Source organism: Salvia splendens, chromosome 1, assembly GCF_004379255.2.
Source record: "Salvia splendens isolate huo1 chromosome 1, SspV2, whole genome shotgun sequence".
In the NCBI taxonomy this organism is placed as follows: Eukaryota; Viridiplantae; Streptophyta; class Magnoliopsida; order Lamiales; family Lamiaceae; genus Salvia; species Salvia splendens.
The window spans coordinates 25,241,178-25,313,266 of record NC_056032.1 but is presented as its reverse complement, the minus strand read 5'-3'; the positions used below and the strand labels follow the sequence as shown (position 1 = coordinate 25,313,266).

Here is a 72,089-nt window from a genome sequence, read left to right as displayed (position 1 = left end):
CTTCATCTTCGTCTTCCTCCAGTCTCTCCTTTGTTAGTGTCGAAGGCTCCTTCTGGGCAGTAGGCTTGGTCACCACACAGATAATGGTGTTGTCATCTACTGGCTCTTCATGACCTACTGACTTCGATGCGAGGTCCAGACCCTCAGCCATCTCGTTAGTTTCTTCTTTCCGGTCACTCGGTATGGGTGAGACCATCTCTGTTACTGTTGAGGTGTCTTCCAGGTTGGTAGCTGACAAGGATTCCTCCTAAGGTTTTGTAGGAGTAGTCCTTTCTTCTTCACTAGAGATCTCCACTGCCTCTGCTGTCGTGTTTGCTCCTGCCTTACTGGATGTCCATCTCTCCAAGCACCTTCGCGACACTCTCTTTGGCTTCGGCCTTTCTGCCTTAGGATCATTCTTCATCACCAATCTCCATTTTACTGCCTTTGGTTTCGACACTGGTGGCACCACTGGCTCTAGTTCCTTGGGTTGTACTTCGGTCTCCTTCTCTTCGATGTGTTTATCACCCTCCCCTGCTTCTGACTAGGGGTCACTGACTTCGGCCTTTCTTCTTCGGTCTGCTTCTCCTCCACATTGGCTACTGGTTGGTGGACTAGGCAGTCGACTCGTTTACTATGCCAGATTCTTCACCTCCTCCTACTGCCTTCGATTCGAGGTCCAGACCCTCAGCCACCTCGGTAGTGTCTACTTCAATCCTGTTTACCCCGTTTAAATGTGACTGGAATTCGTCATCAGTCATAAGGCCTTGCTTCCTGGCCGTCTCGTTCAGATCTATCTCCTCTCTTTCCTTCTCTTGGGAAACGGGCTCCGCGACCGGTGTGTTCTCTGATTTATCCCCTCCCCCCTCACTCTTCTTTTCTTCGCTTTCTTTCCCCTCGGTTTCCCATAGTTCAGGGTCATGGTAGGCGGAAAGGGGGCTGACATCCAGTGGTTCGATTTGTTGGTGAATCGGGGAAGGTTTTGAGGATACCGATGGTGCGGTTATCGAGGGAGACTGCTTTTCTGGTGGGGGTGTTGAGGAAGTCAGGACAGAGGTTGGTGGGTTCACCCTAGCCAGAACATCTGTTTCTGGGCTTGGTATCATCGGTGTTCCTCCGGCCATGCTTGATCCGCCTCCGGTTCGGCTAAAATCCGCCAATGCAGCCGCCCAATCTTTATTCGGATCCTGCTTCCTGAGAAACTCCGCCAGTTCGTTTAAGGGAACCATCGCCGGAGCCTGAGGTATTGGCGTTTGCGGTTGTGGTTGTGGGCCTGGCGGCCGCTCTTCACTTGGAGATTTGAAGGGGGTCTCACCGAGGCTTGTTTGTTGGCCGCTTTCTTCTTCACCCTGGTTTGAGTCGGTGGTGGTTTTTGGTGGTGGTGTGGGTGTTGGTTTCACGAATAATGGGTGGTTACTTTAGGTGAGAGAATGCAGGTAAGGCTTTGTGAGGTGAAGGGGAATAGGCGGTTGGGCTTTTAGAGTGGAATTGGGCAGTTGAGGGTTTTAACCGGCAGTAGGCGGTTTCCAGGTTGCGATGCTTCGGGTGGAAGACGGTTGAGAGAACTCGCTTCTGATTGGACGTCGCCCGTCATGTCTCTGCACCACGAGCCCTCCTAGTCGCTGTCCTCTCCTGCAAAGCTACACCCAACGCCAAATTCAAATTTCACTCTATCTTTTTCAAATCTCTCCCTTAACATTTTCCCCCTATATTTTCTAAGTATGGAAATAAAGTGAAAGGACACTTAAATACAATTAGGAGTTTCACCAAATTAGTATTCTTGTGGTCAGTACGTACTCCAAATTAATATTTAAGGCCCGAAAATATTTTTTGGATTTTAATTTTTAATTGCATGCAGAAATTTAACTATTAACTACCAAATATTTACAATATTTAAATTTTACTTTAAGGTAATTTGAAATTCTACTTGGCCAGCATATGCAAACTTTGCCAAAAAGAAAACTAGCCCAGTGGAACTCCAAATTCCCATCCTACTGGTCATTACGCGACCTTAGTATGTGATTGTAGTGGAATCTCTTCCACTACACACATATCAGTATTATCCCTAACACCTTCAGCCTATGTCCATTTACGATAAGAGGTTCAGAGTTAGGAGTACTCCCTGAAATCTCCACCGCTCCATTAGAACGGAGTGCGGTTATGACATATGGTCCTGTCCACTTCGACTTGAGCTTCCCAGGAATTAGCTTAATCTTGTCTGGAAGAGTAGTACTTTCTGGCCAACATGGAGGTCTTTGGTCCTTAGATTTCTGTCGTGCCACAATTTAGTTCTCTCTTTATACCACAAGGCAGAATCGAACGACTCCAATCTAAGTTCATCTAACTCCTGTAGCTACAGCTTCCTTTCCCCACTGGTAAATGGCACATCTTCCCAAAAACGATTCGGTATGGGGACATTCCTATGGGCGTTTTGTAGGCTGTCCGGTACGCCCACAGAGAATCTTGTAACCTCACACTCCAGTCCATCCTGGAAGGGTTGACAGTTTTTTCCAGAATGTTCTTTATATCTCGGTTAGAGATCTCCAATTGACCATTCGCTGGTGGGTGGTAGGGGCTAGATAATCTTTGGTGAACATCGTACTTCTTCATCAAGGCTTCGATAGTGTTGTTACAGAAGTGGGTTCCCTGATCGGATATGATGGCCTTTGGTACTCCGAACTGGCTGAAAATATTACTCTTTAGGAACTTGGCCACATCTTTCACCTCACACGTGCTTGTGGCCTTGGCTTCTACCCACTTAGAGACATAGTCAACTGCGACTAAAATATACAGGTTTCTATAGGATGAGGGAAAAAGACCCATAAAGTCCATCCCCCATATGTCGAACAGCTCACAAACAATAACCGGTACTAGTGGCATTTCATCTCGTGCTGAGATCCCACAGGTCAGTTGCCAACGTTCACAGCTTCTACAAAATTTATAAGCATATTTGTTGAGAGTTGCCCAATAGAATCCGCTGTCCAGAATCTTTCTTGCCGATTTCTTGGGACCGAAGTGTCCTCCACATACCAAGGAGTGGCAATGTGTCATACGTCCCTCTGTTCCCAGTTAGGACCACATCTTCTTATCACTTAATCTGCTCCTACTTTCCACAGGTATGGGTCGTCCCAAAAGTAGTATTTCGCCTCACTTCTGATCTTCATTCTTTGAGCCTTGGTGACATTTGGCATTTCTGGAAGTTCTCCTGTCGCTAGGTAGTTGGCTAGGTCCGCAAACCATGGCTCATGCCCTACTTTTTCTTCCCCTTTTGATGTTATATCCTGGCCAGTGAGCTTCATTACCTCTTGCCAATCAATTTTTTTGATGGCTAAAATCACTTCACACAAGTGATCCTCCGGGAACCAGTCGTGCACCTCCTCGATGCTCCCATCTTGCACTATTCTGCTCAAATGAACCGCTACCTTATTGTCGACTCCTTTTTTATCTTCCACCTCCCAATCGAATTCTTGTAGCAGGAGTACCCATCGGATCAGTCGGGGCTTTGATTCATTCTTGGCAATAAGGTACTTAATGGCCACATGGCCAATATAGACGATGACCTTGGATCCTAACAAGTACTGCCAGAACTTCTCTAATGAATACACCACGGCCAACATCTCCTTCTCAGAGGTGTCATAATTCCGTTGAGCCTGATTCAAGGTCTTGGATGCATAGAAAATCACGTACCTTTTTCCTTTGATTTTCTAACCGAGAACAGCTCCCATTGCATAGTCGCTGGCATCACACATTACCTCGAAAGTATGATCCCAGTCAGGAGCCCGGATGATTGGTGCGGATATCAGCTTTTCTTTGAGAAGGTTGAAAGTGGCTTTGCACTGTTCATCAAAGACGAACTCCACCTCGTTTTGAAGGATTCTGGTAAGGGGTTGGGCAATTTTGGCGAAGTCCTTAATAAATCGTCGATAAAACCATGCATGCCCCAGAAAGCCCCTTATTTCCTTCTGGTCAGTAGGGAATGGCAGCTTGGATATGACGTCCACTTTGGCTTGATCCACCTGGATACCTCCTCCGACACCACGTGTCCTAGGACGATCCCTTCTGTGACCATAAAATGGCACTTTTTGAAATTCAAGACTAGGCTCTTTGCTTGACACTTCTCCAGGACTACGTTCAAGTGATGAAGGCATGAGTCGAAACAGTCTCCATAGACCGTAAAGTCATCTATGAATATCTCTATACAATCCTCGATCAGATCGGAAAAAATGCTCATCATAGATCGTTGAAATGTACTCGGGGCGTTGCACAGACCGAATGGCGTGCGTCTATACGCGTAGGTTCCAAATGGGAAGATGAAGGTGGTTTTGTCCTGGTCTTCAGGGTCCACGTAGATTTGGAAATATCAGTTGTACCCATCTAAAAAACAGAAGTACTTCTTCCCAGCCAGTCGCTCCAACATCTGATCGATGAACGGCAGTGGGAAGTGCTCCTTCCTGGTTGTGGCATTCAGTTTGCGGTAGTCTATGCACATCCGCCAACCAGTGACTAACCTTGTTGGTATCAGCTCATTCCTCTCATTTTGAACCACTTGGATCCCTGACTTCTTGGGGACCATGTGAATGGGACAGACTCACTTGCTGTCGGGCACCGAATAGATAATTCTCAATGACAACAATTTCAAAATTTCCTTCAATATCTCATCCCGCATGTTAGGGTTCACCTTCCTTTGCGAGTCTCAATGTGCTTTTGCTCCTTCTTCTAGCCTGAGGAGGTGCATACAGACATCGGGACTTATTCCCATCAAATCTGCAAGGCTCCATCCAATTGCTCTTTTGTTCTTGCTCAGCACAGTCAGTAATTTCGCCTCTTGCTCTTTCGTAAGGCTGCTGCTGATAATCACCGTGTATGAGTCTTCCTCCCTGAGGAAGGCATACTTCAGGTTTGCTGGCAGTTTCTTTAAATCAACTTGTGGGGGAAGTGTGTCTGCGGGTAGAAGGTTTTTTGCAGCATCCCTATCTTTTTGCAGAATCGATAGGCTTCTTCATGGCCTCATTGTTATCAAAATTGAATTTCTCTCCATGAAAATCAATGCAAATTGTCCCCTCAGCCATGTCCACGATTGTCTTAGTTGTTCTAAAAAATGGTTTCCCTAACAATATACCGCTAGACTCCCTAGCTTCAAACTCACTCATCTTGATCACATAAAAGTCAGCAGGGTAAGTAAAATCATGCACTCTCACCAATACATTTTCCAACACGCCCTCAGGATTTATGCATGACCTATCAGCCAGTTGGATTATCACCCTAATGTTTGACACCTTTACTCCCTTCGACCGATTATAGATTGATAATGGCATAACATTTATAGATGCTCCCATATCACACATCGCATGGTCGATTTTTACATCTCCGATAGTTAAAGGTAAAGTGAACATACCTGGGTCGACTCTTTTGGGCGGTAGCTTCTCCTGCACAATTGCTGACGCTATCCCTTCCACCATGATTTTTCCATCTTCCTGGGCCTTCCCTGCTATGAACTCCTTGATGAATTTCCTAAGAGGGGGTAGTTTTACGGCTTGGAGGAATGGTATGGTGACATCCAGCTTCCCAAAAATGGACATGTAGTCCACTAGGTTCTCCTTCTTCCTCCTTGTCACGAAACGGTAAGGAAATGGTTTTTTCCCTTTCGTCTCTTCTACCGGTTCTTCGACAGCCTTCCTGGAGTCTTTCTTGGGCACATTCTGGGCTAGAGTCTCTGTCGTGGGTTCTGTTTCTTTAGGAGGGTCTTCCTTGGGCCGTACGCCTTTGGTTTCATATTTTTCCAATGGTGCTTCATCCAAAAAAAATGGATCCTGCATTTGAGGCAGAGGTCTGTTGAGCTCTCCCACCGAGACGATGTTGCTCAGTACCTTCGTTTCACTGGGCTCTCCACTGGGTTTCTTCGGTTGGGGTCCATTATAGGCAGTTCCGGACCGCAGTGTGACCTTACTCACGTTTGCCTTTTCAGGTACATGGACTGTAGACGGGAGTTTCCCTTAATTCCCCTTCAATTCACCCATCGAATTCGCCAGCTGGGCTAATTGCATATTCGTCATATCCATGTTCGCCTTATGCTCCTTCTTGGCATTCTGCATCCCATGCACTACTTCATTATTGGACTGCAATTCACCCTTGATACTCTGCTGCGAAGCGAGCATTTCTCCCATCATGTCCTCTATAGATCTCCTTGACCTGTTAGGATATTGGAACTGATTTGGTCTTTGGTGCTGGTTATACTGGGGGTTTTGGTTGTGCTGGTAATTCTGGAAGTTTTGCTAGTTCTAGTTAGGTGGGTATTGGTTATACTGGGCAGGAGGGTTGTATTGGTCTTGGTGATATTGATTCTGGTTCTGGTTCTGGTTCTAGTACTGGTTCTGGTTCTGTTGGTGTTGGGGACCTTGATTATGCTAATTCTGGTAATTTTGGTAGTTCCTCTGGTGTGGTGGCACATAAACTGGGTTTGAGTTTTGGTTCTGTGGGTTTTGGTTGTGGGGTTGTTGGTTCCTCCCTGACCAGTTGAATTGGTGGTCGTGGTTTGCTGGGCTACGGTTGGGATTTTGGTTCGGGTGGGGGTTGTATTGGTTCTGACCTTGACCTTGGTTTTGATTTTGGTTCCCTTCTCCCCATCGAAAATTTAGATGGTCCCTCCATGGTGTTTCCCGTTGTCTCCCCGGAATCCAATTCCCACTAGAGTTATAGTATCCTGCAGCATAGACTTGCTTCATATTGACCAAGTCATTCGGCTGATTGTAGGTTTGCCCTTGATTTCCCTGCTCTGCACCCTTGTAGCTCCCAGTTGGGAAAGGCGGTGGCGTGTTCTTCTCGATCGCGCTCAGGAGCGTCTTTTTCAGCTCTTCCATCTTCAAGTCCATCTTCTGCTCTATCTTCTGCTTCTAGTCAGTGGATGAAGCACTCGCAATCCTTTCTCTGTTGTATCCATCCCTCGAATTGTCGTACTCCTTCTTCACACTCAAAAGCTTCCCTATGACCTTTTTCGCTTCACTGACCCTTAGTTGCGTGAAGCTTCCTCCTGATGTTGAGTTTGCCAGATCCTTTGTTTCCTTATTCATCCCCTCATAAAAGGTGTGATGTATCTCTATTTTTGCCATACGATGGTTTGGACACGCATCCAAAAGGTTCATATATTTTGCCCAATAATCACTCAGGGTTTCATCGTACTCTTGCTTCACACTGGTTATCTCTCTCTTCAGCGCACTCGTCTTCGATGACCGGAAAAATTCGCCTAGAAAGGCTGACTTGAAATCGGCCCAACTCTCAATGGAGTTGGGTCGCAGGCGCTTGAACCATGTGTTGGCCTCCCCCTTTAGGACGAACGGCAAGGCCTTCAATCTGTAGTCATCCTCGGTCGCCCCCGTTGGCCTTCTTTGTGATTTACAAATCTTACAGAACTCATGAAGGAACTCGTAGGGCCCTTCATAGCTCTTCCCACAGTATGTGGGTAGAATTGCGATAACATGGGGCTTCACATCACAGGCTGTCTGTCCCGGGGTGACAACTATGGCTTGCGGCAGTTCTCCGTCGGCATGCGCGTTCAGCGATCCAATCTCTGGGTCATCGTCTACTTGGGTAGCCATCCTCCTTGGGTTACCTTCCAATTGTAGCACCGGTTTTGCAATTCCTCCTTCTATGGTGTTTTGCTCTTCGTCACTACTCGTGCTTAGGTCAAACAAGACTGTCGACAGGCCAGAACGAGTGGTCACGAGTATAGTCCCTCGTTGGAGTATCTTCGGCTTCCAATGGCCAGGAGTCGAACTGCTTCTCATAAACTGAAATAAAAAGAAAAGAGAAAAATTATGCACAATATATATGGCAAAATATCACGCACAATAGCAGTTAATAACGCCATCCATCCCCGACAACGGAGACATTTGAAGGTGCAGGTTCTCAGTGTTGTGTTAAGCAAGGGTGTATCCACCTAATCAGGATAGAAATCCCAGCCAACCTGAACCTGGTATCAATAATATTCCTCAACCCACTTCTACTGGTTAGTATAGTGGAGGTAAGGGTCGAATCCCACAGAGATGGACGCGCTTGGGTAATTGTGGTGATAATCTGGAGGGGATTGGTTAGCTACCACGCTTGGGTTGAGTTTCTACCTAGACATGAATTAAAGGTGGTACTCTGCTGACTGGGTGGTGTGAAAGTGATTGACATGTAGCTGTGTACGTGAGAGTGGGGGACACAGTGTTTCAGGGATATGTGGAAAGTAGATAGTTACAATATAAAAGGCTAAACGGAATATCAGAGAATAGGTGGTGGTTTGGTGGCTGCACGGTCAGGTCTGTAGGGTACCAACAAGAAAAGTAAATGACAAAAGCAAAAAGTAACTAAAAAGTAAAAGTGGTCCCAAACTTGGATGTGGATGTTGTCTTCTTCAACAAGTATGCACAAAATCAAACAAACTCAGATTCCATGGATGACACTTACAGATTAACAACTTCACAATTCAGATCCACAAATTAACACTCTAAAATTCGAAGATTAATCGAGTGAAATCAAGAATTACACTTACTGGGCGACATGCAAGGAGACAGAATTCACGAAAACTCAGATTTCGCACTTAATCACTTCGGAAACAAAATCTAAACAACAAACTTAACTAACAATCTCAGATCGAGCAACTCCAAATGAAATCATGCTTTCAACGCTTAGAAATTACCGCGACAACTAGATCTAAGATACTTAGGCAGAATGACACAAATTCAAACCGAAAGAGATGCATAAAAACAACTTCATTGCATAAAACGTTTGAATCCCAACAAAACACTTCAAAACATAACAAGTACTGAATATGCAACAGATCCAACGAAAGGAAACCAAGTAAAGATTAACTAGGAAAGCGAATAAAGATTGTTTTGCCACTCCTGGCGATGAAACTGCTATGACTACGAAATGAACTGGCTGAAACGATAGAAGGCGATTCTCCGGTGGACTTATGGAACTTCAGGTGACCATGGCTGTGGTGAGGGAAGAGAAGATTTTGGATGATGCTGAAAGAATTTATCTACCGAGAGAGAGGACTCTAACTAAGTGCGAATGTCCATTCTTATTCTCTCTCTAAGTGGCTTCCTTTTATAGGGAGGCCTGCCCTTGCTTTTTAGGGTAGACTCTCTTCGTGAAATGACTCTTTTGCTCTTGTTTGTGGTTGATCCTTCCTAGCAATCCTTCTTCTCTATCTTGAGCCTTTTTCGCATGCATCCTGGTCAGTATTGCACCTTTCTGGCGCTCTTTTCACCTGAGTTATCTGAACCCTTTCGTACTGACTGATACCCTTTTCATGCACACTTTAGCAACTATTTTGCAGATATAATCCAATTAAGCACGTTATACTGACCAGTAACCAAGGCCTAGAATGCGATTTATCAGTGACCGATAAAAATATTTTGTCGGGCTTGTATTAAATTGAGGCTTAATTTAATTAGCAAAAGACCAACAGGTTTGGCACAGACAACGTCCGTGGATCCATAATCTAGGCCATCATAATTCTATATAAAAGCATATTAGAAAGGAGATTAATAGTGATTTAACTCATAATTTTCGTGCTCCCCTCTAGGAATGGACGGAAAAAATCAGTTCTTCATAGATTTGAAGTTCTGTCTTCTTTCTATTCAATCCTTTTCGATTCTGACAAGTTTTTTCCACCCAAAGGTCATTATCTAAGTTCTGGATACAGATTAGAAGGTTCGTGGTTGAGTACGAAGAACATCACATGGATAAGGCGCAAGCAATCGATGATTCTTTGGACAATCAAATCAATAATTCTAAACTGTAGTAATTCATAAATTAGAGTTTTGATTCGTTAATTGTGAATTATATGTGTTCTAGCATGCAATTGATTGTTTAACATGTGACTAATTGATCTCATAATCAGTCAAATCGATCTGTATATATGATTTATTTGTTTATGCATGAATTCCGCTATAAAGGGGCATCAAACCCTAACATCATTCTCATAATTAATTAGTATTAATTAATTAGCATGGCCTCAATATCTAGTTAAATTAGCCAACATTTTTATAAAAAAAAAACTCTTAGAATATTTAGATAGTCATATCATTATATTTCTATAGATTTTAAATAATTGCAATAGTATCCAAAACTTATAAATATTCAAAACTATACTCAAATTCGCCTTTTATATTAGTATAGATTATATTGATTTCACATTAGTAGGATTTTAGTATAAAGTGTGTATGTTATTAAGAATGATATTTTTCTTTGTTGTAGTAACATATATAACTGTTGTAATTTAAAACTATTTCCATGTTAGTTGCATTTCAAGCTTATTTAATTTTATATTTATAATTATTCAACATACAGTTATATTTTTTATTTTTTAATCTTACGTGTTGTTGTTATTTATTTTATTAAATTTATTCACAATGTCAAACTAATAGAATGAATTTATTTTAAGCCACGCAATAGTGCGAGGGTTAACATTAGTATTTACTAATGTCCCACTCATGCGATGCACGACACATTGTAGTAATCACCATACCATCTTCCCTCGATCTTTGTCGTTCCAACGTCCTCATGATTTTCAGTGATTGGTTGTTGAGAACCTATTTATTCCAAACTTGATCTTTATCGATTTTTATAGTTTTCAATTCTTATGCAAGACTTTAATTGATTTTGGCGTCTTCAATATGATACGTATTTTTGGCATTGTGTAACTATCCATTAGATTTTTATCTTAAGTTACTTAAGTTATTAGCAAATATTTAGCCAAATGTCGGTTGTGTTATTTTATTAAAATTGCATGCATATTCCTTCTTTAATAAATTGAAAATGCATGGTAAGAGAATTGTATGTGCTAGTAGATAGATGATTCAAAGAAGTTGCTTATCTAGTTTTATGTATATACAATCCGATTTCTTATGAAGCTCTAACCTTTCTCCCAACAGGACTTTTGTAATCAGGCAACACTAGGGCAAAAAGTGTAGAAAGAAACATGGAAGGGTTAGTTGGAATAAGGGTTTGAAAAGAAGAAAAAAATAGAAAAAGAAGGAAAAAAAGAGGAAGCAGATAGATATATGAAAAAAAAGCGAAAAAGAACAAAAAAAAGAGCGAAAAAGAAGAAAAAAAAGAGGAACGAGATATGTGGAAAAAAAGGTAAAAAGAAAAAAGAAAATTGGGTGACCAGATTAAGACAAAGAAAAAAACAGAGAGCAGAATCAAAGAAATAGACGGGGAGCATCATGATGGAGTAGTGGGGGGGGGGGAAAGACGACGATTTGGCGAGGCTTCAACTTAAAGGACTACTGGAAGAGAAATCAAGACCGGAAAATGAGAATGCAAACATGACTAGGAAAACCAGCTCTCTAAATCAGCTAGTGGAGTACCCTCGCATAACAGATCCGAAATCACTAGTTGATCAAGCTGCGGATCATAGTCGTAATGGCCAAATTGATTACAATCGTAATGGCCAAGTTGATCAAGCTGCGGATCACAGTCGTAATGGCCAAGTTGATCAAGCTGTAGATCATGGCCGTAATGGCCAAGTTGATCAAGCCGTGGATCATGGTCTCAAGCCACTGGGCCTCACTGTACGTTGCTTGGATGTGAATGAGACAAAGAGGATTAAAGCACGTGCTGTGGGAGAAGAGCCAATGGTTAGCCTCACACGAGCTGAAGCCGAGGACAAGCCAAACAAGACAGCTAAGATGGAGGACCACATTTGTACTTGGAGACACGTGGTGATGCATGGATGAAAGAAGAAGGGAGTGTGTCAGAGTTAGTTTTGATTAATGTTCTTAAAGTATGATTATTCTAGATTATTCCAATATGAAGTATATGTAACCGGATCTGGTTGTAAGTTCCAATCAATGAAAATTCTCTGAGTATTCTCCATAATCCTTGTTTTCAATATGATCTCGTTTATTCTTCTTCATAGTATCAGAGCGGGCCCAAGTGGATGATGGTTTTCTCTTATCTCTTATCTACCTCAGGAGTGGAAGAACGATGTCCTTTCCGGCCCACATCGATGATGATTCTCTTATCTCTTGCATTGCCTACCCACATGATGGAAGACCGATGTCCTTTCCGGCCCACATGGGAGGGGGCGTGTTAAATTCTCTAAATTCTGTCTCACATTGACTTGGTGAAGATCTAATCTAATCTATATAAGTGTGGATAACCCTCCCCCTTATAAGGCCTTTTAAGGGGTGAGTGGCTCATTTCTAATATGGTATCACAACAGGATTAATCTGATCATGTCTCTCCTACCTCTTACTCTTATTTTTCTTGTTTGGTTTAGAAATGGCAGAAGCCAATGAAACGATACTAGTGGCAACACTGCCACCTATTTTCTCTCAACTGCCTCCAATATCAGTCAAGCTAACTGATGGCTGGTTGGTTGTTGTCCTAACTATCAAAAAATGCTCTAACATTGGTTGTAGGGCTCAGATCTGCAAGAGACATTTGGAGTGCGCTAGGGACCAACTTTGCAAGCCGCTCCACGGCTAAAGTAATGCAATATCGCCAGCAAATGCAGAATCTGAAGAAGGAGGCTCTTGTTGGGGTTTGGAGCCCCTTGCACAGCGGAAGACTTGTACAAAACAAATAAATCAGACGTATGATCTATTTGACAGATTATGGGATTAATCTATTCACATGTTAACACAGAATTGCAAGCTAGAACGCAAATAATTCATGCCCATAGAATATAAATCCTAAACATGAATTCTACGGTTTAGAGTTACCGATTTGATTCTCCAAAGAATCGTCGATCGCTCGCGCCTTCTCCACGATGATCTTCAATACTAGACCACGGATCTTCTGATTGGTGTCCCGAACTGTATTCCGACATCAGGGTGGGCTGATCTTAACGAAACACTAGGACTCGAATAAAGAAGACAGAACTTTCTCACGGAGGAGAAGCTGAAAAACTCACGGAGGAGAATTTTCTTTGAAAACATCGTCCCTTTCATTAATTGTGAGTGGACGAAATTTTCATGTCTAGAAAATTGTGTATTTTCTGTCTCTTTTATTCTCCTATTTATAATAGTTACATATTGGGCCCAGTCAGGGATCTATGGAAGGTTTTGGATATGGGCTCCCCCAATTAGCTTTTTACTAATTAAATTGAACCCACAATTTAATACAAGCTTATATTGGAATATTACGAGCAGCCACTACAGACGTAATATTGAACTCCCCATCCAAATCCGAAATTACAAGTAATCCGAGTTTCTATTTTGTTTATTATTTATTTCCCGCGCTTAAGATAAAAATGTCCATTAATTAATTAAAGTCTGCTATGGACTTAATTAATTACCATTTTATTAATTCCAAGAGTGGACTTAGCAAGAAACACTTATTTATTATTCATAGAGTAATAAAACTCCAACTGGCCAGTTTCCGAATAATAAAACCTTGTTCAAGCTCCTCTCGAGGACATTATCAAACGAGACTCTCCTCGCGCACCATTCAACATAATAGCAATCCTAGCACCGCTAGATAATGATCACCACTACCCAATATACCTGGATCGTTGGGTGACGAAAAACCCGCACCTTTGGTAAGTCAAAGTAGTAGATACTCAATACTGTATGCTCAATGCTAACGTATGTAGATTAAGAAATACATATTTATCAAGCCCTAGTCTTTCAGTAGATAGCATAAAGGCACATCTTGCTGTTAGATCCATTCAGTGCTATACCACACCAATGTCATCTTATTTCAATAAGGCTTAGAAATAATCGGACTGACATTGCAACCATTCACGATAGGTAGCCAAAGCCTATCTAGGTTGTGAAATTCTTCTTTTTTCTTTTGCAAAGCATTGCATATAACCGACTGTAGTTACCTTAAAGTGGACGACGCCCACAACCAGTCTACTAAGCAAAAGACTTAGGCTTTGTTTACTTCTTATGCATTTAAATGTTTATAAAACATCTTATAAACGCACAAGCAAACACAATGTAATAATATACTGATTCTATTCGTGCGAAATGCTCGAATAATACTAAATCGGGTCTAAAGTGAATTGTAAAGTTTTTCCGTACACAAGCAAGATTCTATTCGTGTGAACTCGCTCGAAACATGCTTTTCAGTATACTAAACCTAAAAATCTCCCACTTATACTCAAAACATGCTTTCGAGTATACCCACTGCCAAAAACTCTCCCACTTATACACAAAGCAGGTCTTGGAGCTAGATATATCGAACTACCATTCATTTGACATCATGTTTGAAACATGTTGCCACAAAGGCAATTTCTGTGAAAAATCTGCTTGGTTGTTCTCTGATAATATCTTTTGTACCACTATGTCTTTGCTGCGTACTTGATCTTTAATTAATTTCATCTCTCTATGTGATTGCTTTGCTTATGATCTCGTGTTCCTCTTGAGTTAGCCTTTGCTAGAGTAAAAATACTCATAGGCATACTCAAACTTACGATCAAAACTACTAGGAGTATACTCCTAAGGTAAACACATATGATGAGGATGACTTACTCGATCACTGATTAGTCATAAGACTTAGTCAATGTAACCCCAAGGACATTACATGAATGACTGGTAAACTAGAATATAGCGATTAGTCTTTCTCAAGTACTATGGTATATTCATTACCTCAATCAAAATTCTTTGCCACGGTTAATATGATATACACTTGTTATGCATGAGCACAACTAATATAAAAACTTACTACACATCATAGCATACATGAGACATTTATCTCCGAAACTAGTCTCATCATTCTTGATCTCACTAAGGGTCAAACAACACTTGACTAGAGACAAGACAATTCCATCTTGAAAGGTAAAAACCTTTGCATGGAATTTCCAATGCTAAAATGTTCAAAGCAATGTATGGATATAGGATTCCTAAGAGAATCTCAACATTCTTTCTAGCAATCTTGAAACACTTAGATGCTCAGAATGTAATTAGTTTCTCTTTAATCCTTTATCTTAAATTGGGTAGAAAACCAGTTTCCTACGCTAGATGTCAATCTTAGTTGTTTGCAACTTTTATAGATTTCATCATCGTAGAGTACCAATAATACCATATTTAATGCACTTTCAACTTCCTTGTGCTTACAACACATTTAAGGGCACATGTCAAATTCAAAAGATTTGACAATCTCGCTAAAACACATACTCTGATTTAGATGTATGCCTAAGACCACAAAGGTCTTCATAAGCTTCCAATCATGTGTTTCTTGCCCTTTATTACATACCCATTAGGATGTCCCATATAGATGATTTCCTCAAAACTTCTATTAATAGAAAGTTGTCTTGACAATCATCATACATACATTCTAATTTATGTAAGTTCCGAAAGACAGTAGGATCGAACAAATCTTGTCACAACGACAACGAGAAGATGATATTTCTCTTTGGGCATAGCCCATTGTCATTGTCTAGCCATTTGAGATCCACGTTTACACTTGCAAATGTACTTGCTCCCACTGACTGACACAACCTGTAGGTAGTATTGCAAGTCTTGTAAAACATGTTGTCTATCTAAGATTGTAGTTTGGAATCTATCACCTTTCCAAGGATGAATATCCAAATGAACCAATTCTACATTGTACTTAAAGGGATTATGTTCAAGTTAATCTAAGACCGAGTCTTTCGACACTCTTAGACCCATGAACTTGTCATGTTCCTAGGAACGCTCCCACTACGACATGGTTCTAACAATCTTATCTGTTGAAGTTGATTTTATTAGTGCATAAGCTTCTAATGGTATTAGTCCTTGGTATCGTGGAAAATTTGATATCTCTCTCTGTACTGCGAGTTATCACGCTGCTAGGCTTTTAGTTCCTTTCTTGATCTTCATACAAGAATTATATCTTTGAAGATTACAGAACTTATAATCTTACATCATTTGGGAAAACCTTAAAACATACATCAGTACTCAACTCCAATTACTTGGATACCTTTCTAACATGCGTTGGAACAACATTACACCTTGAGATGTGCTAGACTAGAGTCGCTCTAGTCCACAACTCGTGTTTTGTAGAAGGTACTGATGTTGATAGTTTCTTTAAGGTGTTTCTCGTTGTTTCTAACGCTTATCCCATTAATGATAAGATTTTCATGAGTACAACTCATCACTTGATCACACCTGTCTTAGAAAGACTTCGATTCCTTCTTACATAACTATCCCATTCTTTGAAAGAATGTTTGGATTCGTTAATGGAGATTAGACTCCCACTACTGATCATAACGCTTTGCTCGTCTCCTTATTGGTGTAAACCATTGAGACTTGCTAGTCTTTCTACGTTGCATTTCTATAAGTATTATGAATCAAATGATTCTAACTCATAGTGCATCGAATAGACATTCTCGACTTTCAAGCTATTTAACATATTGTTAAAATCTTGATAGTCTAGATCAGTTTGAACAATAACTAAGTATTTTCTTGGCCTTAAGAGTAAGAGTCATAAATACTTTATCATTCATTGTTTAAGAAGTTGATGTGTTGTTTAATACTCAATCTTGTTGCATCTATATTGTTTCAATACTATGATGCCTTAAACATCAACCATAAAACAATAATTGAGCATTGATAGCTCCCACTGCAACAAATGTCTAACTGGATCAAGATCTCATACTTAGAAGTTGCACTGTCATGTAAGTCATTGTCCTTCTTTAAAAGAGGTCAATCCAACTTACAAAACATCTTCACTCGCTTTAAACAAACTTTGAGGACTAATCGGCTCTCCCATTTCCATATCTAGTCTTTTGTTCAAAAGAACTAGGACTTAGGAAATATACAGCCTTTATGAATTCGTCATCTTTCATGTTATGTTTCTCTAACAGTAATATAACGACTAATATTCTGATGGTTTTCTACTTTTTAGTTAAACCTTCTTGTAGTCATTTCTTATTACTTTAGGTGATGACTCGAGTCAGAAAACTATTTGAGTGATCAAAAGATTCCTCAAAACATTCTGCCCCTCTAGGATATTCCAATCGAATCATCTTGACAGATTCTAATGATATCCACCTTTCATCGTCACTAACCAAGACTTGTCATGCTACTTATAAGAAAATAGCTTGACCTTATTCCTCAAAGAACTTGTCAACTACATGCAAAAAGCATTCTCGAATAATCTTCGTGGAATTATGTCGAGGAAATGGAGGACATGAATCATTGAGTATAAACTCCAAGTTTTAGCGATGAGAATCTTATCCATTTTCATTTCCAGTCTACATAATTTTGGCATTCGAGTTCATTTCTTTAAGGATCGCAGACAAAATATGAATGACATAATGAAGATTTGGCATATAAACTTATTATCACATACTTATGCTCAATACATAATCGCAAATAACCACAAAACAATTATGTATCTTGCAACTGTAAAATTAAAATTTTGTACCCTCCAGAGGAAGTCAATACGCATTAAAATCGTACAATTTTACTGGTCACAACACCGACGAATAGTCCAGAGACCACAGAGTGGCATGGCCGCCTAATGTTGCCTAAGCAAGACCACCGAATTTAGCATTACAGAGTCTCATTTCTTCAACACACTCCCATAACAATGCTCACGTGCTGCTAACAAGATCAAGCTATCTCATAAATTCTGTGTGAACTTCTGAATCTCGCAGTTTCTTAGGATTATTGTCCCCACAGAGCAGGTGGCGATAATATTGGAAACCACATTCTAGTTCATACTATTTATTTTTGAGAAATCCGCCCTCATGAACTCGCTATTTCGTAGGATTATTGTCCCCACAGAGCAGGTGGCGATAATATTAGAAAAAAGTTTCATAAATTACAGACCAATTGATGGAGACCATATACAATGCACTTGTTGTAATTATCGCTTAGATATTTTATATGGTTTTTGCATAATTATCACATAAGCAGATAAAACAGATAATCCACTTACAAGGATAAACACCAAATAAACAGATAAATCCATTTAATGCATGACATTTAAACACACTGTATAATTAACGATAATTATTTAATCTAGTCAAGGGAGATTCAATTAAATAATTAAGTTTTATCTTGGATAATGATTATCCAAATTCATTTAGGATTTATCAACATAGTGTTAACTATCTAAATCCATTTGGGATTATTCTAGATTTTATTTCGATAAAATCAAATCCTCCAATTCAAGATAACCTTGACACTTGATTATCATTATTTAAATCGTTCTAGGATATTACTAGATAGAAACGATTCCATCATAAACCATACGATAAATGAAATCCAATCAACCAAGATTTATACAAATCTTAATTATATTTAGAATAGACATCTAGAATATATCAAACATTACTTAGGATTTATTCGATAAATTAATTTATCTAAATCCAATTAAATAAGGATTCTCTTATATATTATCTTTATCATATTCTATCTAGGATATAGATACAAAAGAAAAGGATAACTTGGATTAATGCTTATTTTAATCCATCTAAGATTTGTCTTAATAGAATTAAATCTATTCAAATCTATAGGATAAAATAAATTAATATTAATATTAATCCTAATCCATCTAGGATTTATTCTTGGAGTAAATCTATATAAATCCATAGAATTAGATAATATTATATTATAATTATTCAAATCTATCTAAGATTTATCTAGGAATTAATCCATATAAATCTATAAGATAAGAATAAAATATTATTTTATCACTATCCAAATCCATCTATAATTTATCAATGAATAAATTCATATAAATTAATAGGATAAGAATAAAATAATATTATCATTATCTAAACCCAACTAGGATTTGTCTAGGAATAAATCCATATAAATCCATAAGATTTAGATAAAAATTAGATTATTATTTACCAAATATAACTAGGATTCAAGGAATAAAAATCCATAAAATAATGAAAAAATCTAATTAATCCATGATTTGATACAAAATCAAATCTTATATAATACATAAAATCCATAAAAGATATATTCAAATCTTATTTCCGTATTTATCTTGAATTATTTCTAAAATTGAATGCAAGGAAAAACCCTAATCAATTTTTGGAAAGCGAAGTCACGGAACGAGACAAAACGGCGTCAAGCATAGGAAAACCCTAATCTTGCATCTTCGTACTCCCACTCGAAATTCGCCGCTGCTCCATTTCCGGCAGCCCGTGCCTCGCCGGCGCCGCTACTGTTGCTGCGTGCGTCACTGTCGCGACGTCGCCTTCGCAGCGGCTGTGACAACAGCTTCCTTCGAGCCCGGAAACTGCCCAAGAAAAGCTCCCACTCGAAAAGCTGTCCCCGCCGGAAACCTGCTGTCTCGCTGCCGTTGCTGACTTGCTGTCCGTCGACGACACAGCTGCTGTCCGGCGCTGCTGTCCGAAGACGACGCAGTTACTGCCGGAGCTGCCGTCCATCGCCAACTCTTGGTGCTGCTTCTTCACCGCATGAGTCTCTGTATACCTCATCTCAGCGGCTGCCCTGGACATCTCTGATGCTGCTGCATCGATGTCCCACCACCATCGAGCCGCTGCTTTATCATCGCTATTTGATTCTCCAATTGCCGACGGAAATTTAATTCGCGTAAGGCAAAACAAAATCCAATAGTGCAACAATTAACAAAACAGCAATTTGAGTTGATTCAAATCACGTACAGATGTGCACGAATTGATTCAACATGCATTAATTAACAAGTAATCATTACATTAATTAATGATGTGTGTTGAGAATTAATTTCCAACGCATCCCAGCTATTCTCGACGGCGTGGCTTGCCAATTCGGCAACGTCATCGTATAACCATTCTTTATTATTGCGATAAGATAAACAACCACACGAACCAACAAAGAAACTCATGCATTCAAGCAATTCACATAACATGAAATTAATCCTCATAATCAGAGCCAAAAATTGGCTCTGATACCAATTGTTGGGGTTTGGAGTCCCTTGCACAGCGGAAGACTTGTACAAAACAAATAAATCAGACGTAGGATCTATTTGACAGATTATAGGATTAATCTATTCACATGTTAACACAGAATTGCATGCCAGAACGCAAATAATTCATGCTCATAGAATATAAATCCTAAACATGAATTCTATGGTTTAGAGTTACCGATTTGATTCTCCAAAGAATCGTCGATCGCTCGCGCCTTCTCCACGATGATCTTCAATACTAGACCACAGATCTTCTGACTGGTGTCCCGAACTGTATTCCGACATCAGGGTGGGCTGATCTTATCGAAACACTAGGACTCGAATAAAGAAGACAGAACTTTCTCACGGAGGAGAAGCTGAAAAACTCACGGAGGAGAATTTTCTTTGAAAAAAATCATCCCCTTCATTAATTGTGAATGGACGAAACTTTCATGTCTAGAAAATTGCGTATTTTCTGTCTCTTTTATTCTCCAATTTATAATAGTTACATATTGGGCCCAGTCAGGGATCTATGGAAGGTTTTGGATATGGGCTCCCCCAATTAGCTTTTTACTAATTAAATTGAACCCACAATTTAATACAAGATTATATTGGAATATTACGAGCAGCCAATACAGACGTAATATTGAACTCCCCATCCAAATCCGAAATTACAAGTAATCCGAGTTTCCATTTTATTTATTATTTTCCCGCGCTTAAGATAAAAATGTCCATTAATTAATTAAAGTCTGCTATGGACTTCCAAGAGTGGACTTAGCAAGAAACACTTATTTATTATTCATAGAGTAATAAAACTCTAACTGGCCAGTTTCCGAATAATAAAACCTTGTTCAAGCTCCTCTCGAGGACATTATCAAACGAGACTCTCCTCGCGCACGATTCAACATAATAGCAATCCTAGCACCGCTAGATAATGATCACCACTACCCAATATACCTGGATCGTTGGGTGATGAAAAACCCGCACCTTTGGTAAGTCAAAGTAGTAGATACTCAATACCGTATGCTCAATGCTAACGTATGTAGATTAAGAAATAGATATTTATCAAGTCCTAGTCTTTCAGTAGATAGCATAAAGATACGTCTTGCTGTTAGATCCATTCAGTGCTATACCACACCAATGCCATCTTATTTCAATAAGGTTTAGAAATAATCGGACTGACATTGCAACCTTTCACGATAGGTAGCCCAAGCCTATCTAGGTTGTGAAATTCTTCTTTTTCTTTTGCAAAGCATTGAATAGAACCGACTGTAGTTACCTTAAAGTGGACGACGCCCACAACTAGTCTACTAAGCAAAAGACTTAGGCTTTGTTTACTTCTTATGCATTTAAATGTTTATAAAACATCTTATAAACGCACAAGCAAACACAATGTAATAATATACTGATTCTATTCGTGCGAAATGCTCGAATAATCCTGAATCGGGTCAAAAGTGAATTGTAAAGTTTTTCCGTACACAAGTAAGATTCTATTCGTGCGAACTGGCTCGAAACATGCTTTTCAGTATACTAAACCTAACAGCTCTGTCCATGACTGACTATTTAGGAAGAATGAGAACCTATTTTGATCTGCAAGAGTCTGTAGGTTGTAGAATATCGGAGGCTGAGCAAGTCCTTCATATCCTGGGAGGTCTTGGCCAAGATTATGACCCTGCGGTGTGTGCAGTCACTTCTAGATCAGATCCATGGAGCATTGGAGATGTTAGTGCTTTCCTGCTCAGTTTTGAGTCAAGGATGGAAACAACCAGGAGCCACTCCATTAGCTCAGATGGATCTCAGCCTTCACTGAATCTGGTCCAGCAGCAGCATGGACAGAAAAGCGAGCAGCCAAACTTCAACAACAACAGATCAGATTTTGGAAGTGGAAGAGGCTTTGGAGGAAGATCTGGAAGAAGAGGCGGAGGAGGAAGAGGCTATGGTAGAGGAAACAATAAGATTATCTGCTAATTCTGTGAGAAGCCAGGACATTCTGCTGCCAAGTGTTGGCACAGATTTGAGCAAAACTTTACACCACCTCAAATTCAGTATAGAGGAAGTGGATCACAACATCTGAATCAAGGTTTGTTCAACCCATCAGTTCATTTGGCTCAGTCAGTGCCCAAGTCTCCATCAGGATCTTTCTCAACGGGAACACCATCAGAGTTCTGTTATGCATCAAATGCTTCTACAAGCTGGTATCCGGATTCAGGGGCAACTCACCATGTGTCTAATGACCTAAGCAACCTAAACATAAGCATCGAGTACACTGGAGGTAAGGAACTCTTGCTTGGAAATGGAAGTGGTGTTAATATTGCAAATATTGGTGAAAGTGTTTTTAAATCTCACTCACCTAATTTTTCAAGAAAGCTCCATCTTAAAAGCCTGTTACATGTGCCTAACATCACTAAAAATCTCTTGAGTGTCTCTAAGTTTGCACAAGATAATGCTGTCTTCTTTGAATTTCGTCTAAATTTTTGTTTTGTCAAGGATCTGAACACCAAGGAAATAGTGCTCAAAGGAACTGTTGAGAGAGGCTTGTATCACTTTCTAGTAGATCATACCTCAATCAAGCGTGGCATAGTCCTCATTTCTTCTTCCAGTCCAGAAAGACCAGTTGTTCATTCTCTGAGCTTAGCCAACTCACAATCCAGCAGTAGTTCCAGTTTATCCTCTTGTCTAGATTTGTCTTTATGGCATTGTAGACTAGGAATATACCATATTATGCAATGAAAACTTCCTCTCTTTGTTATCTCTTTGTCAAAATTTCAAATAAGGCAGCGGAAAACAAGTATTAAATGAGAGTTATAGGATGACGCCCATGTATGAAGACATGACGCATCCGGAAATTCCTAAAGCTCGACTCAACATCCGCCGCAACTTCCCGCTCAACCTGCACATAGGGAAAACCTATGAAGGGCTGAGTACTTGGTATACTCAGTGGGCTCATGCCGAAAACATTTTATAACAGTTATGTCACCCATACCACAGTGAACTCAAGTTTTACATTTAAATAACTAATATCATCGAGTATCACAAAAACAGTTTCATAGTCTGGCCAGACAAACAATATCCCCACTTTCTCAACAATCCAACAATCACATCATCTTTCCATAGTGCGATGAAAGTGTGTCCACACTATTCGCCCATGAGACCGGCCGACTAGCAAGGATAGCTCCCGATCCCACCAGTGTACACAACCTGATAGGGTTTATGGCCCTTCTCAGACCCGAATTCGTTTCACACATAGCCCTATAGCCTAACGGAGCAAGCTCAACGAACTACGCATCAGGCAACAATCTCAACATCAAAACAACCATGGCATGACATAACACTTTAAACAATCAGTCTTTCCATCAATACATTTGTCATGCATGCCCTATCGTTCCTTCCATCGTTTTCTTGTATTGCCCATCCCAACGTTCTTCAATTTAAACGAAACGAACACTCAAGAATACCTCAACGTGCAACACATAACCACATCATAGGATACGTTCCTTATTCACATATGTATCATGTAATTCACTCAAACTTGTCAACAAAGTTCATTTCAACAAAACCAGAATCTGGCAGAACAGCCAGTCTTTTTGTAAAAATCATTAAAATTCCATCCGACCTCATATGACCCTAAAATTTGGTCACCACACAGTAGATACATCAAGGTTTATCCAGTTAAAATTTCACACCAAAATCACATCTTTAGGTCGGTCAAATCAAAAACGAAACTCACTGACGAGAACACAAATTCTGGCAGGACTGCGCAGTTCAATTGAAAAATTCGTTAAAAATTCATCTTTCATCAATTGAGGCTGAAATTTTGACACAACACAGAAGACACCTAAAAATTTGTGTCAAAATAAGATCGTTTGATCGGTCAAACACTCGTCGGAACCTACTATCTGAACACCACAGTTTGTGAAGAGGTTGAAGAGAGGGAGAGAGGCATGTGGGAGAGAGGGAGACGGAGGAAAAACGTGTGAATGGGGGCTAGGGTTAGGGTTCCTCCCTTTTTATATTCTAGGATTAATCCCACACTTAAATAAAATAATTATAATTGTGGAATAATAAAATAGAGGTCAATGAATAAATCCCACAATTTAAAAGAAAATAGGCGTGTAGAAAAGGGGGCGTGTACTTTAGGGAGTAGCAAGGAAACTATTTAAATCCTCCAATAAAATAGGAATAGGATTTAAATTTGGTAATTTTTTATAGAAAAAGACTCCCACAAAATAGGTAACAAATAAATTAATTCCCCAACGAAATTTATAAGTATATGGGGTGAAAATTATAGGTCTTAAAGAATGAAAGAGTCAAATCCTAATTAAAATAGGATATGGAGGGATTTGACAAAATATGGTTAGATATAATTGGATTTTAAATTCAAGAAGGAAATTAATCAATGTACCAATTAAATCTACAAAAATAATTCATCATCCTAATTAATAGGGGATTTTCGAAAATCTCCAAGGAATAGTCTAAGGGTCGAAAATCATGTAGAATATATTAGGGATAATTTGGTTTGGATTTAATTTGGATAAATGTCCCAAAACAATTAATTAAATACAAAAAAGAAAAATATTAATTCCAACAATTTGAAGGGGCCAAAAATTCCAAATAAAATGGCTAGAACAAAATGCATGATCCCATTTAATTAATTTCCCACATTGGAAAATATAGTACATTATTCCACATAACTCACAACAATTAAAACTCACATCGTTAACTCAAACACATAGAAATTAAATTCCATGAATGAAATTCCAAATCGACAACCACATTAAAGAAAACAAAAGTCAAAATTTTCGGGGTGCTACATCCTTCCCTTCTTAACAGAAATTTCGTCCCGAAATTTGGTCGTCTCACATAAACTATTAGGGGTACTTCTCTTTCATCCTATTTTCTAACTCTCACGTGGCTTCCTCGGGACCATGGTGTTTCCACAACACTTTAACGGATGCTATTAACTTGTTTCGCAACTCTTTCACCTTTCGATCTAGGATCGCTTCGGGTCTCTCCTCGTAGCTCATGTCGGGGGTCAGGATCACTTCTTCTTGATGAATCACATGCTTGGGATCAAACACGTACTTGCATAACTGCGACACATGGAACACGTTGTGCACATTTCCAAAACTAGGAGGTAACGCCCAGCGGTACGCTACAGGACCTACTTCAACAACGATCTCGTACAGTCCTCCAAAACGCGGTTTCAATTTGCCCTTCACTCCAAACCTCACAACTCCTCTCGTCGGGGATACTTTCAAGAAGACTTTGTCACCAACACCGAATTTGATTTCCGTTCGGCGCACGTCGGCGTACGACTTCTGTCTATCTTGAGCTTCTTTGATCCTCGCACGGATTTGATGCGCACTTTCAGTCATCTCCTTGATAGCGTCGGGTCCTAACATCCTTCTTTCACCAACCTCATCCCAGTAGAGTGGGGATCGACACTTCCTGCCATACAGGGCTTCATACGGCGCCATATCGATCGTCGCTTGATAGCTATTGTTGTAGGCGAATTCAACCAACGGCAGAACAATTTCCCAACTTTCTCCGCGGTCTAGGACAACGGCTCGCAGAATATCTTCAAGTGTTTGGATCGTCCTCTCCGACTGCCCGTCAGATTGCGGGTGATAAGCAGTGCTAAAGTTTAATTTCGTGCCTAGCTCCCATTGCAAACTCATCTAAAATTTTGACGTGAACTTCGTATCGCGGTCAGATACAATGGTCTTTGGCACACCATGCAAACGTACAATCTCACTCACGTAGAGCTTAGCTAACTTGTCCGATCCATAGGTGATTCTAATCGGTAAGAAGTGCGCGCTTTTAGTGAGTCGATCGATGATCACCCAAATCGCAGTGTTCCCCTTTTGGGACTTTTGTAAGCTCGTCAGATGTCCATGGCTATATGCTCCCACTTCCATTCGGGAATCTCGAGCGGTTGCAATTTACCATATGGCCGTTGGTGTATGGCCTTCACTTGTTGACAAGCTAGACATCGCTCCACAAACGATGCTACGTCTCTTTTCATTCCGTTCCACCAAAAATGTTGCTTCAAGTCTCGATACATCTTCGTGCTTCCAGGGTGAGCAGTGTAAGGCGTGTCGTGTGCATCACTCAAAATCTTATCTTTAAGCGCCTCATCGTTCGGCACATACAATCGCTCATCGAATGTCAAAGCATTGTCCGCCTCCTCACGAAAGTGGTCATGTTTCTCGGTTCTCACCTTCGCACGTGTCTCTTCCAACTTCTCATCACGTCGTTGAGCGTCTATGATCTTGGTTCTTAAGTCTGACTCAATCAATTGTGTCGCTATTCTTCCTCCTACTATCTCGGGCGTTTTCACTATCTCCAATTGCATCCTATCGAACTCGCGGATCAATGCTTCCTCTTGAGTTAGAAAAGAAGCTAGTTGCAGTTGGTTCTTCCTACTCAAAGCATCGGCTACCAAGTTCGCCTTGCCCGGGTGATAGTGAATACCGCAATCATAATCCTTTACGATCTCTAGCCAACGTCGTTGTCGCATGTTCAACTCTTTCTGCTCGAAGAAGTACTTCAGACTCTTATGGTCCGTAAAAATCTCACATCTCACTCCATAGAGATGATGTCTCCAAATCATTAGTGCGTGCACTACTGCTGCTAGCTCTAAATCATGAGTCGGAAAGTTCAGCTCATTCTGCCTCAATTGCCGGGAAGCATATGCTATCACCTTCCCATCTTGCTTCAACACACATCCTAGTCCCACTTTCGACGCGTCAGTATAAACGGCGAAGTCCTTGTCGGGTTTTGGTACCGTTAGGACAGGTGTTGTAGTCAATTTCTCCTTCAACAGTTGAAAACTAGCCTGGCATTCCGGCGTCCAAACTACCTTGATTCCTTTCTTCAACAGTTGCGTCATCGGTCTCGCGATTTTAGAGAATCCCTCGATGAAACGTCGGTAGTGTCCTGCCAATCCCAAGAAACTGCGGATTTCACTTGACATTTTTTTCGGCGACTTCCAATTTTGCACAACCTTGACCTTTGCTGGGTCCACTTGAATTCAATTAGCCGTCACGATATGACAAAGAAATTTACTCTATTCAACCAGAACTCACACTTACTAAACTTGGTATATAACTTTTCCTTCCGCAACGTTTCCAACACCATTCGCAGGTGCCATCCATGCTCCTCCTCGTTCTTCGAGTATACCAACACATCGTCGATGAAGACTAACACAAACTTATCGAGATACTCGTGGAAAACTCGGTTCATCAAGTCCATGAAAACTGTCGGGGCGTTAGTCAGTCCAAGTGGCATCACGACAAACTCATAATGGCCATAACGAGTACGAAAAGCATTCTTAGGCACATCCTCTCATCGGACCTTTAGTTGATGATATCCCGACCTCAAGTCCATCTTTGAAAATACGCCAGCTCCTCGAAGTTGATCAAATAAGTCATCGATTCTTGGCAGTGGGTACTTATTATTCAAGGTCAACTTGTTGAGCTCACGATAGTAAATGCACATCCTCATCGTTCCATCCTTCTTCTTCACGAATAACACAGGCGCTCCCCACGGTGACACACTAGGTCGAATGAAGCCCAAATCTAGTAGTTCTTCCAACTGAATCTTCAATTCTGCCAACTCCTTTGGGGCCATTCGGTATGGTGCTTTCGATACTGGTGCAGATCCAGGTTCCAAGTCGATGGTAAACTCCACTTGCCTGTCAGGCGGCGGTCCAGGCAAAGTTTAAGGGAACACGTCAGGAAAATCCTGTACTACTGCCACGACTTTCACCTTCAAATCCTTCTTTTCCTCTCCGTTCAAGTACACAAGATATGCCAGAAGCCCTTTTCTGATCATCGTGGTTTCCTGTAAAGCACAGATTATGGAGGTTCGTCGGTTCAAAGAAATCCCATACAAGATAGTCGGCTCGTCGCTAGGGGCCTGGAAAGAAATTTATCTCTCTTTGCAGTGGATCGTCGCTTGATTCTCGGCAAGCCAATCCATTCTGAAAATTATGTCAACGTTCTCCAAAGGCATGACGAGCAAAAGTCGAGCTACTACTCCTAACTCTCCTAACACAAACTCTACGTTCGAGCAAGTTTGCGAAATATCAATCAAACCTCTAACAGGTGAAGACACACTCAAACCCAAATCACGTTTAGCAGTAGAGAGTTCTAAGGCATTCACACATGACATCAAAATAAAATAGTGTGAAGCACCCGTATCAAACAGCACGATAATAGGTAGTTGCTGGAGCTTGCCCATACCTGCCAAGTTATCTTTTCCCTTGTTGGCTTGTTGCTCCTGCCCTTGATTCTCTTTTAGTGCGTACGCACTTTCCTCATTCTCCCTTTGTTATTATTTGGACACTCTCGAGACATGTGTCCATTTCCACCACAAGCAAAGCATCGGATGTCTCCGACTGTGCACTCCCAAACATGAAACTTGGAGCACCGGTTGCAATAAGGTGCCCTTGTTGATTTCCTCTCTGTTGTGGTACGACTTGTCGGCCATAGTTCTGTGGGTGGCAAGAGTGGAATGGTGTCGCTTGTTGTCAAAAGGGGCTCGGTTGCCTTCCCACTTCCTCTTGTCTCTATAGTTCGATTGTGGTGCGGGTGGTGTAGGATTTGCCACCCTCTCGTTCTTAGGCAGTGCCTCTTCCACATCTAAGGTGTAACTCAAAATCTCGGAGTAAGAAATTCCTTGGCGGCAGGCCACGGCTACTCTAATCTCGGTTCTAAGGCCAGAGCGAAACTTCGCGGCCATCTTCTCATCCGTGTCCACCAACTCGGGTGCATATCGGGTCATCTCACAAAGTGCATGGTCATACTCTATCACCGTCATGTTTCCCTGTTTCAAGGTGTGGAACTTTACTGTCTTGGCTCGTTTGTAGCTCATGGGGACGTACTTATTATACACCTCCTCCTTAAACTCGTCCCATGTCAACGCCTCTCGGCGGGCGGGGTCCATTGTCCTTCGCCTAGTTTCCCACCAATGATCAGAAGGCCCAGTCAATTGATAAGTCACGCATGCCAAATGCTCCTTATCAGTGGACACCATAAACTCAAAAATACGCTCGATGTCGCGTATCCAGGCCTCTGCCTTTTGTGGCTCTCCCAACCCATCAAACTTAGGGGGTTTTTCCTTTCTGAAGGTCTTGATGTATTCCTTATCTTGAGGTTGCGGTAGGGGTGGTGGTGGAGGCGGGGGTTGATTCCCAACACTTCCCTCGGACCGTTCCTCCTCATTTCCCCTACTCGTGGGCCACGTCTATGTCTCGGTGGCATCTTGATCTAAAGCACAAGTTAGCATCGTTGTTAGTATTCATTGTTATCAAAACAAGGATTCCTTGCATTCATTCTAGTGTACGAAACGATAAACCACAAGTGCGCGAAGGCAAAAAAAACGTGGAACTTTTATAGAAGCTTGGAAAGGAAAACAAAACATTCGTTCAAGATCAAAAGCAAAAGGGGTACTACTTCTACTCGTTTCTAACAACTTAAGACATAAACAACCATCGAACTATCTATCGTTATTTTCTTCCTCTTCTGGGTCCTCTTCTTCTTCCGGGTCCTCTTCTTCGTGATACTCGTCGAGCAAACGGAGGTCTTCGTCATCCTCCATGGCATCCCATACATAATCATCCTCGAAGCCCGGAACCATTCCTACTCGTGCTCCGGCTTCACCTCCTGTCACGGGTCCAACCTCGACCATGTGTTTGTCCTCCCATACTATCTCGTCTTCCTCCTCTTCCGCCGACGGTGGTAGCTCAAAACGGGAATCGACTAGAGCACACTTCACGGCCTTCAGGAAGCCGTTCATGTCACCGCCCATCTCGTTACTTCGCTGTTCGTACCAAGTGAAACGGCTAGCTGTCGCTTCCATTCATTCCTTCCAACTCTCGGGCATTAACCCAACTAGCCTTCGTATGCCACCATAAGCCGTCTCATAGTGCCCTTGGATCTCTTTCCACATGGTTTCGAAATGGGCGACAAACTCTCCCAGGGCTTTTCCTTCCTCTCTGTGGTAGCGGCGGTACTCGTTCCATGCTTGTCGCATGCTGACATTATATTGAGCGCTCTTAAGAGCGTGCGGTTTGTTTTGTTCGTACCATCTACGTTAAGACGATGATTTTCCTTAGTAAACGAAGATTCCTCAAGCTACATTTTAACCCACTGTTTGTGATAGGTCTAAAGCTTGCCATGTATCACTAAATTCGAGATCATCTGAAGGCTTTCTATGTTCACATGCTTACGTCGCAACACTTTCACACACATAACACATACTTAGGACATCGTGTCATTCGTGCTCATGTTCCACATAATCATACCATCGTATTATCATATTCACACATAACTTTCATACACATGCATACTCTTGCCAAAACATCCTTATCATCACATCATCGATTTCACATTCTTTCAACAATTTAAAACATACCTCACTTTCTTTTGGTTGAGCGTGATGCTTCGGATGTTGAGCCTTCGTGACACTTCTAGTATAGGGGTACTAATCTAGACTTAAGCTGAAAGAAGACTCTCGGACCAGAGCGAAAGAACGATGCTCTGATACCACTCTGTCACGACCGCCCTTACTAAGGATAGTAAAGACAGGGAACTCGTGACTATGGGGAAACGATAAATAACAACATTTAATATGAAAACTCAATCAAGAGAAAGTGTTTTAGTCTATAAAATGGTTAAGCAGCGGATAAAAGTCTCAAAGTACTTAGTGGCATAAAACTGTATAGTAATGCGGAAGGCTAAAAAAAATAGTTTCAGATAAGGCAGCGGAAAACAAGTATCAAAGGAGAGTCATAGGATGACGCCCATGTATGAAGACACGACGCATCCGGGAATTCCTAAAGCTCGACTCAACATCCGCCGCAACGACCCGCTCAACCTGCACATAGGGAAAACATATGCAGGGCTGAGTACTTGGTATACTCAGTGGGCTCATGCCGAAAACATTTTATAACAGTTATGTCATCCATACCATAGTGAACTCGAGTTTTACATTTAAATAACAAATATCATCGAGTATCACAAAAACAGTTTCATAGTCTGGCTAGACAAACAATCTCCCCACTTTCTCAACAATCCAACAATCACATCATCTTTCCACAGTACGACGAAAGTTTGGCCACACTATTTGCCCACGAGACCGGCCGACTAGCAAGGACGACTCCCGATCCCACCAGTGTACACAGCCTGATAGGGTTTGCGGCCCTTCTCAGACCCGAATTCGTTTCACACTTAGCCCTATAGCCTAATGGAGCAAGCTCAACGAACTAGGCATCATGCAACAATCTCAACATCAAAACAACCATGGCATGACATAACACTTTAAACCACCCTTATAACTCCAATATCACAATTTTGAAACGTAAAAGGAGTTTAGTAAAAGAAAGCCCGCCTCGCTTGCTTATACACAATTCACAACTTTATTTCAACCTGCTCTTTGTATCCACGTACGCACCGCAATCCTTGTCAACACCATAACACAATCAGTCTTTCCATCAATACATTTGTCATGCATGCCATATCGTTCCTTCCATCGTTTTCTTATATTGCCCATCCTAACGTTCATCAATTTAAACGAAACGAACACTCAAGCATACCTCAATGTGAAACACATAACCACATCATAGGATACGTTCCTTATTCACATATGTATCATGTAATTCACTCAAACTTGTCCACAAAGTTCATTTCAACAAAACCAGAATCTGGCAGAACAGCGCAGTCTTTTTGTAAAATTCATTAAAAATCCATCCGACCTTATATGACCCTAAAATTTGGTCACCACACAGTAGATACATCAAGGTTTATCCAGTTAACATTTCACACTAAAATCACATCTTTAGGTCGGTCAAATCAAAAACGAAACTCACTGGACGAGAACACAAATTCTGGCAGGACTGCGCATTTCAATTGAAAAATTCGTTAAAAATTCATCTTTCATCAATTGAGGCTGAAATTTTGACACAACACAGAAGACACCTAAAAATTCATCTTTCATCAATTGAGGCTGAAATTTTCACACAACACATAAGACACCTAAAAATTTGTGTAAAAATAAGATCGTTTGATCGGTCAAACACTCGTCGGAACCTACTATCCGAACACCACAGTTTTCATGCTCAACATTTACAAACTAGGGTTTGTCTATCATTCATCTGCACATACATATTCATACTTTCAACACCTATTCATGCTTCAAAAATGACCTCACAACCATGACCTCATATTTACACATATCATTCACCAATGAATCATCCACAAACTCACACACACACATATATACACGCACATACACATACTTTCTCATGCAAACATCCCAACCGATTAATTTTTAGGTCTACGATTTCTACACTCACTATATGCATGAGGGGATCAAGACACATGGATTCAATGGTAAGTATGAGAAAGATGATTCAAGTATACCTTTCTCTTGCAAAAACAATCGGTAGGAATGACGAATGATGCGATTCTTCGATGAATCTTGAGTTTCCAACTCCAAAATGATGCAAGAATAAGGAATTGGTGAAGGATTTGTGGAGAGAGTGAAGAGAGGGAGAGAGGCGTGTGGGAGAGAGAGATGGAGGAAAAACGTGTGAATGGGGGATAGGGTTAGTGTTCTTCCCTTTTTATATTCTAGGATTAATCCCACACTTAAATAAAATAATTACAATTGTGGAGGAATAAAATAGAGTTCAATGAATAGATCCCACAATTTAAAAGAAAATAGGCGTGTAGAAAAGGGGGCGTGTACTTTAGGGAGCAGCATGGAAATTATTTAAATCCTCCAATAAAATAGGAATAGGATTTAAATTTGGTAATTTTTTGTAGAAAAAGACTCCCACAAAATAGGTAACAAATAAATTAATTCCCCAAGGAAATTTATAGGTATATGGGGCGAAAATTATAGGTCTTAAAGAACGAAATAGTCAAATCCTAATTAAAATTTTGACACAACACATAAGACACCTAAAAATTTGTGTAAAAATAAGATCGTTTGATCGGTGAAGCACTCGTCGGAACCTACTATCCGAACACCACAGTTTTCATGCTCAACATTTACAAACTAGGGTTTGTCTATCATTCATCTGCACATACATATTCATACTTTCAACACCTATTCATGCTTCAAAAATGACCTCACAACCATGACCTCATATTTACACATATCATTCACCAATGAATCATCCACAAATTCACACACACACATATATACACGCACATACACATACTTTCTCATGCAAACATCCTTCCCAACCGATTAATTTTTAGGTCTACGATTTCTACACTCACTATATGCATGAGGGGATCAAGACACATGGATTCAATGGTAAGTATGAGAAAGATGATTCAAGTATACCTTTCTCTTGCAAAAACAATCGGTAGGAATGACGAATGATGCGATTCTTCGATGAATCTTGAGTTTCCAACTCCAAAATGATGCAAGAATAAGGAATTGGTGAAGGATTTGTGGAGAGAGTGAAGAGAGGGAGAGAGGCGTGTGGGAGAGAGAGAGGGAGGAAAAACGTGTGAATGGGGGCTAGGGTTAGTGTTCTTCCCTTTTTATATTCTAGGATTAATCCCACACTTAAATAAAATAATTACAATTGTGGAGGAATAAAATAGAGTTCAATGAATAAATCCCACAATTTAAAAGAAAATAGGCGTGTAGAAAAGGGGGCGTGTACTTTAGGGAGCAGCATGGAAATTATTTAAATCCTCCAATAAAATAGGAATAGGATTTAAATTTGGTAATTTTTTGTAGAAAAAGACTCTCACAAAACAGGTAACAAATAAATTAATTCCCCAAGGAAATTTATAGGTATATGGGGCAAAAATTATAGGTCTTAAAGAATGAAAGAGTCAAATCCTAATTAAAATTTTGACACAACACATAAGACACCTAAAAATTTGTGTAAAAATAAGATCGTTTGATCGGTGAAGCACTCGTCGGAACCTACTATCCGAACACCACAGTTTTCATGCTCAACATTTACAAACTAGGGTTTGTCTATCATTCATCTGCACATACATATTCATACTTTCAACACCTATTCATGCTTCAAAAATGACCTCACAACCATGACCTCATATTTACACATATCATTCACCAATGAATCATCCACAAACTCACACACACACATATATACACGCACATACACATACTTTCTCATGCAAACATCCTTCCCAACCGATTAATTTTTAGGTCTACGATTTCTACACTCACTATATGCATGAGGGGATCAAGACACATGGATTCAATGGTAAGTATGAGAAAGATGATTCAAGTATACCTTTCTCTTGCAAAAACAATCGGTAGGAATGACGAATGATGCGATTCTTCGATGAATCTTGAGTTTCCAACTCCAAAATGATGCAAGAATAAGGAATTGGTGAAGGATTTGTGGAGAGAGTGAAGAGAGGGAGAGAGGCGTGTGGGAGAGAGAGAGGGAGGAAAAACGTGTGAATGGGGGATAGGGTTAGTGTTCTTCCCTTTTTATATTCTAGGATTAATCCCACACTTAAATAAAATAATTACAATTGTGGAGGAATAAAATAGAGTTCAATGAATAGATCCCACAATTTAAAAGAAAATAGGCGTGTAGAAAAGGGGGCGTGTACTTTAGGGAGCAGCATGAAAATTATTTAAATCCTCCAATAAAATAGGAATAGGATTTAAATTTGGTAATTTTTTGTAGAAAAAGACTCCCACAAAATAGGTAACAAATAAATTAATTCCCCAAGGAAATTTATAGGTATATGGGGCGAAAATTATAGGTCTTAAAGAATGAAAGAGTCAAATCCTAATTAAAATAGGATATGGAGGGATTTGACAAAATATGGTTAGATTTAATTGAATTTTAAATTCAAGAAGGAAATTAAACAAGGTACCAATTAAATCTACAAAAATAATTCATCCTCCTAATTAATAGGGGATTTTCGAAAATCTCCAAGGAATAAGCAAAGGGTCGAAAATCATGTAGAATAAATTAGGGATAATTTGGTTTGGATTTAATTTGGATAAATATCTCAAAACAATTAATTAAATCCAAAAGAGAAAATATTAATTCCAACAATTTGAAGGGGCCGAAAATTCCAAATAAAATGGCTAGAACAAAATGCATGATCTCATTTAATCAATTTCCCTCATTGGAAAATATAGTACATTATTCCACATAACTCACAACAATTAAAACTCACATCGTTAACTCAAACACATAGAAATTAAATTCCATGAATGAAATCCCAAATCGACAACCACATTAAAGGAAACAAAAGTCAAAATTTTCGGGGTGCTACAGATCATTTCTCTAGATTTACTTGGATTTTTCTTTTAAAAAATAAGAGTGATCTTGTAACTGTGTTTAAACAGTTTAAAGCCATGAGTGAAAATCTTCTAGGTTCAAAAATTAAAACACTTCAATTCTGATTGGGGAGGTGAGTTTCAGGGTTTAGTTCCATTTCTAAAGGAGTGTGGGATAGTTCATCACATATCTTGTCCATATACTCCACAGCAAAACGTTTTAGCAGAGACAAAACATAGGCATATTATTAAAACTAGTCTGGCCTTGCTAGCACAATCCTTCATTCCTTCCTAGTTTTGGGATGCTGCCTTTGTTACTGCCGTATACTTGATCAAATTCATGCCATCCAAAGTCACCAATAACATTTCTCCATATGAAAAACTCTTTCTTAAGAAACTTGACTATTCTGCCTTGAGAGGCTTTGGATGCATGTGTTACCCTCATACTAGACCTTATAATAAACATAAACTTCAATTCAGGTCAGCCAAGGGAACATTCCTAGGATATAGTCTCTCTCACAAAGGATACAAGGTGCTTCTGCCTGATGGGAAAGTGATAGTAACTAGAGATGTGATTTTTGATGAGTCAGTGTTACCTTTTCAACATTTGCCACCTGCTACTGCTGTGTCTGTGCCTGTAACTCCACCTTGTCATCATTCATCTCTACTTCTCATCCCTCTTACTCCAGAACACACTGCACCCTCTAATTCTGCTTCTCCTTCACAATCTCTCTCTGACTCTACAGATAATACTTCTTCCCTAGATCAGCCTCACCTTAATATTCAGCCACATGAGTCACCCTTGTCGGCTCAGACTTAGTCTCACTCTACTTCTGTTTCTACTCCTCCAGTCTTTCAGCCCACTCATTCAATGACCACCAGATCAAAATCTGGTATTTTTAAGCCACAGATTTTGACGGCTAATGTCTCATCTATCCCTCTTCCTAAAACTGCTTTAGAAGCTCTCCTAATTCATAACTGGAAATCTGCAATGCTGAGTGAATTTACTACACTTATTAAAAATAAAACTTGGATATTAACACCACTCCCTCTAGGCAAAAACGTTATAGGTTGCACCTGAATTTTCAAGCTTAAGTTGCATTTGTCAGGTGATGTTGCTAGGTACAAAGCCAGATTGGTTGCACAGGGTTTTTCTCAGCAACCTGGCTTTGATTTTAATGAGACATTTAGTCAAGTGGTTAAGCCTACTACTATAAGGATCGTTCTTAGTCTAGCTGTCTCCATGGGATGGTCAGTTACTCATCTTGATGTCAACAATGCCTTCTTGAATGGCACTCTGAAAGAAGACATCTATATGAGGCAGCCTCTGGGATTTGAATAAGGTGGACCTCATTTGGTGTGTAAGCTCAACAAAGCAATTTATGGTCTAAAGCAAGCCTCTAGAGCTTGGTTCTTCACTGTGCATTCCGTTCTACTCAACGTTGGTTTCTCACAATCCAAGGCCGATGCTTCAATGTTTATCAGACAGAGAGGTGGCGAGATATTCTATTTACTCATCTATGTAGATGACATGCTTATTAAAGGGAATTGTTCAGCCTCAATCCACAAGATCATCTCTCAACTTAACTCTTCTTTTTCTTTAAAAGATCTTGGGGAGGTGAGCTTGTTTTTAGGAGTTGAAGTAGTCAAGACTATAGATGGAGGTCTCCATCTTTGCCAATCCAACTACATCAAAGATCTTTTAAAGAAAGCTAACATGGTAGGTGCTAAAGGGTGTCCAACTCTCATGGTCTCAAGCTCAGAGCTGAGCAAACACACTGGAGAACCTGTTTCTGATCCGAGGCATTACAGGAGCATTGTGGGAGCATTGCAATATGCAGCCATCACTAGGCCAGACATCAACTTTGCTGTAAACAAAGTAAGTCAATACATGGCAGAGCCACTGGATACACATTGGAGGGCTGTTAAAAGGATTTTGAGGTATCTTTCAGGGACACTAGATTATGGTATTCAGATAAGAAAGTCCACTGGAGAGATCGTAGCCTTTTCAGACTCAGACTGGGCAGCAGATGTAGATGACAGGAGGTCTACCACGGGAGTGTGTGCTTATCATGGAAGAAATCTAGTGTCATGGTGTGTAAAGAAGCAAACAGTGGTTGCTAGATCTAGCACGGAAGCGGAGTATAGAAGTTTAGCTCAAGCAACTGCAGAAGTAGCATGGTTGTCTTCAATGCTAAGTGAGTTGAAAATTAAAAGAAAAGAAAGTCTAGTGATTTGGGTTGATAACTTAAGTGCGGGTTGATAACTTGAGTGCTATTGCGTTGTCATCAAATCATGTGCTTAATGCGAGGACTAAGCATATTGAATTGGATGTTCACTTTGTGCGTGATAAGGTTTTAGGTAAAGAGATTGAGTTGAAACATGGGCCTAGGTTTAGGTGGCAGACATTTTCACCAAGCCATTGAGTCATCAACCCTTCGTGAAGCTAAGAGAGAGATTGGGTGTTGTGTCTCTAGCCTCACTCGGTTTGAGGGGGCGTGTTAGAAGTAATCGCCAAGTTGATCAAGCTGTGAATCACAGTCGTAATGGCCAAATTGATCAAGCTGCAGATCACAGTCGTAATGGCCAAGTTGATCAAGCTACGGATCACAGTCGTAATGGTCAAGATGGTCGTAATGGCCAAGTTGATCAAGCTATAGATCATGGCCATAATGGCCAAGTTGATCAAGCCGTGGATCATGGTCTCAAGCCACTGGGCCTCACTGTACGTTGCTTGGATGTGAATAAGATTAAAGCACGTGCTGTGCGAGAAGAGCCAATGGTTAGCCTCACACGAGCTGAAGCCGAGGACAAGCCAAACAAGACAGCTAAGATGGAGGACCACATTTGTACTTGGAGAGACGTGGTGACGCGTGGATTAAAGAAGAAGGGAGTGTGTCAGAGTTAGTTTTGATTAATGTTGTTAAAGTATGATTAGTCTTGTACTATGGAGATTAAAGAGAGATTCTAGATTATTCCAATATGGAGTATATGTAACCGGATCTGGCTGTAAGTTCCAATCAATGAAAATTCTTTGAGTATTCTCCATAATCCTTGTTTTCAATATGAGCTCGTTTATTCTTCTTCTTGGTTTTATTGCAAGTTTTCAATAACAAGTATAGTTCCGTCTAAGACTGTCCCTGAAAGGTACCACAAATATTGCTTCCTTCTCTTTGTAAAATTATTGCAAATTCAATTTATAGACAACTAAATAGAGCCCCTGGTATCTACACAGCCCATAGTGTCGTTGTTTTGAAGGCTGAAAGTGCTATTGACAAGGCAAGGATAAATACAGTAAGAAATATCATCAGTTCTAAAGGAGGTCAAGTGAAGTGTGAATCTGGCCATCCATTGCGCCAAAGTCTTCATGAATTTGTGTTTTATAATTCTTTCAGCATAGGTTCGTATTTGTATGCTAAACTTTCTCTTTAATGTGTTTATTACTGACACTATGACAAGATACTATATGTGATGAAGGTAAGGATGCCCAAGTTGCATATGGTTTCCACCATTTAAGCAATGAAAAACCCTACCTTGCACAAGGTCCCATTTCAAATAAGGTAGGATCATTCTTTTATTTCGTAACACTGATTTTGATCCATGAGATGCAGCCTGCATGTTTTATGGTTTCCCTTACTCACACACCACGCCTATACATATGAACATGTAGTAGTCATCTTACCATCGTCCCTCGATCTTTGTTGTTCCAACGTCCCCATGATTTTCAGTGATTGGTTTTGTTGAGAACCTGTTTATTCCAAACTTTATCTTCATCGATTTTTATAGTTTTCAATTCTTATGCAAGACTTTCAATGATTTTGGCGTCTTCGATATGATATGTATTTTTGGCATTGTGTAACTATCCATTAGATTTTTATCTTAAGTTACTTAAGTTTTTATTAGCCAATATTTAGCCAAATGTCGGTTGTGTTATTGTATTAAAATTGCATGCATATTCCTTCTTTAATAAATTCAAAATGCAAGGTAAAGAATTGTATGTGCTAGTAGATAGATGATATAAAGAAGTTGCTTATCTAGTTTTATGTATATACACTCCGATTTCTTAAGAAGCTCTAACCTTTCTCACAGTGGGATTTTTGTAATCAGGCCACACTAGGGCAGAAAATGTAGAAAGAAACATGGAAGATTTAGTTGGAATAAGGGTTGGAAAAGAAGAAAAAAACAGAAATAGAAGAAAAAAAAAGGAAGCAGATATGTGGAAAAAAAGAAAAATAGGTGGAAGTGTAGAAAAATTGGTGGAACAGATTAAGAAAAAGAAAAAAATAGAGAGCAAAATAAAAGAAAGAGACGGGGAGCTTCGTGACGGAGTAGTGGGAGGGGAAGACGACGATTTGGCGAGGCTTTAACTTAAAAGCACTACTTGAAGAGAAATCAAGACCGGAAAATGAGAATGCAAACTTGACTATGGAAAACCAGCTAACTGAATCAGCTAGTGGAGTACCCTCACTTAACAGATCCGAAATCGCATGAAAATAAGGTAAGATCATTCTTTTATTTCCTAATACTGATTTTGATCCACGGGATGGATGAATTTTGACTTTCTTATTCTGACTGAATGCTACTAATGATTGATAATCATGGCCTTGGCCAACGTATTTTGATTTTTAAGTTGTCTGATGGCATTTCTCTTCATGTCAGAGTGTGTATGCTGAACGCTGCAAAGGAACTTGATGGAGAATGTCAGTTTTCTATCCATTTTTTTCTTATTCATGAAATTAATAGGTGAAGAAAATAGAAACAGAACACTTTCAGCCAAAGTGTCATATTTTGTTACATCTCTGACCTGTATTTATTTTTTAATTAGTTACAAGAACTATTGGAGTGATTAGCAAAGTTCATTAGTTTCCAAGCATTGCCAAATTTTTCCAACACTTATGTCCTTATAAGTCCCTTGACTCTAAGGAGATAATTCCTAAAAGTTGTTCTTATTGCCGTTAAATTTGTCAGCCGCTTGATTTATAAAGTCTAAATGTTTAGCTTGTTTTAGTTTCTATCCGTTGTGAATTTGTATTTTGGTTGAGGTGCTTCTATGCTTATTTTACTTCTTGTGTCCTTAAAAATATTCCAGAGGTGAAGCCTCATGAATTTGTGTTTTACAATTATTTCAGCATAGGAAATGTATGCTAAACTTTCTCTTTAATATGTTACTCTCTTCGTCCCTTGAAAATTTAATACAATTCATTTTCTGCACTCGTTTTGAAAAAATGATAATAAATAGTTAAAGTGGAGAGATGGTAAAGTAAGAGAGAGAATAATGTAGAGAATACTCTCATCTACGTTATTCTTTCTCTTATTTTACCCTCTCTCCACTTTTGCTGTTTATTATCATTTTTCTAAAACGAGTGCAGAAAATAAAATGTGACAAATTTTCATGGACGGAGGGAGTATTACTGACACTCTGACAAGATACTATATGTGATGAAGGTATGGATGCCCAAGTTGCATATGGTTTCCACCATTTACGAAATGAAAAACCTTATCTTGCTCAAGGTCCCATTTCAAATAAGATAAGATCATTCTTCCATTTCCTAACACTGATTTTGATACATGGGATGCATGATATTCTGATATAATGATCCAACATCAAGATTAGTAGTCACCACACCAATCCTCCCTCGATCTCTGTCGTTCCAAAACTCTTCTTGATTTTCAGTGATTGGTTTTGTTGAGAACCTATTTATTCCAAAATTGATCTTTATCGAGTTTAATAGTTTTCAATTCATATGCAAGACTTTCATTGATTTTGGCGTCGTCAATATGATATGTATTTTTGGCATTGTGTAACTATCCATTAGATTTTTATCTTATGTTACTTAAGTTTTCATTAGCAAATATTTAACCAAATGTAGGTTGTGTTATTGTATTAAAATGGCGTGCATATTCCTTCTTTAATAAGTTGAAAATGCACGAATTGTATGTGTTTGTAGATAGATGATTCAAAGAAGTTGCGTATCATGTTTTATGTATATACACTCAGATTTGTTATGAAGCTCTAACCTTTTTCCCTGCAGGGCTTTTGTAATCAGGCAACACTAAGGCAGAAAGTGTAGAAAGGAACATGGAAGGGTTGGAATAAGAGCAAAATGGGGAGAAAAGAAGAAAAAAAGACAGAAAAAGAAGAAAAAAAAGATATGTGGAAAAAAAGGAAAAGAAGGAAAAGAACATAAAAATTTGTGGAACAGATCTAGAAGAAGAAAGAGTTCCAAGAAAATGTGAAGAAAAAAATATCTAGAATAAGCTGTTGGAGGAAGAGACGGGGAGCTTCGTGATGGTGTAGTGGGAGGGGAAGACGACGATTTGGCAAGGCTTCAACTTGAAGCACTTCTGGAAGAGAAATCAAGACCGGAAAATGAGAATGCAAACTTGACTAGGGAAAACCAGCTACCAGAATCAGCTAGTGGAGTACCCTGGCTTAACTGATCTGAAATCGCATGAAAATAGGCTCCCAAATCTTCTTTTAGGGTTGGTGTCTCGTGAAGCTTCTTCCCGGTACCTACAGCCCGTAGTGCCGTTGTTTTGTAGGATGTAAGTGCTACTGAGAAGGAAGAATGGATAAAAAACTAAGATATATCATCAGTTCAAATGGAGGTCAAGTGATGGGTGAATCTGGCCCTCCATTGCGCCATAATCTTTCCAATGGTTCACTTGTAAGTTCATCAACTTCTTAACATTGTTGTTATGTCCTTGTTGCCGTGAAATTTGTCAGCTGCTTGGTTTTTAAGTTCTTAATGTTTGGCTCGTTTTATGTATATACACTCAGATTTCTTATGAAGCACTAACCTTTCTCCCTGCATGACTTTTGATAAAGAGGAGTACGAAAACTAATGGCTGAAGCTGCGGATGGTGCATGTTGAATGAATAAACAGGACAAGTGAGTTCCTTGACTTGCCCAATTACTTATAGAGGCAATGTCTTTTCATGATTTCATGACATTTACTTTCCATGACCTCTGCAGCTTGGGTACACGAAGAAGCAGGATGAGAGGCATTTTCGTGGTGTCATCAATACATGAATTCGTCCACTTATGGAGCTTCTGGTTCGTTATTCCTTTCTGGTCATCGTTTTATTTCTCCATTTTCATAATTAATTTACAATTTTTAAGAAGGATCGATGATGCATTAGTTTAAAACTGCTTTATCTATCTGATATTTCCGATTCGGAATTAAAGATACTTTTCTAGCTCCTGAGACCCTTTTTTCGCATATTTACGGATTTGTTCAGTGTTGAAGATAAGCATCCGAGATGAGAAAACATTAATGTCATCCTTGCACTTTGATTCAGAAATGAAGAAAATCAAAGGGGAAATTATACTCTGGGATGCATGCTTATAACTTTGCATTCATTCCTTCCACACTTTTTATGCTTTCCACTTTGTTAATATATTTGTTTAATCGTTTTTACTAAATCCATTGCTTTTCACTTTGGTTTTCTAAACTTTTATTGATCTTCACAAATTCTTCCTCCTGTTTTGATTGATGCCTTATTTTTGGATCAGTGATACTGTATATTACTGTGTTAGCTATCTGTAATAAATTATTTTTTGAAGATAACTTAGTATCCTGAGATCCAATATCTAGAATTATTTTTCTCCCTGAGATCCAATAAATCTAATGCTGTATATTAATGCGTCCCCACAACAATCCTCCCTCGATCTCTGTCGTTCCAAAGTCCTCATGATTTTCAGTCGTTGGTTTTGTTGAGAACCTATTTATTCCAAACTTGATCTTTATCGAGTTTAATAGTTTTCAATTCTTATGCAAGACTTTCATTGATTTTGGCGTCTTCATTATGATATGTATTTTTGGCATTGTGTAACTAACCATTAGATTTTTATCTTAACTACTTAAGTTTTCATTTGCAAATATTTAGCCAATTGTAGGTTGTGTTATTGTATTAAAATGGCATGCATATTGCTTCTTTAATAAGTTCAAAATTTAAGGTATAGAATTATATGTGCTAGTAGATAGTTGATTCAAAGAAATTGGTTATATAGTTTTATGTATATACACTCATATTTCTTATGAAGCTCTAGCCTCTCTCCCTGCAGGACTTTTGTAATCAAGCAACACTAGGGCAGAAAGTGTAGAAAGGCACATGGAAGGGTTAGAATAAGAGCAAAGTGGGGAGTAAAGAAGAAAAAAATAGAAAAAGAAAAAAAAAGGAAGCAAATATGTGGAAATAAAAAGAAAAATTGGTGGAATAGATCTAAAAAAGAAAAAAAAAAACAGAGAGCAAAATCAAAGAAAGAGTTCTAGGAAAATGTGAAGAAAAAAATAGCTAGAATAAGCTGTTGGAGGAAGAGAAGGGGAGCTTCGTGATGGAGTAGTGGGAGGGGAAGACGACATCTGGAAGAGAAATCAAGACCGGAAAATGAGAATGCAAACTTGACTAGGGAAATCCAGCTACCAGAATAAGTTAGTGGAGTACCCTCACTTAACAGATGTAGCATCCCAAAAATTCCTGCGACTTTTTGTTTTAATATAGTTGTCGAGTGGAAAGTTTTTTATGGAATTTAGTTGCTCCTATGTGATTGAGTTGATTATGTGAAATAAATTTTCTTGAGTGATGTGGAATGAAATGTTATATACTTTATATTTTCCAATGTGGGGAAATAATTAAATGAGATCATGCATTTTGTTCTAGCCAAATTCATTTGGAATTTTCGGCCCCTCCAATTATTGGAACAAATATTTTCTTCTTGGATTTAATTAATTGTTTTGGGATATTTATCCAAATTAAATCAAAATTGAATTATCCCTAATTTGTGCTACCTGAAATTCGAATCATAGCCTAATCTTGTGAGTTTTCGAAAATCCCCTATTCTAATTAGGAGGATGAATTCTTTTCCTTGATTTAATTGGTGCCTTGTTGATTTCCTTCTTTTATTTAAAATCCAATTAAATCATGCCACATTTTGTTTCCTCGCCCTAATTAAATTAAGATTTGAATTATTTCCTTGTGGAGATTAAAGCCAATTTTCGGCCTTCCCTATTGTGGAGAAATTATATTTGTTCCTATTTCGTGGAATCCCATCTATTCAAATAAATACCAAATCAATACCCATGTCTAATTAATTGGGGATGTGAATATTTTCCTTTTATTTTTGCTCTCCATCCCACACGCCCATATGCTTTTATTTTCCTTGTGGAAATTTATTTATTGGTTACCTATTTTATGGGAGTCTTTTCCTAAAAAAAAGAATTACCAAATTTAAATCTTATTCCGGTTTAATTGAGGATTTAAATAGTTTTTTTTCTCCCATGTTTCAAAATACACGCCCCCCTTTTTATTTCCTACTTGGGGATTTAATTTATTTTATTCCCTTATTTATGAAATACTCATTGTTTTATTTCCTAATTTGTGAATATATTTCTCTCCAAGTAAATACCAAATCAACTCAGTGCTAATTAAATGGCAATTTTCGAATTTTTCTTCCCTCAATCACACGCCTATTTGTTCTTCTAAATTGTGGAATTTTATTTTATTCTCCCACAATTTAATTATTTTAATTGGGTGAGAATTAAACCTAATTCATAAATTAAACTAAACCCTAACCCTAGCCTCCTAATTTCACACGCCTCCCCTCCCTCATTCTCTCCCTCACACGCCTCCTTCCCCCTCTCTTCATCCTCTCCATAAATCCTTCACAAACACTTTGTTCTTGCATCAATTTGGAGTTGAAACTTCAAGATCCACCGAAGAATCGCATCCACTATCACTTCTACTGGTTGTTTTTGATCAAGGAAGGTATAATTGAATTTCTTTTCCTCATCCTTTCCATTGAATCCTTTTTTTTATTCCCTCATGCATATAGTGAGTGTCACGACTGCCCTTTAGGGTTAGTAAAGGCGGGCGATCGTGATTAAGGGACTTAATTAACAAACATAGAAAACTAGGGTTTCAGTAACGGTTTGACCAAGAATTTAAGTTAAAAAAAATAAACGACCAAGGGTATTTATGTTTAATAAAGGAAAAGACTTAAAGGTGTGACATTATTCAAAAGATAACGAGTTTTCAACATCCAATTAAATAGTTTTAAAGTTTAACGCAAGTAAGTAAAGAAAACATCACAGCGGAAACATCCAAGAGAAGAGTGAAGTCATGTGTGAGGACACAACGACACTCGGAGTTTCAAAACAACCATAGTAATTCATTTATTTCTGCTAACACCACCAACCCCTCGTCGCCGCTCAACCTGCACATAGGGAAAAAACACATGTAGGGCTGAGTACTATGAAAATACTCAGTGGCTTATGCCAGAAACATTTTTAAATAAGAGTATATGTTATCATGCCATATGTAAGTAACCATCGGGATTTTAACTTTAGAAAGGCACAAACCAAAATATTTTCCATTGTTCAAAATCTCGACTGCAGTCATTTTCCCATAGACGTCAACCATATCTGCTCATACATGACAAGGAATGCGGCTGCAAACCAGGTCACTAGACCGGCCAGCCCGTACGCTAGCACACGGTCTACCACAGGTGTGCACTAATCCAAGTAGAGTTTGCGGCTCTACAAGGATCCGAATTTGATTTATATAAAAATGGCAAAAGCCATTTCAGATAGGCACGTAAAAATCAAAGCACGCATGATAAGCATAATTTCATTTCCATTAATATAATATTTAGGACGATGTCCTTATTTAAAAGAGAGCCCACCTCAACCGTTTAGATTTCAAGTACTGCTTTCCCTTTGTTATCACGCTTCGCGCACGAGTTATCACCTTTAGATAGTATGTATTACCAATCAGTCACAAACATTGACTCATAATTATGCATGTCCCCACGTTTTCCCTTTTCCCCACCGACAAAAGGAAACACACCATAGCATACATCCTTGAATAACACATCACTTCATCATAGAGTGGCTCTTTAACACATATATAAATCATGTATATCATTTCACATAACAGCATAGTTGTTTTTTTTTTAAAGACAGAAATATGGCAGCACTGCGATATCATTTTGTAAAAATCATTAAAATTTAACCCAACTTCCGTTGGGGCTAAAATTTTACCACAAAGCAGTAGACTCATCAAATAACTTCCAGTTAAAAATTCACGTCAAAATAAACTTTTTAGGTCGGTCCAATCGAAAACGTAACCTACTGGTCGAGAAAACATTTTCGGGCAGAACTGCGCAGTTAACTTAAAAAATTTACCAAAAATTCATCCTTTGTCCAAATGGGTTAAAATTAACTCACAACACATAAGACACCATGAGGTTTACTCAGAAAAAGGAATCGAACAAAAAGGAGTTCATTTGGTCGGTCAAATACGCGTCGGAGTCTACTGTGCGAACTCACCGTTTTTTTTTCATGTTTCAAAATTCGAATTAGGGTTTTATCCCCATTCGCTCAAACACAACCTTTTCATGCGTCTAAGACACAAACATGCTTAAAAGAGTCCTCCCACTCATGTTTCCATATAATCACACATCATTCACCAATGATTTATTTAGACTTCACGCAATTGTATTCAAAACGCATACACACATACAAACACAAATTCCCCACCGATTAGATTCTTAGATTTGAAATCCCTACACTCACTATATGCATGAAGGAATCAAAAGAATGCTTGAATGGAGAAGATGAAGAATAGAGGTTTGATTGTACCTTTCTTGATTAAAACGATCGGTGGAACAAATATAAATCTCGATTCTTCAACAACTCTTGGCAATGGAAGAGTAGAAGAACAAGTGGAGAGAATTGGAGAGGGGAGGGGTGTATTTGAGGGAGAGAGAGTCGTGAGATTTAGGGTTAGGGTTCTCCTTCCCTTCTTATTTATACGATTAGAATAGGCTCTCAATTAATTAGGAAGATTTGGAGAATTAATTGCATGAATATTTGAAGGAGATTTGGGGAGATTTGAGGGAGGGAAATCAACGTGAATTTGGGGAGAAATAAGGAGAGATTGTCGAAAATCATAGCTAATTAATTAGCCTATCATTTTATTAGGAGACGAGTGGATGAATGACAGTCTAGTTGTGTACATTGAGAAGGATATTTTTTCAACGATTGATAACGAGCCGATCCTGCAGCGTTTTCAATCGATGAAAACACGTAGAATTCAGTTGCCGCTTTAGCAAACTGCATTATTCTTTTTGTCAAACTTGTTTTGGATTAATTTTATGTATTAGATATTTATTTATTTTTAGAATTTTTATTGTTGTTTTTATAATATATATATATATATATATATATATATAGGTCCATGATCAATTGAGATTTTTTAGGCTAATTGAGAAATGAGATGCAACATCAGCCACTCATTTTTATTAAATGAGTGGTCCAGATTTTGCCACACAAAAAATATTTTTAGATTAATTTATTATGAAAGGGTATAATGGTAAATTTATTATGAAAGGGTACAATTTATGCCGATTGAACCTCCGGATGAACGTCTTCCACCTAGGTAGGGCCGGCGACCAGCTCCGACCACTCGCGGATCTTCATCACCGCGCCCACGCCGCGAAGCCACAAGGAGTTGCCGCTGGAAGAGATCTCCGCGGCGCGTATCCTCTGCCACCACGTGGGGCCCGCGGGGTTCCGATCGAAGCAGGGGAAGCTGAAGCAGCTGCAGCGGCGGAAGAGCGATTCAGATGAATCGTCGAGCGGTTGTATGATCTGGATGGGGGTTTCGCGAGGATCCATTGTATATATAGAGTTTTATAGGCAGGGCGGGGGAGATTGTTATGGTCGGCGAAGTATTTTCTTCTGACTCATATCACATCTCTCTGGATTTGTATGAAATCGCCGGAGACACCGCCGGAGGTGGAATCCCTAGCTCGTCGTCCGACGCCTTGAGCAGATAGCCTAGATCCGGTCGCTATTCGCCGGAATCCGACACCAATTCGACGATTCCTTCCTCAACCTCTCCGGATTTGCCGCAATCCGACGCCGATTCGACGATTCTTTCCTTAGCCGCTCCGGATCTGTGACTGGGAGGAAGGGGAAGCTGGGGATCGCGGCGGATATATTCTCGGTGGCGCCGTCGATTGTGGTGGTGGAGGTGAAGAAGTCGAGCGGTGATACGTTGGAGTACAACCAGTTCTGCAGCAAAGAGCTGAGACCGGCGCTCAAGGATATTGTTTGGACTGGGAATTTCGTTCCTGCTTGAATTGTTGTTCTTCAATAAAATATTACTGTGTGTGTGTGTGTGTTTATTTGTTGGATTTGAGATTTAGATTTGATTGTGAGAGCATCTGAATTGAATTGAATTGATTTAGATTTTGATTCAGTTTACTTTATTCCTCTCTCAAAACATCAATCCCAATAAAACTAGTCAGCTGGTGACACTATGTCAACTAGGGTGCATATCGTGTCAACGGCACATACATGTCATGTCAAATACGGTACATATCGTGTCAACTACACGTACAAGCCATGTCAACTGTGTTACAAGCCATGTCAACTACACATACAACCATGTCAACTGCACATAGAAACCATGTCAACAACAATTATAAGTCATGTCAACTAGACATACAAGCCATGTCAACAATCCGACACATTAAAATACGAAATGACACTTATACCCCCGTGTTGACATAATGTGATAGCTGTTGACATTTCACAAATCTTGTGGATTAGTGGCTGAGATTGCATCTCATTTCTCAATTTAGCTAAATTATCTCAACCTAACAGCACCCTATATATATATATATATAATATGTGTGTCTCATGCCAAGATTTTTTAGTGAAGCCCCTGCCAAGATTTATTCCTGCGTCCGCCACTGAGTGTAAATAATTTGTTATTAATGAAAAATAATTTTCTGTCAACCAATATATGCACTCACAATCATCTATTTCCATATTATTAATAATAAGCACAAAAACAGGAACTATAGAAATTATGCATGGTTTAATGCTAATAGTACATAATTTGCTTTACTAAAAAATAATATTCTGTTTCATTAAACCATGCATAATTTCTATAGTTCTTGATTTTTGCGCTTATTATTATTAATAATATGGAAACAGATGATTGTGAATGCATATATTGGTCGAATACCAAATTCAAAAAACATTACAATCCTAATAATTGCCTTTCTCATTATTTTAAGTTCATAAATTACATGGAATAAACAACAATCAATCACAACTATTAGTATAGCACACAAGGATTTGAGTTAATTCACAAGTTTAATAAAATCCATATTTATGGTGCAACATCCGCAGCTTGAGTACAATTTTCCATGATTTATTTTTTACAAAGATTATATCTTACTTTCATAATTCTTAATTGTGCATCCCTAATGCAGATGATATACTCAGAATACTGTTGCCAACAAGGGTGGTTCAGCACACCATGCAGCACTTATCCAGGTTTAAGGTTGTTTTTGTGTGACGTTCTTGTAACTGACCAAACATTACTTTTTGAGTCCTTTGGTACTTAAAACAAATTAAGTTGGATAATCTTGATAGGACTGTCCTATGCCATTTTATAATTATTTTGCTCCAGATTTGATTATGTTACATTATGCCATAACTAACTGAACTCTGATGGATCTTCCTAGCTTGGAAGTGGAATTAGGGTTGGAACGGTACGGTATACCGCGTCGAAATGGCCATACCGCATACCGTACCATACCGTGCGGTATGGCCAAAAACCATACCTTTACCGTACCGCTTTTGTCGGTATACCGAAAAGTCGGTATACCAAAATTTAGATATCGTTACCGTACCGCTTTTGTCGGTATACCGTACCGTGATTTCGGTATACCGCAATATGCGGTATACCGTGATTTCCGGTATATACCGCAATTGCGGTATATACCGTATTTGCGGTACACCGTATTATTCGCGGTATATACCGTAAATTTGCGGTATATACTGCAATTGCCGTATGATGTGGTATACCGCGGTATATACAAAATGCATACCTTTACCCTACCTAAAACTGTCGGTACGGTATGATATCGTACCGAAAAGTACGGTATACCGAAAATTCAGTATTTTCGGTATTTTTCCGGTACGGTAAGTGCGGTATTTCGGTATATTTTCCCAGCCCTAAGTGGAAGAAATCCATGGGGCAAGCTAAAGCCTGATTATCTAGAGAAGCTACTTAAAAAATCCACAACTTATAACTTCAGCTGTTTATGAAAATACTATTATTCATTTCGGTTTTGTGTCCAAGAAAAGTACATATTGTGGCTTGATTGAGTGCAGGTTAGTTTTATAATCACGACATTTATCTAGAAATGTGTATTCAACAGTAAAGGCCAATCCTGTGTTTTAAATATTTACCTTCAAATCATTACTATTCTTGAACATAATTTATAACCTGGAAGAAGTTTCTGAAGACGAGGAAACTTCTCATAAGAGCTCTAAAGATATAAAGGCAAATGGTCCAGATTTGGGAAAAGCACCAAGTCTAGTATTCAAAATAACATGTAGAGCTCACCGGTATCTACAGCCCATATAAGTCTGTCCTGAAAAGTACCATAAATATGGACAATCAAAACTTCCTACCATTGCCTAAGTCTTTCTGATGGATCTCTTGTCAGTTCATGAACTTCCTAGCATTGCTATATTAAAGTTGTTCTTGTTGCTGTGAAATTTGTCAGTTGCTTGATTTTTAAATTCTAAATGTTTGGCTCCTTCTTAGTTTCTTTCCATTTGTGAATTAGGATTTTGGTTGAGGTGCTTCTATGCTCATTTGCTTCTTGTGTCCTTAGAAATTTTAAAGGAAGGGTGTCATGTCTCTTGATTGATCTATTTAAGTAAATTTATAGTTGACAGGTGCAAGTCTTAGGAGGGGTGAAGCTAATATATTCTTCCTATTTTACGAAGAGCATCTCATAATATTATCTCATACATAAGATTGTCATCACATGGGGTTAGTTATCTAATTTATTTATTTGAACTTCATTGTTTGGCCACCATTGAAATTTATTGATTTGCCCAGAGTAGATAAGAGATATGTTGATGATTCAGTGGCGCGTACCTTCATAACAAGATTCAATTTCACAGGCACCCGAAGTTGCATCATCCAAAGCTATTACAATTGTAAAGGAACTAGATGGAGAATACAGTTTGCTATCCTATTTTGTCTTATTCATGAAATTAAGAGGGGAGGAAAATAGAAACGTTGTCTGATATTATGTGTTTGAGTAACTTATATTTAACTTTTAAATAGGTACAAGAACTGTTGGGTTTATCAGATCTGCACTAACCTTTTTATTATGTGTTTGAGTAACTTATATATTTATTTTTTAAATAGGTACAAGAACTGTTGGAGTGATCAAATCAGCGCTAACCTTACTCCTTGCAGGATATTAGTTAAACAAGAGTACAAAACTAATAGCAGGAGCCGCAGATGGGTCGTCTTGAATGGAAAAATAGTAAAGTGAGTTCCTTGACTTGCACAACTACTTAAAGTAATGTCTTTTCATGATATCATGACATAAACTTTCCATAACCTATGCATCTTGGGTACATGAAGAAGTAGGAAGAGAGGCATTTTCGTGGGTGGTGGTATCATTATACTGGAGGTACTTTATATCTGTGTGATACACATTTTACTTAGCCCTCTAGTTTAGTACTAAAATATGTTTATATGCTACACACGAGCTTCTAAAGATGTTAGAAACCGGGGGGATTTTAAATAATATTTACAAAGACTACCTACTAATCAGAATGGTATTTCATTGCTGCATGTTGTGAGTTGTATGAGTTGAACTTATTTCATTGTTTTTGCCTTAATGGTCCATAACATCTGTAGGTTCATAAAAGTTTTCATATGATTTTATATGGCCGCAGAAGTTACATCTCGATTAATTTGTTGTTGCAACACTCAGGAATGTCACTTTTTAGAAGCTACAGAAGATGAGGAAATTCAATATATTTAATTATTTTGTATTTAACAATAATGATTTAATTTTATTTATAAATTTAAAATTATGTATCATAGTACATAATAATAATAATAATAACTATAATTATAATATTTATAGCTTATAATCATTATTATTATATTAGTAAAAAAATTGTTATTATTATCTATAATTGTTTTCTTACGCTAATAATTTATAATATTTTAAATAATTAAAATATAATTTGAATTATGAGTAATATAGTAATAAGTAACAATTATTATTTTACTATTTATATATAAATTATTAACTAATCAAGAATATCTTTATTAAATTTTGAATTTATGAGTTATATCTAATTATACTATCAATAAATAATATTAATTAAGTTTATTATCATTCATTTATTATAATTATTATGTTACAAACTAATAAATTATTATTTGTCAATATAATAATTATTGATTATATAATAATTATTATTATCGTTATTTTATTGATAAAAATTAATTATTATTATATGTCAATTAGTGTATTTTGTTATTATTTCAATTACTTAATTAATTTTAATTGATTAATATACATTGAAAATCATAACAATTTTCTGTATGTGTACTGTATATAGGGTGGATATAGTGTGCGTGTAATATGTGTATTTTTCGCATGCTTTTTATGTTGTTGTTTGTACATTGTTTATTTTGAATATAGTGTGTGTAAAGTGTGTGTGCTTTGTTGTATAATGTGTTTAGTTTGTTTGTTTTGTATGTAGTTGTGAAGTGATTATTTTGTGTATATTGCGTACATTTTATGTGTATTTTGTGTTGTGTGTATGTGTGCAATGTTTTGTATTTTGTTTATACCAACGCTTGTATTTTATGTATGTTTATTGTGTGTTATGTATGTATTTTTTTACATCTATATTTTGTGTTGTTTGTGTGTTATATAGTGTGTGCTTTGTGTGTGTTGTGTGTGTGAAGTGTATATTGTGGGTGCAATGCTTGTATTTTGTGCATAATGTCACGCCCGCATTTCCTAAGGATAGAAAATACGGTTGATCGCGACTAGGGGAGGATTAAAGAAGCGGGGGAGAAATGGGAAAACAACACAACTCGACCATAGCTCGAAACAAATGGGAATAGCTCGAATAAAATCAGAGTATCTCAACAATCAACAACTCAAAAATGAATATTATCTCAGCGTTACAAGAACTCAAAAAAAGGACAACTACTTAGCGGAAGCATTTGAGACATGACACATTCTAGACACTTAAATTTCTTCAACGGTCTTGCTCAACACCCGCCGCACCCGTCACGCTCAACCTGCACATTTTTAAAAAGAAATGCAGGGCTGAGTACTTGATGCACTCAGTGGACTCATGCCGAAAATATTTTATAAAGTATTTATCATGCCACCATAGTGTGACATTGGGGTTTTAACTTTAGAAATCGCCCAAGACACTAAAATAATTTCCATTGTAAAAATCGACTAAGGACATGTCTAGTGTGTACTTAAAATATCATACACTATACACAAAATATACATGCACTATATAATAATAATAATAATAATAATAATAATAATAATAATAATAATATAACAAATATTATTAAAATGATAATAAACTAAATTATATTTATTTACTGATATTTTAATTAGATATAATTCGTAAATTCCAAATTTAATAAAGACATTTTTATTAGTTATTAATTTATAAATAAAAAATAAAATAATAATTGTTACTTACTATTTTATCATTCATAATTGAAATAACTATATTATAATTATTTAATATATTGTTAAAAATAATAATTTTTAATTATTATTATATCATTCATAATTCAAATAATTATATTAATATTATTTAATATATTGTTAATTAATTAGTATAATACTAATGAAAACAATCATAAATAATACTCCCAACGTCCCTGAAAATTTGTCACCTATTTCATTTTTCGTCCGTCCCTAAAAATTTGTCACCTTTCATGTAACGCCCCGTTTTTCTAAACCTAAATTGTAAACCATAAATTACGGGTTTTAATGCTATTAATTTTTTTTTTTGCGAGGGCCGTGAATTAATTGTTGTTGATTGGAGATTTGTGAAATAAATGATTATGCGAATTTAATTAATTCCTGTCCGTGAGGAATATTTATTGGACTCAATTCCGTGTTGGATTCGATAAATTAAATAATTAAAATAAAAATCTAGTCCGTGATAAATAAATTATGGACTGCACAATTTAAAATAAAATACAATGGGCTGCGAATTAATCTAAACCAACTAAAATAAAATATCTTTAATTCAATATTTAATTAAAGATTTTATGTAGATTATCCTGCTCCGTGATGGAATTTTCCTCCTCCGTAAGCTGCAAATAAAATACCAAACAAACCCAGATTTAATCAAAATCACGTTAAAATAAAAAAAGAAAATTTGAATCCTACTCTTTCCCCACGTTGGGAAAAACCGTCCCTCATCTCTCCCACAAATCTCTCCCGTATCTCAACCCCCTCTTCCCTATATAAAATCTCTAATCAGTTATATCCCCTCACCAATCGTCCTCTGCAATCTCTGCAATCTCTGCAACCAATCTTTCTCCTTCAAGGTAAGCTACGTCTATCGTTTGTATCTAAACTTTCTCCTGCTTCAAAAAAATCTAACATCAAATTGTTGCTATTGGCAGTAATCAAAATTATCCAGCTTCAAGAACCTGTTTTTCAGCCGTGTGAACTTCACAATCCAAATTCAATTCAAAGAGGTATATTTCCTACCCAATCTTAAAACGTGAATTTCTGCATTCTGCACCATTTATCACATACTCAGCATCAATCTCCCAAACAAAGAACTAATCATTAGCAATCAAGCATTCAAAACAATCGAATGTTACTAATTGGAACCCCCCCTTGCTGCGAACCGAAAATTAAGAACGAACAGAAACACTTTTTGAATGAGAACTTATCTTTCGGGTGAAATCGGGGTTAATTGGGGCTGCGTGGTATCTGTTCGGGGTTGGTTCGGTGATGGACGACGGCTGAATTGGCGGCAGCAACACACCTTCGCGGCGGAGCAGCGACGCGGCGGCTGGAGACGGCTCGGTGCAGTGACAGCAGCCTTCCCGACGGCGGAGGCGGAAGGTGACGCCAGATCTGATTCCTTCAAGGCGTCGAGCTTCTGAAATCGTTGCTTCCGTCGAGAGAGTCATCCGTCGAGAGAGAGAGATAGAAAAGAGAATGAGAGGTGGCGTGGAGATGGTAGGAGGAAATTGGGCTTTTTGTTGGCTAAAAAAAAAAGAATTGGGCCGTATAGATTAAATTGGGAGACTTGGTAGTTTGGGTTCCAAATAATAAAAATGGGCCTATTAAATTAAATGAGATGTTTTGGGCAATTGGGCTTCATAAATTGACATGGGTAAATTATTAAAGATGGATTCCATTTAATTGTTGGACCTTAAATTGTAATTGAAGATAAAGTGGAGGAAACAATTAAATCTTGGGCTTTTAATTAAATGATTCTGGCCTTTTGATTTTAATTGAATTGGGCTTGATAAATTATTTTAGGTGATCAATTTAAAGTTTGGGCCTTCTTTAGTGGGGGTGTTGATTAATTAAATTAAAAGACATAAGGTGGGAAGGAATTAAGTTTTGGGCCGATAATTAATTGTGACAAATATTTAATTAATCTCCAGTATAATTCGAAGAGGGAGTAAGTTTATCTTATGTCGGAAATAATTAATTCAAAGAGAAATAATAGCGGGGATTTAATTACGAGCTTAAGTAAATATTAGGATTAATATCTACATTTTGAAGAAAATACGAGGAGCCTTCAGAGCGATTGTTGACGTAAGCGGCCGACCGGCGTCGCACGCGACGCCTTGGGCGGCCGCCGAATAAACGAAAAATCGAGAAAAAAAAAGATAAAAGATTTAAACTAGGGTGCATGCATTTTATTTATTTAATTTGAAAGTGTGTTGATTTATGTGTTATTTTAATTCTAAAGGTGATATCTCGCAAGGGAATCGTGATCGCAAAGGAAAGAAAATAGTTTTGGATTAAGCACTCGAGGTGGGCTCTCTTTTAAATAAGGACAACGTCCTAAATATTTTATCAATGGAAATGAAAATGATTTTATCATGCCGTGATTTGTGTTTTACGTGCCTATCTGGTATGGCTATGTGCCATTGTTATATAAATCGAATTCGGGTCCTCGTAGGGCCGCAAACCCTACCTGGACTAGTGTACACCTATGGTAGATCGTGTGCTAGCTACGGGCTGGCCGGTCTAGTAGCTTGGTTTGTGGCCACATTCCAAGTCATGTATTGGCAGATATGGCGAACGTCTATGGGAAAATGACTGATCAGTCGAATTTTACAATGGGAAATGATTTTGAGTGCCTCGGGTATTTCCAAAGCTAAACCCCGATGGTTACTTGTGAATGGCATGATAAATTACTTTTGTTGCAAATGTTTTCGGCATTAGCCACTGGGTATTCTTAAAATACTCAGCCCTGCATGTGTTTTCCCTATGTGCAGGTTGAGCGGCGACGAGGATGTGGTGGTGTTGAGCAAGTGAACCTAATATGTTATTGATGTCTTTGAACCTTGAGTGTCGTTGTGTCGTCACACATGACGTCACTCTTTCTCTTGGTCGTTTCCGCTGTGACGTGTCGTTAAATTATGAATTATTTGGGCCGACAACTTTAATTGTTGGGCTATTGGATGTTCTGAATTTCTTGTTGGATAATATTAAACTCTTGCTTATTCATTTGGATATTAATTGTTGGTCCATCTTGTGTTGAAACCCTAATTCTTTTCGTCTTTCTATTTAATTCTTTTAATCACGATCGCCCGTATTTATTAACCCTAAAGGGCGGTCGTGACAGTTTGGTATCAGAGCCAGGTTTCTTTCCGCTCTGGACCCAAGAGTCTTTTGGAGTCAAAATCTATCCTTGTATTAATTGGCTAAAGTGTTAAACCTCGAAGGCTCAACACCACAACTCGTCACGCTCAACCACGAAAGAAGCGGTAAGAACATTTTGGCGATTTTTTAAAATGAATTACCGAAAATTTTGAAATTCGGTTGAAAAATGGTTCCTTGCAAAAATGGCAATTCTGGGCCTATTGGAATTTTAAAGTAAATGCTATGGCTTTGGAAAATATTGTGGTCATACGAGACGCGACAAACTATGGGACGTGAGACACTATGGAAGTATGTTATTGAATGTGTTGAATGTGATGGATATTGAAGTATGAAAATTAATCGCATGCTTGAGACGGGGACTTGTTATTACATGTGTGAACTGCGAATTTAATTTGAAGAACATATATGTTGAATACTTGAACGGCGAAAATTCTAATGCATATTTTGTTGAAATCATATGATTTTGGAAGTATGAAACGCAAACTATGACGCGTGTGTAGTTGCAATTACGTGATTGTGGTATAAAGATGGACATGAATTGCATGATTTATGAAATGTGATTCCATGGGCGACGGATTGATTGAGTTACTATTTTAAATATTAATATATGCTGGATGAAATGCTATGGAATGTCAAATGGTTTATATGGATCAACATGTTTGACTGCGCAATGTATAAATGACGTTTTATGTGATAGTTCATGATTGATGAAATACTATAGAATCAATATGAAAGTGAAATGTTGAATTTTGAACTTCGTTGCAAACGTAGAACCCATATGAAGCTTGAATTAAGCAACGATCGAATATGTGTTGAAGTATGAGACTATGCACTATGTCTGGAAAACATAGAGTGCCTAAGAAGTATGCTAGGTTGAACGTGCTTGAACATAGTTGTAAATTGATGACCACAATATCACTTTCCTGAGTGATGGGACAAACGAAAACATATACTTCGAACTAGACGGATTATTATAATTGTCTATTGTCTTCCCTGGATGATAAGAACAAAATGAAAGGATGTTCCTAACGAGATCAAGACAAGAAGAAATGTTAGGTGATGTATCCTTACATCGACGAGAAATTGTGCCTGCAATCAAATAAAGTGAATGCAATCGTGCATAACATGTTAATGCGACTACGCGTTACAAATATGACAACACTTATGACATGTTAAGGCCAGGAGGTTATTACCATGCATTTAATGAGAATGGTCGCTATGGCGTGCCAAAAACAATATGAAGATGTGACCTTCAAGGACAGTTAATTGTTGTAACGACACCAAGAATCTTGACTTAGAATCTAGAGTTTTCGAGAACGCTTCTATTATCTTCGGAAAATGACGGAGTGCCACCTTTGTAGCTAGAATGGATGAATTTAATTGACAGTACTTACTTGGATTATCAGAAATTTCTTACTATGAAGCTCCTTGACAATGATATTCTTTTCGTGCATTTAGAACTTTTGATTGACCTGCAATTTGCAAGTGATGCATCACTGTTTCCTTTTAATGAAAGTAGTGACTCATTCTTGTTCCTCTTGAGTCATTTTTGGAGCCATTCCAATCAAAGGCAATTTCAATAGTGCTCCTCATATTGAAACCTGTTCTGATCCAAGTAAAGACTGTTAAATAAATTTCTAAATTCTTTATACAAGACCCTCAAGAAAGACAATGGCTTGATCTCTGCAACCACATATGAGGAATAAGTTTCAAGAGACACATACAAAAAAAAGATACACCAACAACACGAGCAGTCGAATATTTTCGCATCTATGTTATGTTGTAGCAAGCAGCCAAAGAATTGAACTTTATGCCATACCAGACATTAGGTCTTGAGAAACAAAAGCTGAGAGAAGCGTGCACATCAAATGATCACGTTTTGCGGCTCAGAATTTAGGTAAGTGGTTGATTAAGGGTTATACGGATAACAACTGAGAGTCGGAGTATTAAGGACGTCGCATAAGATCATCGTTGAACGATTGTATTGGAATGTAAATACGAGCACCCCTGATAGATTAAGATATACGAACGAAGGTAGCCGACGAGAGGAAATCGTCTAGCAAGTGGCGAAATCGAATCATCTAAAATGGTAAACAATTGAAAGGGGGAACGCGTGCTAGTACCATCAGCATTACCTCCTCCACCTAAGCCAGAATGGCATATTGAATAGTTTTTGCTAAAGCAAAATCCTTCTATATTCGATGGGATAGGAGAGCCAGCAAAGGCCGAGACTTGGATACGCGTATTGGAGAGCATCTTCGAATTCTTGAAGTGCACCGAGGAAGAGCAATTGATTTATGTAACCTACCAACTCACGGATTCGGCCGACTTTAGGTGGGACCAAGCAAGGGACCTGGCCCCTAAGAAAGTGGATACAATGACATGGGAGGACATTAAGGCGGAAATATACAACAAGTATACCCCAAAAAGTTACCGAAAGGTAAAGGAGGCTGAGTTTTACAACTTAACCCAAGGACGCATGTCGGTGACGGAATATGATCGCGCGCTCTGCGATATGACTCGGTATGCACCTGAACAAGTTGACACCGACGAGAAGCTGACCGATAAGTTCCGTGAAGGTCTAAGGCATGAGATAAAGATGGCATTGGCTAGTCATGGGAGGCTTACATACGCGGAAGCGTTGGCCCTTGCGCTAGATGTTGAGGCAGCTATGCCCAAGGAGAGGGTGACGGAGAACACTACACTGGCACTGCCTCCACCACATTATTCTCGGGAGAAGAGAAAGTGGGATAGGAATAGGACCCACTAAGAAAACAAGAGGTACCAGCCCAATCAAAACCGACCACCGCATGGGGGTAGACAAAATTTCTCTAACCAGAGGGGTGACTTCCGACCCAGACCACCACAATGCAATGTGTGCTCCAGGTACCATTTTGGAGAGTGTAGAGTGCAGAAAACTACCAAGTGCTTTAACTGTGGGGGAAATGACCACTTCTCTAGGGAGTGTCTGATCAAGAATGCGGGGATGGGGTCAAGGCAGAACAATCAAGGATTCCGTCAGCAGTCGAGGGCACCACCGGCTGAACTAAGGATGAATCGTGATCAATCTCCGCGACAACAACAACCTCACCGCCCAAGACTTCCCTCCCAGGCTAGAGCGTATGCGCTGAGTTCTAGACAAACCAAGACTGAACAAGGGAGTCACGAGAGCGGAAATTTGGCAGAACTATGTGTGGACACATTAAGTTGCCTGCTAATAAATCTGAACATAAGATGATGGTGACCTCACCAGTGGGAGGGGTAATAGAAATTTCTCGAACATGCTCGAACATAGAAATTGTTATGGGAGGACTTAGGCTAGTCGCGCACGACTTACAAGATATGGCCATGAAGGATGTTGATGTAATCTTGGGAATGGATTGGTTGACTGCAAATTTTGCTACGATTCGATGTAAGGAGAGACGAATATCATTACAAGCCCCGGAAAGGAACCAATCGTGTATCATGGAACCACAGTGAACATAAAAACGTCTATCATCTCCGCACTCCAAGCCACAACGATGTTGAGAAAAGGGCGTCCTGCCTACCTGGTCTACCTACAAGGAGATGAGAAGGAAGAAAGGAAAGTGGAGGATGTCGATGTGGTACGAGAATTTGCAGACGTTTTTCCTGAAGCTTTACCTGGCCCACCGCCAGATCGACAATTGGAGTTCACAATCGACCTAGAGCTAGGGTCAGCACAGGTGTCTAAGGCCCCATATCGAATGGCGGCTAAAGAGTTGGAAGAACTCAAGATACAACTTCAAGAGCTTATAGACTTGGGTTTCATTAGAGCCAGTGTTTCACCGTGGGGCGCACATGTGCTTTTGTGAAGAAGAAGGATGGATCGATGAGAATGTGTATCGATTATAGAGAGTTGAACAAGATGACTCTCAAGAACAAATATCCACTACCGAGAATAGACGACCTATTCGAGCAACTTCGAGGAGCTGGTGTGTTCTCAAAGATGGATTTAAGGTCTGGATACCATCAGTTGAGAGTCCGACGAGAAGACATACCGAAGACTGCTTTTCACACGAGATATGGTCACCATGAGTTTGTGGTGATGCCGTTTGGATTGATGAATGCACCTGCAGCATTCATGGATTTGATGAACCAGGGTATTCCACCCATACTTGGGTAAATTCGTTTTGGTATTCATAGATGATGTACTCGTCTATTCGAGGAATGAGAAGGAACGCGAGGAGCACCTGCGAATCACTTTGGAGACGTTGAGGAGTGAGAAACTGTATGCCAAATTCAGCAAGTGTGAGTTTTGGCTTAAGGAAGTAAACTTCCTTGGTCACATTGTGTCGGCAGAAGGAATTCGAGTGGATCTCGCCAAGGTCGAGGCGGTACAACAATAGAAAGCACCTTCAACACCAAACGAGATTCAGAGTTTCCTAGGCATGGCAGGATACTACCGAAGTTTTATAGACGGATTCTCCAAGATAGTGAGACCCATGCCCCAACAACTCAAGAAAGGGGTAAAAGTCAATTGGACCCCAGAGTGTGAGGCCAGTTTCCAACTGTTGAAGGAAAAGCTAACTAGTGCACTGATTCTAGTTGTGCCAGAATATGGAGTGAACTACGTGGTATACACATACGCTTCGAAGGTGGGACTTGGATGTGTGTTGATACAGAACAACAAAGTGATTGCTTATGCATCACGACAATTGAGGCCACACGAGTTGAACTATCCAACCCACGACTTGGAGTTAGCAGTGGTAGTACACGCCTTAAAGATTTGGAGACATCACCCCTACGGAGTCCGATGTGAGATCTTCACGGATCACAAAAGCCTGAAGTACTTCTTCGAGCAGAAAGATTTGAACATGCGGCAACGAAGATGGCTCGAGTTGGTGAAGGACTACGATTGTGGCATCAATTATCACCCCGGCAAGGCAAATGTAGTAGCAGATGCATTGAGCCGGAAGGACCAGTCCTAACTAGCCACTTTTCTCACCACAGAGGAACGCCTAATTTGTGAGTTCAGAAGATGCGTTTGGAAGTGGTGAGGGCACCTGAAACAGTGGATGCACGAATCGCCACTCTAGCCGTTGAACCTGATCTAAGGTCGAGGATTATTGAAGCACAACGGATGGATGCGAAATTGGAGGAAATTCGTATAGAAGTGCAAACTGGTGAATCTGGGAATTTTAGTGAAGATGGTGACAATGCCCTTACTTTCGAAGGAAGGCTATGCATGCCGGATAACGAGGGACTAAAAAACGAGGTTATGAGTAAAGCGCTTGAGACTCCTTACACCGCTCACCCAGGAAGTACGAAAATGTATCAAGATCTGAGGAAGTCCTTTTGGTGGAATGGTATGAAGAGGGACATAGCGTCATTCGGCGAGAGATGTTTAGTCTGTCTGCAAGTGAGGATTCTACATCAACGACCGTATGGGAAGTTACATCCACTAGAGATTCCCGAGTGGAAATGGGAACACATCTCCATGGATTTCGTGACCGGGTTGCCAAGGACTCTGAGAGGGAACACCGTCATTTGGGTAAGTATAGATCGGCTTACCAAGAGTACGCATTTCATACCGATTCTCATAAGCTATGGGTCCAACAAACTGGCTCAAATCTACATAAGGGAGATAGTTCGATTGCATGGAGTCCCAGTGACTATCACGTCCGAACGTGACCCAAAATTCACCTCAAGATTTTGGATGAGTCTACAAAAAGAGCTTGGAACCAAATTGAATTTCAGTACAGCGTTTCACCCGCAAACCGATGGACAATCCGAAAGAACGATCCAAACTCTTGAGGATATGTTGAGAGCCGTGGTACTCGACCGAGGGGGAAGTTGGGAGGCAGCACTACCACTGATCGAGTTCGCCTACAACAACAGTTTTCAGGCAACGATAAACATGGCGCCGTATGAGGCATTATATGGAAGAAAGTGTAGATCGCCGCTCTACTGGGATGAGGTTGACGAGAGAAGAATACTCGGACCTGATGCAGTTGAAGAGATGGTGGGAATCGTTTGACAAATTCGTGAGAGGATAAAAGAAGCTCAAGACAGACAGAAATCATACGCGGATGTCCGACGAACCGACGTACAATTTCAAGCTGGCGATAAAGTTTTCTTGAAGGTATCTCCGTCAAAAGGGATAACACGATTCGACGTCAAGGGCAAATTGAAACCGCGATTTATCGAACCTTACGAAATTCTCGAAGGAGTGGGCCCCGTTGCATACCGTTTGGCGCTACCACCAAACCTTGGAAATGTTCACAACGTTTTTCATGTGTCGCAGTTACGAAAATACGTGTTCAACCCGAAGCACGTGATCCGTTTTGAGGAAGTCGCGTTGAATCCGGACTTAAGCTATGAAGAGAGACCCCAATCTATTCTGGACCGAAAGATCCAAATTGTGAGAAATAAAAATGTTGCTTGTGTGAAAGTACTATGGGAAAATCATGGGCATGAAGAAGCCACGTGGGAGAATGAGGATAAAATGATGGAATTGTATCCCGAACTCTTTACTTGAGGGTAACAAATTTCGGGACGAAATTTCTGCTAAGGTTGGTAGGATGTAACGCCCCGTTTTTCTAAACCTAAATTGTGAACCATAAATTACGGGTTTTAATGCTATTATTTTTTTTTCGAGGGCCGTGAATTAATTGTTGTTGATTGGAGATTTGTGAAATAAATGATTATGCGAATTTAATTAATTCTTGTCCGTGAGGAATATTTATTGGACTCAATTCCGTGTTGGATTCGATAAATTAAATAATTAAAATAAAAATCTAGTCCGTGATAAATAAATTATGGACTGCACAATTTAAAATAAAATACAATGGGCTGCGAATTAATCTAAACCAACTAAAATAAAATATCTTTAATTCAATATTTAATTAAAGATTTTATGTAGATTATCCTGCTCCGTGATGGAATTTTCCTCCTCCGTAAGCTGCAAATAAAATACCAAACAAACCCAGATTTAATCAAAATCACGTTAAAATAAAAAAAGAAAATTTGAATCCTACTCTTTCCCCACGTTGGGAAAAACCGTCCCCCATCTCTCCCACAAATCTCTCCCGTATCTCAACCCCCTCTTCCCTATATAAAATCTCTAATCAGTTATATCCCCTCACCAATCGTCCTCTGCAATCTCTGCAATCTCTGCAACCAATCTTTCTCCTTCAAGGTAAGCTACGTCTATCGTTTGTATCTAAACTTTCTCCTGCTTCAAAAAAATCTAACATCAAATTGTTGCTATTGGCAGTAATCAAAATTATCCAGCTTCAAGAACCTGTTTTTCAGCCGTGTGAACTTCACAATCCAAATTCAATTCAAAGAGGTATATTTCCTACCCAATCTTAAAACGTGAATTTCTGCATTCTGCACCATTTATCACATACTCAGCATCAATCTCCCAAACAAAGAACTAATCATTAGCAATCAAGCATTCAAAACCAATCGAATGTTACTAATTGGAACCCCCCTTGCTGCGAACCGAAAATTAAGAACGAACAGAAACACTTTTTGAATGAGAACTTATCTTTCGGGTGAAATCGGGGTTAATTGGGGCTGCGTGGTATCTGTTCGAGGTTGGTTCGGTGATGGACGATGGCTGAATTGGCGGCAGCAACACACCTTCGCGGCGGAGCAGCGACGCGGTGGCTGGAGACGGCTCGGTGCAGTGACAGCAGCCTTCCCGACGGCGGAGGCGGAAGGTGACGCCAGATCTGATTCCTTCAAGGCGTCGAGCTTCTGAAATCGTTGCTTCCGTCGAGAGAGTCATCCGTCGAGAGAGAGAGATAGAAAAGAGAATGAGAGGTGGCGTGGAGATGGTAGGAGGAAATTGGGCTTTTTGTTGGCTAAAAAAAAAGAGAATTGGGCCGTATAGATTAAATTGGGAGACTTGGTAGTTTGGGTTCCAAATAATAAAAATGGGCCTATTAAATTAAATGAGATGTCTTGGGCAATTGGGCTTCATAAATTGACATGGGTAAATTATTAAAGATGGATTCCATTTAATTGTTGGACCTTAAATTGTAATTGAAGATAAAGTGGAGGAATTAATTAAATCTTGGGCTTTTAATTAAATGATTCTGGCCTTTTGATTTTAATTGAATTGGGCTTGATAAATTATTTTAGGTGATCAATTTAAAGTTTGGGCCTTCTTTAGTGGGGGTGTTGATTAATTAAATTAAAAGACATAAGGTGGGAAGGAATTAAGTTTTGGGCCGATAATTAATTGTGACAAATATTTAATTAATCTCCAGTATAATTCGAAGAGGGAGTAAGTTTATCTTATGTCGGAAATAATTAATTCAAAGAGAAATAATAGCGGGGATTTAATTACGAGCTTAAGTAAATATTAGGATTAATATCTACATTTTGAAGAAAATACGAGGAGCCTTCAGAGCGATTGTTGACGTAAGCGGTCGACCGGCGTCGCACGCGACGCCTTGGGCGGCCGCCGAATAAACGAAAAATCGAGAAAAAAAAAGATAAAAGATTTAAACTAGGGTGCATGCATTTTATTTATTTAATTTGAAAGTGTGTTGATTTATGTGTTATTTTAATTCTAAAGGTGATATCTCGCAAGGGAATCGTGATCGCAAAGGAAAGAAAATAGTTTTGGATTAAGCACTCGAGGTGGGCTCTCTTTTAAATAAGGACAACGTCCTAAATATTTTATCAATGGAAATGAAAATGATTTTATCATGCCGTGATTTGTGTTTTACGTGCCTATCTGGTATGGCTATGTGCCATTGTTATATAAATCGAATTCGGGTCCTCGTAGGGCCGCAAACCCTACCTGGACTAGTGTACACCTATGGTAGATCGTGTGCTAGCTACGGGCTGGCCGGTCTAGTGGCTTGGTTTGTGGCCACATTCCAAGTCATGTATTGGCAGATATGGCGAACGTCTATGGGAAAATGACTGATCAGTCGAATTTTACAATGGGAAATGATTTTGAGTGCCTCGGGTATTTCCAAAGCTAAACCCCGATGGTTACTTGTGAATGGCATGATAAATTACTTTTGTTGCAAATGTTTTCGGCATTAGCCACTGGGTATTCTTAAAATACTCAGCGCTGCATGTGTTTTCCCTATGTGCAGGTTGAGCGGCGACGAGGATGTGGTGGTGTTGAGCAAGTGAACCTAATATGTTATTGATGTCTTTGAACCTTGAGTGTCGTTGTGTCGTCACACATGACGTCACTCTTTCTCTTGGTCGTTTCCGCTGTGACGTGTCGTTAAATTATGATTTATTTGGGCCGACAACTTTAATTGTTGGGGTATTGGATGTTCTGAATTTCTTGTTGGATAATATTAAACTCTTGCTTATTCATTTGGATATTAATTGTTGGTCCATCTTGTGTTGAAACCCTAATTCTTTTCGTCTTTCTATTTAATTCTTTTAATCACGATCGCCCGTATTTATTAACCCTAAAGGGCGGTCGTGACATTTCACTTTTACCATTTTTGGTAGTGGACCCGACATTCCACTAACTCATTCACACTCACATTTTATTATAAAATTAATATATAAAAGTAGGACCCACATGCTACCAACTTTTTCTACCCAATTTCTATTACATTTCTTAAAACTCGTGTCAAGTCAAATAGTGACGAATTATGAGGGACGGATGGAGTAATAATAATAATTATAATAATACTATTATATAATTACTATTAAAATAATAACAAAAATTATAGTTTAATATTATTATTAATACACCTACGCACATTGCTATACACAAAATCTGTACATTACACCCACTATAAACCAAAATACATGCACTATAGAAATCATACACTATACACAAAATATACATGCACTATATAAAATCAAGATACTATACAAAAAGTATACATGAACAAAAAATACCCACATAGCACACAATATACATGCACTTAACTTGGCCAACAATATAGTGCATGTATAGTGCATATATTACATGCACTATACATGCACATAACACACATATACATGCACTATACATCCACTATACTTGGCCAACAAGCAAACCTTTAGAATTAAAATCGCCCACACACATACATTTTGTGATGTCTGTAATGTATTAGCATCGAAAACAAGATTATTTTGGTCAATAGAGCATAATAATCATTGTTGTCCCGCGGGAAGCATAATTCATTATATATGTGTTAATTGGCCAACAAGCAAACCTTTTGAATCGAAATCGCCAACACACGTGTCCAAATCCTTTGTCCTAGTGGCAAGGAGCTTAGACATTATTGTATGAGGTGCCTGAAGGATTGGCAGCGGAAGCATGCATCAAATTGATCACATAATAATAATGATCTATTTAGCTAATTATTTAGACAAATTCTATTTGCATAATTATCACATGTATCATGTTCATAACTTGAATTTAATTCATGCTTTAACGTAATTGAAACCTTAAACATGCTTTCTACGGAATTAGCCAATTTACCTTGTAGATTCTCCAAAGAATTGAAGATGGCTAGCGCCTTCTCCACGTGTAGATCTTGAGTACTAAACCATAGATCTTCTGACCGGTTCCCGGACTATAGCTGATATCAGTGTGAGCTGATCTCAACAGAGTCTAGGACTTAAATAAAATGACGGAAATTGCTCACGGAGGGAGTTGAAAATCGTCCCTCTTGGAGAAGGAGAGGGGGCGAAAATTTTAATGAAAATAATGTGTATTTTCTGTCTCATTTATTCTCCTATTTATATTAAGTCACATATTGGGCCCAATCAGGGATCTATGAAATGTTTTGGATATGATCTCCCCCAATTAGCTTTTTACTAATTAAATTGAACCCACAATTTAATTTAAGCTCATACTGGAATATTACGAGCAGCCACTACAGAAGTAATATTGCACTGCCCATCCAAATACGAAATTATAAGTAATCCGGGTTTCCATTTGTTTGTCGTTCATTTCCCGCGCTTAAGATAGAAACGTCCATTAATTAATTAATTTCTGTTATGAACTTAATTAATTAACATATTATTAATTCCAAGAGTGGACTTAGCAAGAAATGCTTATTTATTATTCATAGTGTAATCAAACTCCAACTAGCTAAGTTCCGAATAATAAAACCTTGTTTCGAGCTCCTCTTAAGGACGTTACCAAATGAGACTCACCTCGTGCACGATTCAATATAATAGCAATCCTAGCACCGCTAGATATTAATCACCACTACCCAATATAACAGGATTCTTGGGTTGCGAAAAAACCGCACCATTTGGTAAGTCAAAGTAGTGCATAATCAATACCGTATGCTCAATGCCAACGCACATTGATTATGAAATTAAATATCAAGACCTCATCTTTTAGTAGATAGCATAAAGACTTGTCTCGTTGTTAGATCCAATTTAGTGCTCTACCACACCTATGTCATCTTATTTCAGTAAGGCTTAGAAATATGCGGACTAACATTGCAACCTTTCACGATAGGTAGTCTAGGCCTATCTGGGTTGTGAAATTCTTATTTTTCTTTGTTCAGAACTGACCGTGTTACCTTAAAATGGACGACGCCCACAACCGGTCTACTAAAACAAAGACTTAGACTTTGTTGCATTACGTATACATTTAAATATGCAATAAACATTCATTAAATGTAAAACGGAACAACATTATGACAAAAATAATCTATTGCATCTATTGAAAAATAAAAAATAGAGTTTTTACAGTATTCAATCACTCGAAAGGTGATTTCTAGTATACAAACTCTAACAATCTCCTACTTATACTCAAAACAACTTTCGAGTATACAAATTAAATGTGCACTACGTCTAATTCTCCCACTTATACTGAAAGCGAGTTGAGGTCTTGAACGAGTCGAACTCCCATCCGTTCAACATGGCGCTCGAACTGTTTAACCGCCAATGCCTTTGTAAAAGGATCTGCTATGTTGTTCTCTGACGCAATCTTGACCACTTGTAGAGCTAGCCTCCGCTTCGGAACTAGAACTTCCGAGAGTGGTTTCTAAGTGTGCCTTCTAAAATGAGTTGAGTCTCTCTTCTTTCTTCACGTGACCTTCTATTTATATGGTGGCTTACCCTAAAAATTAGGGTTGTTCTTCCTTGCACATTGTCGCTTTTGCCCCCGTTAAATAGTTGGCCGTCTACTAGCAATCCTCTCCTCTCCATCTCGAGCCTTTGGGCATGCATCCTGGTCAGTATTGCACCCTTCTCGCATCCTTTTTCACTTGATACCTCCGATTGCTTTCCTGCTCAATTGCACCCTTTTCTGCACACTTAAGCAACTTTTCTTGCAGAATATGCACGTTAAGCTTATCATACTGACCAATAACCAAGACCTAAAATACAACTTATCACTAGGGCATGTAAATTTGGTCATTTTATGTTTTGTTCTACAATTGCACTTTCTTCTTTATGTGGCTTTCTAATTTCTATTTACTCACTCTATTTTTATTTCTTCTATAAATAGGAAAAAAGAAAGATATTACATCTCTATAATTTATCCATGTTACTTATTAATAACAGTTATGTGGTATTCAACACTACTTTTGACAATAGTATAATATGTATTTCTAATTACCATTAACACCCTATTATTAGTTGACAAGCAACGTTCATTTATCTCTTGCAACTCCTTGCCCCATGTCTGCAACTGCTTTCGGCGACGCAAATTTCTATTTACTCACGCTATTTTTAAAATCCTGCATCAACCACTAGTTGTTCTTTAAGAAATTATAATTTTATTTTTTTCATTTTTTTCAACATGATTCTTCTCTGTAATTTTGAAAAAACATCTATTATTAACCTCACTTTTTGTTTTCATTTTCCATTCTAATCTACTCCCTCGATCTAAGAAATAATGTCATTCAAACATGAAGCATTATTGAACAACTTAGAATAAAGCAAGCATGAACAAAACGAATATTAAATAAATAGAAATCTTATAAACTAAAGTCGTTACTAACACATCCCTAGAATTCTACAGATTTAGCTACTCATAGGTAAATAAACTAAACCCATAGTTTGTAGGTAAAACCTAGAAAACATAAAAACTCATAAGACAAAACCCAAGGGAAGAATCTTATAATCTTATCTTCTCTTTGAATTCAAACTTCAAACTTCTAGTATGGTGGAAAGATGATTAATAGTGGAAATGAACTCTTAATCTTGTATTTCATGTATAGAATGCAACAAAAGGTTCCTTTGATGAAGCTTAGGGGATATTTATAGCCTTTAAGTCGTGCTCCTCAATATGGCAAATCTTCTATCCCAGTTAGGTAAGTCTTGGAGAGAAATTTTGTAAAATCATGCGCCGCCCAATTCCAACGGACCACTTCCAACGTTCCGTCTCTTGGGTGCAAATTTTAGCGGACCACCGCACATGTTCCAGCGGTCGCTGGGCGTGGTCTTCTTTGTAGGCACTGTAGAACAGTAAAATATAGAGACATAGTAGAGAAAGTAGTAGTGTATATTATTATTCAACATAGGCCACATATATATAGTACAAGAGACTATGTCACACCACCGATGCGGGACATAATAGATATAATACATTAACACTCCCCCTTAAGCTGGATCATATATATTGATCATGTCCAGCTTAGTACAAAGTTCTGCTAAACGCTTCATAGGCAATGGTTTTGTAAAGATATCAACAATCTGGTTGGACGATGAAGTGAAAGGAGTAGTAATTATCTGATTCAAAACATGACAATCAACTTCAATATGTTTAGTCCTCTCATGAAAAACCGGATTATTCCCAATATAGATTGCAGCTTGGTTATCACAATGCATCGATAAAGGTTCATTGAAAGTGAACCCCAATTCTCCAAGGAGATTCTTCACTCCAATCATCTCAGTAGCAGTATGAGCCATAGCTTTATACTCGGCCTCGGCAGACGATCTCGCAACAATATGTCGTTTCTTACTTCGCCAAGTTACCAGGTTTCCTCCCAACTAGGTGCAATATCCAGAAGTAGACTTTCTATCAGAACCAGCATAATCAGCATCAGAATATACTTCAATTTTTAGATGACCATTCTTTTTTAAATAACAATCCTTTGCTTTATATTGAAGAATTCGAATAGCAGCATCCTAGTGAACTTGCATAGGCATATCCAAAACACGACTGACTAAACCAATAGCAAAGGAAATATCAGGCCTTGTTACTGTCATGTAGATAAGTTTTCTAGCTAGACGCTATACTTAGCTTTATCCTCCAAGAATTCTCCAGTATCATCCCAAACACTTAGATCAACTTCCATAGGAGTATCAACAAGCTTTGTTCCAAGTAGTCTAGTTTCTTTTAGTAAATCTGTAGCATACTTTTGCTGAGATAGAGGCGCTCCTGAATTTCCATAAGCAATTTCAATTCCCAAGAAATACTTAGGATGCCCCAGATCCTTGATAACAAAATGTTAATGCAAATATTTCTTAGTTTCCTCAATTCCACGAACATCACTTCCAGATATGAGTATATCATCAACATACACAATGAGAATGACAATACCCGATGCTTGATGTCGCACAAAGACTGAATGATCAGACTTGCATTGCTTAAAACCAATAGTTCCAAGAACACTACTGAACTTATCAAACCACGCCTTGGGACTTTGTTTAAGGCCATAAATTACCTTTTTGAGACAACAAACCTAAGTAGCATCCTCCCCCTGAGCAACATATCCCGGCGGTTGCTCCATAAAGACCGTCGGAGTCAAATCACAATACAAAAAAGTATTCTTCACATCAAGCTGGTACATGGGCCACAAAAGATTAACAGCCAAAGAGAACAGAATTCAGATTGAGTTCATACGAGCAGTGGGCGAGAACGTCCCAAAGTAGTCAATACCATAAGTTTGTGTGTATCCTTTGGCCACAAGCCGAGCTTTGGATCGATCAATGCTACCATTAGCATGAAATTTTATGGTAAACCCCCAACGAAAAGATACTATATCTACCGAATTAGGGGCATGTACCAATATCCAAGTACCACGACTCAAGGGAGCTCGCATCTCCTCATTCATAGCGGCTCGCCATAGAGGGTGTTTAAGTGCCTCTTGGTAAAAAGTTGGAATAACTGTAGATAAAAGACAAAGAGCAAAGGCACGAAAAGGAGCACACAATCTAATAAAGGAAACATGATTAGACACATGGTGTTTGGTGGTACAAGTACGTTTACCTTTGCGAATGGCTATGAGTAACTCATCAGGAGGAGCTGCATCTTCAGAAGATGGAGGCGAAGATGATTGTGGCAGTAGACATGAGTCTGTAT

General features: G+C 38.8%; 4 long non-coding RNA genes, 2 other non-coding genes and 1 pseudogene across 7 annotated transcripts; 5 read left to right on the top strand and 2 right to left on the bottom strand.

Annotated features, from left to right (window-relative positions):
- Nucleotides 1–42,237: 42,237 nt before the first annotated feature.
- On the top strand, nt 42,238–42,331 carry LOC121758223. The gene has a single exon (XR_006041380.1). It is a non-coding gene; the product is annotated as a small nucleolar RNA snoR27 (small nucleolar RNA).
- A 35-nt stretch (nt 42,332–42,366) lies between these two features.
- LOC121758195 lies at nt 42,367–42,459 on the top strand. Its single transcript, XR_006041374.1, has one exon. It is a non-coding gene; the product is annotated as a small nucleolar RNA snoR26 (small nucleolar RNA).
- Nucleotides 42,460–42,621: 162 nt separating this feature from the next.
- LOC121758229 lies at nt 42,622–42,707 on the top strand (annotated as a pseudogene).
- Nucleotides 42,708–54,164: 11,457 nt separating this feature from the next.
- Nucleotides 54,165–54,599, bottom strand: LOC121797465. Its single transcript, XR_006049848.1, has 2 exons — nt 54,512–54,599; nt 54,165–54,327 (listed from the first exon to the last, which is right to left on the bottom strand). It is a non-coding gene; the product is annotated as an uncharacterized LOC121797465 (long non-coding RNA).
- Nucleotides 54,584–56,727, top strand: LOC121797472. Of its 2 annotated transcripts, XR_006049849.1 has the most exons (3): nt 54,595–54,717; nt 55,956–56,020; nt 56,488–56,727. It is a non-coding gene; the product is annotated as an uncharacterized LOC121797472 (long non-coding RNA). The 2 variants fall into 2 exon arrangements; XR_006049850.1 differs by lacking the exon at nt 55,956–56,020 and having other exon boundaries at nt 54,584–54,717.
- A 6,907-nt stretch (nt 56,728–63,634) lies between these two features.
- Nucleotides 63,635–64,069, bottom strand: LOC121797846. Its single transcript, XR_006049979.1, has 2 exons — nt 63,982–64,069; nt 63,635–63,797 (listed from the first exon to the last, which is right to left on the bottom strand). It is a non-coding gene; the product is annotated as an uncharacterized LOC121797846 (long non-coding RNA).
- Nucleotides 64,065–66,202, top strand: LOC121797849. Its single transcript, XR_006049980.1, has 3 exons — nt 64,065–64,187; nt 65,427–65,491; nt 65,959–66,202. It is a non-coding gene; the product is annotated as an uncharacterized LOC121797849 (long non-coding RNA).
- The last annotated feature ends 5,887 nt before the right edge of the window (nt 66,203–72,089 follow it).